This window comes from Bidens hawaiensis, unplaced genomic scaffold, assembly GCF_021521415.1.
Source record: "Bidens hawaiensis isolate Kalapana, Puna unplaced genomic scaffold, B.hawaiensis_p1.1 tig00024810_1, whole genome shotgun sequence".
Classification (NCBI taxonomy): domain Eukaryota; kingdom Viridiplantae; phylum Streptophyta; class Magnoliopsida; order Asterales; family Asteraceae; genus Bidens; species Bidens hawaiensis.
The window spans coordinates 137,876-209,964 of record NW_027493923.1 but is presented as its reverse complement, the minus strand read 5'-3'; the positions used below and the strand labels follow the sequence as shown (position 1 = coordinate 209,964).

The 72,089-nt window shown below is 36.3% G+C and overlaps 3 protein-coding genes and 2 pseudogenes across 3 annotated transcripts; 2 read left to right on the top strand and 3 right to left on the bottom strand.

The window, feature by feature from the left end:
- Positions 1-19,485: 19,485 nt before the first annotated feature.
- Positions 19,486-21,558, bottom strand: LOC143569989 (uncharacterized). The gene has a single exon (XM_077055763.1). The coding sequence runs from the start codon at positions 21,556-21,558 to the stop codon at positions 19,486-19,488; it is 2,073 nt and encodes a 690-aa protein (XP_076911878.1).
- Positions 21,559-21,905: 347 nt separating this feature from the next.
- Positions 21,906-23,159, bottom strand: LOC143569988 (uncharacterized). Its single transcript, XM_077055762.1, has 2 exons — positions 22,570-23,159; positions 21,906-22,437 (listed from the first exon to the last, which is right to left on the bottom strand). The coding sequence occupies exons 1-2, from the start codon at positions 23,157-23,159 to the stop codon at positions 21,906-21,908; spliced, it is 1,122 nt and encodes a 373-aa protein (XP_076911877.1).
- A 2,211-nt stretch (positions 23,160-25,370) lies between these two features.
- On the top strand, positions 25,371-27,399 carry LOC143569985 (uncharacterized). The gene is made up of 4 exons (XM_077055760.1): positions 25,371-25,665; positions 25,740-25,778; positions 25,884-25,968; positions 26,243-27,399. The coding sequence occupies exons 1-4, from the start codon at positions 25,381-25,383 to the stop codon at positions 26,323-26,325; spliced, it is 492 nt and encodes a 163-aa protein (XP_076911875.1). The 5' UTR covers positions 25,371-25,380; the 3' UTR covers positions 26,326-27,399.
- On the bottom strand, positions 27,235-28,410 carry LOC143569984 (cyclic dof factor 1 pseudogene; annotated as a pseudogene).
- Positions 28,411-35,689: 7,279 nt separating this feature from the next.
- On the top strand, positions 35,690-37,080 carry LOC143569979 (geranylgeranyl diphosphate reductase, chloroplastic-like; annotated as a pseudogene).
- Positions 37,081-72,089: the final 35,009 nt, after the last annotated feature.

Genomic DNA, 72,089 nt, shown 5'->3' with positions numbered 1-72,089 from the left:
TTATTATTTAATATTTATACTTATATTTTACTTTTAATAATAATATATATTTTCCTTCCCGCCTCTTTCTCTCTCTTTCTTTCCGCCGTCTCGTCCCTCTTCCTTCTCTCTTTCCGCTTTGTTTCCCTCTTCTCTTTGCTTGTCCTTTGGTTCTTCCCGCCTAAGGATGTCTGCAGCTCCACGCGCCAGACTCCTTACATGGAAGCCTGCGTGAAGACATCTTGTTCCTGCGATGCGTGAAGAGAACTCTTCTCGCAGCACGCTAAGAATGCATGTTCTTCCCGCAATGCGCTAAGAATGTATGTTCTTCCCGCGATGCGCTTAGAATTCTTGTTCTTCACGCAGCACGCTAAGGATTTGTGATTCTTCCCGCAGTGCGCTAAGGATTGTTGTGCCAGCCTTCGCGCTCTCTTGACCTTCTGTGTCAGCCTTCTCGCGTCAAACCCTTTGAGTTTTCTTCTGTTTAAATCTAGCCGTTTGCTTTTGTGTTGTCTTATCTTTTGAGCTGTTGACCTAATCTGCTTTATGTCTGAATAGTTACTTTCGGCGCAGCATGCGTACCAACCCCCATTGGTTGGTAGAAAAAGTGACTGACATTATCTTTTGAGATCTGCTTTTGCCATGCTTGACCAGTACCTTTATCTGAACCGCCCATGCCTGTTACTGTTCCCTGTCAGCTTTATCTTGCCCCCTGCAGCTGCCATATCTTTTGATATCTTTTGCTTTTGGAATCTTTTACTTTTTGAGATCTTTTCCCCTTTTTTCTAGGGATTGTGTTCCCTAGGGTTTCTCTATAAATAATAATAATATTTTCCTAACACTTCACACACAAAACACTTAATCTCTCTTATTATCTCTTGCTCCTTGCTCTCTCTGCCGTCTTCCTCTCTGCCTCCGTCTTCCTCCTTGTTCTTCCTGCTTTTCCGGTAATATATATATATTATATATAATAGTTTACTTATTAATTATGCTAACTTATAATCAAGACTTAAAACAAATCATTAAAACAATAATCTTATTTATAGGTTAACTTGTGCTTGTTTAGAGTTGATTCTTGCATATCTTACACCGCATCGTTTATCAAGTGAGTTATCTCGTATCTAATCCCTTTTTATTTTAAATGCTTTGGGATGTTCATGTGTTCATACAAAACTTGAGTCTTAAACTTGTTTATGAACTTTAGTCGCGCAGTATCCCATGTGTTGAGGACGTTTACTTGGCTGTTTATTTGTATGTGTGTATCATTAACCGCTTTGTTCGGCCTATTCCGCAGTTCCGTTGGTACCATTAGTTGAACACGGGAGACCTATCGTTTACGGTTTTCTTGTTTTACACTTGCACAGATGTTTCTCGTTTTTATGCTCAATTGGGAGCATGGATTGAACTATGATCTATGAACTATCTTAGGCTTGATCACAATCTGATTACACCCTTGTTAAACTCTAGACATACACGTGTTGCGCGCAGATTTACTGTGTTTATCTATGATTATCTATTAAACTTGATTTCTCACCAACACGCAAGTGTTTGACGTTTATTTTAACACATGTTCAGGTTTGCAGTAGCTGTTTTGGAGCTTGTGGACACGTAGGACGTTTTTACTTTTGGACCTAGAATTAAAATGTATCAAGACAAGTTAATGTTGTTTGAATGTTATAATTTATAATATATTGATTTATGTTTGATTTATGTTCTTTATTTTCCCCGCTGCGCGTGCGCAATAAAATGTGTATTAATAAATATTGACACCAATAGTGTCGCGAGTAATGAAGCAATATGTGGCGCCCCGATGTATAATCCGCCTTTGGTCGGGGTGTTACAGTTAGGGTCAAAAATGGGTCACGGATATGGGTTTGGGGTTTAGGTGAATAATATAATATAAATCTTTAATCATATTTGAAAACTAGTCCATGAACTTTATGGGTGGATAACCAAAGGGTTAAAACTTAAGTTTAGGGGTGAAAATTGTATATCATTCAAAGTTGTTTTGGATAATTAAATATATATAATAAATAATAATAATAAAATAATAACTCAATAAATGTGATAATTTATTGATTAAATTACCCGATCATAGAAACAAGTCGGGTAACGGCTAACAAAATAATAAACAAAAAATATGAGTTGTTACATTTACCGACTCATTGCTGCAACGCCTCGGTTTTACCAAATTTTTATATTAATTCCAGTACCGTAACGAACGTAACCAATACCGACCAAATTCACATCACCGAAGCAACGCCCGTGACCAACAACAATCAGGTTTTACTGACCTTTTTGTTTTAATTCTGGTACTGCAACAAACATAATCGAGACCAGCCAAATTCGCGTCGACTCACCGCCACAACACCCACATTCCAAAAGTAAACAGTTCATCCCAAATGTTGTATGCATATATTGTATAACCATCTCAAGAAACATTGAAGTAGTAATGTGTCTTTCCGCTGTACATAGACTTAAATCGTAAATCTATGTGGCTAATACGACTGAATTAAGAGTATATTATGAGTCATTGTAGAAAATAAAAATAAAAAAGTAAATACATAAAAAGGTAAAAAGCCATACATTGTACAACATACTATTCTAAGCTTTTGTCTTCAATCACGTGTTTCTACAACTAACTTGATTCTCTACAAATATGTTGTGAGGATGAACTAACTGTTGTACAACACATATATCCCATGGTTTTCAAAAAGCTGCATGTACGACACATGATAGAATTGCCCAATCGTCCATTTCTTCACAATAATGTTGGCTAAAATATTTTCAATAATTTTGAGTCTAGGTTTTCATTACTATAACTAATTTAATGGAAATCGACTGAATTTGCGTAGACTCATCAACACAACGTCCGAGATGGACAACGTTCGGGTTTTACCAACACTTTTGTTTTATCGACCGACGCCCCCTATTGGTTCACCTCAATTTTTATAATTCTTTTGTTATATTTTGTGTTTTAGTTACGGTACAATAACATATGTAACCGAAACCAACCGAATTCACGTCGGCTTACCGCCTCAAGGCTTGGGACATACAACACTTAGGTTTACTACCGCCCAGATTGTACCGACATGCCTCGGCGCAACGCGTTTGGTAAAGCACTAGTTATTAGTATCTTGGCTTGTTCAATTTAAATGCCCGTAGCAAATCGTAATATCTCTAACTTGACTAACTTGGTTTACACAGCTCAACCTGTTCTTAAATACCCCTTACTCAACAGTCACAACATTAACGATGTGGCAATCTAGTTGATTTCCCTCGCTAGACTCGTTCTTTCCCCTTCAAATCACTCAGGCCGACAAGTTAAATTCACCTTCTTTTTCCCTGTCATGGTTTTTGATTTATAATCATCCAAAACCCTTCTTGATTCTTGCAGGGCCGACCCTTAGGGGGCTTGGGTATTCGACGACCCCTGGCCCGACACACTGCTAGACCCGATTTTTGTTTAAAAATGATATGTATTTTATGAAAAACAATATGTATATTTAATGTTTACATTCAATTATATAACAACTTGTTTGGCTTTGTGACAAAGGGGTATGACTCCTAACCAAAATGTTGTTGGTTTTATTCTCATTTTAGACATGTTTTAAGCCTATTTTTATACAAAAAAATTTTACACAATCCAAATAATAACCAAGTATGCTCATTTAAAAATTAAATTGTTTAAAGCCCAACAAAATACTCATTTTACTTGAGGTCCAAAATATTTTTTGCATTCTCGGAGCTGACCATGCATTCTTGTATAAAGTAGTTGGCATGTGAAGGCATAATCAAACTAATGTTTTTTATTGTCCTAGTTTAAAATTCTTTTTGTCCAGGATTCGTTTGTGGCAAATGTTCTATGACATGCTAGATTTGGGTATCATCTCCTTTGTGTAAGAATGTAAGATAAAAGAAAGTGTTTATGTAGTAAAATAATAATACTAACAAGGGTAAAGTTAAAATAAAAAAGAAGAAAAAAATTATAAGTGTGAGAAAAATTTGTGACCATATAAAAACCTCTTAAAATTAAATTAAAAATTATAATAAAAAACTCATAAATCAAAATATAAATAAAAAATGAAAACATTTAAAAAACTAAATTGTTTCCGTCATCATTCCCGTTAAAAAAAAAGTGGCGAAAAGACACAACGTTGATATGAAATACACAATGACGAAAATGAACAAAAGACACAATCATAACTAAAAAAATACTCAATAGATCGCAAAATATAACGTAATGGCGAACAAAATATAGCACAGTGTTGAGTAATGTAACACAATATAAAAAAGACACAATATCAAGAAAAAAAAAGACAAAATCAACGACGAAAATAAATACAAAACACAATGATAAACAAAAAGACATAATGATCTTTTTCACTCACCATTGTTTTTGTTTTGTTTTGTTTAGAATGAGAAAGACGGTAGAAACATTTTTGTGTTTTTACTTTTTTTTATTAAATTTTGATTTATGATTTTTTAGTTTTTTTAGAGGTTTTTTGTGTGGCTACAAATCTTTCTCATAATTCTTATTTTTGTTTCTCTTTGTAGAATAGCTTTACCCATACTAAAAATACGTAATTAATTAATATTTTTAAAACCATGATTGATTAATCAATCAAACCAAGTAATATAATAAGTAAAACTAAATAGGGGTTAGGGGTGTTCTTTGGGTTTGTTTTTGGAGTTCTTTGGGTTTCAAAGTTTTAGCTTTAGACTCGAAAGCTAACCCAAATCTCTCACGGTTATTTTGGGTTCGAGTTTTTTCGGGTTGGATTAATCGGGTTTCGAGTATCTAAGAAATCAAAAAGTAAATAAAAGATAAAACGCTAAACTAAAGTAATATACTCTTCTTTACTACTTACGTATATAATTAATATATAAATAAACATAGCCCGGTAAAACAACATTTTTTTATTATGGTTGTTATTAGAAAATATATATAAACAAACAAATAGTCGATCAACGATACCATGTGAAATAGGAACAAGCTGAACATGTCGAGTGTTCCGTATACGGTGTACATACCTAATACCAATATCATTTTTTTAAACAAATAATTTATTCGGGTTTTTCAGGTTGACCCGAAACCTACAAATCAGACCCAGTAACCAACCTGAAGTACTTTGGGTCAGGTTGGCATTTTCTCGGGTTCGGATTTTTTAGGTTAGATTAGTTTGGGTTCAGATTTTTTCGAGTTATGTTTCAGATAAAATTGACAGCCCTAACAAGGGTTAGTTGAGACGTTTAGTAATTATATTAAATTAAATTTAGTATTTAAAATCTTTAAATTCAAATGGATGGAAAGGGAAAGAGTAAATTCTATGAATGGTACCTGTGGTTTAGTTTAAATTTTGGATTCAGTCTCTAATGCTTAAAAGAAGCATCTACAGTCCCTATCTACGTTCTTCTCTTTCATACTTGGCCCAAAAAGATAACTAAGTTAGATATTTATGCTAAAACAATGTAAATTACTCTTCAAATCTTATTTTATAAAAGAGTTAAGTGCCATTTTAGTACCTGTGGTTTGGTCAACTATGCAACTTTAGTACCTATTCTTTATTTTATGCAAATGGCTACCTCAGTTTCAAAAAACTTGCAATTTTAGTACCTTTTTTTAACACTTTTTAACACCGTTTATTTTGTTCGTTAAGTCAGGGTTAAATTGGTAATTTCCTTTATTTTATCTTTTCCTTTAACCAAATCCCCCTGTATATCTTCATCTCTAACCTATCTTCATCTCTAACCCTAAATCCCAAAATCGACCCCCTACAATATCAAACAAACGTATCACACTTAAATCACTTTATTCTCTCCACCAAATTTCTTTCTTTTTATACATAAATGGAGGCATTTCCACCACCAATGGAGCTACTGGTTAACGGCTGTGTAAATCCGCGAACATCCTGTTTAAGCTGCTGGTTGGAAACCGGAAAAACCGGAAACCAAAAAAACGGAAAGCAACCGGAAACCACTACTTTTGCATCTGATTTAGATGACAACGACTTGATTTCGTGGCACCATTGAAAAGTGGGGTTTGGTTTACAAAAGAAGGCGGCGATGGTGGATCAACGATTAAAAGATAGCCGAAAAATCGAGTGGCTGTCGTGGCTCAAGGGATAGAGAGAGACGGTGCAGGTGGTGGTGGAGGTTGGCGATTGATGCAGTAGTGGTGGATGGCGGTGGTTCTGGAGATGGTGGTTGGCAGTGGTGGGGTGAGATTTGATATATGAAAATCGATATAAGATCTCTTATTAATGTTAAGGGGGAGATCTGGAAGAAGACAGGTACTAAAATTGCAAGGGGTTAAAAAATTACTCAAATACCCTTGACTAACGGAGGAAAATTGACGGGGTTAAAAAAAGGTACTAAAATTGCAAGTTTTTTGAAACTGAGGTAGCCATTTGCACAAAATAAAGAATAGGTACTAAAGTTGCGTAGTTGACCAAACCACATATACTAAAATGACACTTAACTCTTTTAAAAAATAAAATATGAAAACATTAATGAATATGAGAGAACCACTTGACAACTATATAATTAATTAGATAAAAACATAATTAACACTAAAGAGAATATTATAAAGACATGTGGAGATTCAGTACCAGTATCTCCAACAATTGTGTTTTTTCAGTTACCATTTTTTGCGGTTGTATGTTTTTCGGCCACTGTCTCCAGCAGACATTGCGACTCGATTTAGGCATTCACGATAGTCTCGAGATCGCAATCTTTATTCTTCCTCTTTCTCATTTCCCCGCTATAGTTACTTTCTCCATTTCATTTTGAACTAGATGTGATCCAAGCATGAGGTTTCAGTCGACGTTTCAATCTAAATCAAAGACATTAGAAGATTGATAAAGCAACTATCGCAAAACATGACATATATGATCTTAACCAATATGGTTCATTTAATTTGGTGGCGGCGATAGTCTAGCCGAAAAACATAGTAACGAGGAGGGGGAAGCAGCTGTGAAAAAAAAAGTATTGTTCTTAAGAGGGAAGACAAATGGTGGTTAGAGTTGTATTTGTAAAGGAGTTGGTACCGGTGAAAAATGGGTCGGAATTAATGTCGGCAGGTGGAAATTACATAGAGATACGAGTTTAGGTTTGTGTTAAGTATATATTATAATTAAAATATTTCGATTGAAGAATAAAGTTTTATTTTTATTTTTTACTTGTATAACAATTAACTAATTTGATGTTTTATTTTTAAGATTATAAATAAAAGAGTAAATTTAAGTTGGTTTAACAGGAAAATCTAACCCCAGTTATCTTTTTGAACCAATGGTAAAAGAAAAGAAGTTATGTAGAGACAATAGATACAATTTTTAAACATTAGACTATATCTAAAATTTAGCATTCATAGACCTTAGCCCAAACCATAAGGATCATTCATATAACTTTCTCAAAGGGAAAAGAAAACCACGGTATAAATGCACAAACCCTAAACCTATTCTTTTCTCTCTCTTTCTCATTCTTAAACTTAGCCGACACACACCACACTCTTCCCTTCATGATTGTCAATTTATCTTAGCCGACACACACCATCACCCATTCTTCATCTCGACTTCACTTCTTCACTATGTATGTTCCTCAACCTCTATTATTTTCATCTTTCATCAAATTCACCAATCACCATATTTTATCTGGTGGAGAAAAAATAAGCAAAAAAGGAGAAAAAGAATCAAAAAATGGAGAAGGGTCGTGAGATGGATTGCGTAGGGGTGGTAATAACCCGCTTTTACTAATTATCTATTTTCTTTCGATAATTATCTATTTTAGAAAGTGTTAAGTTCAAATAAAAATTTTGATTTTTCTAGTAAAGAGGACATTTTAGTCCACTACTTTAAACACACTTAATTAATCTAAAAAAACCACATATATTTTTACTCATCTTCTACAACCATCACCACCCCACCGCCCACCTCAACCACAACCGTCAACCACCGCCACCACCTCGCCTGAAAATTTGCCGGAAAATTCCGCTGAAAATTTTACTGAAAAAATTGTCTTAAATTTCGCCAGAAAAGGCGTCGGTATTTTTTTGGCTAGAAAGGTCATCATGAACTTTTGACGGAAAATTTCGTCGGAAAAGCAAAATGGGAAATAAGAAAAAACATAATGGAAAACACGATTGAAAAACACAATGAAAAACATGTTATCCCTTATATGTCATCCCATTTATGTAAAACTTAATTTCACCTATAGATTAATCTCAACCATTCATGTCCAAAATCAATGGACCTGATTACTTATTATACTTCATACAAAAGCCAAACTTCCTATTATAGCCTAACCGTTTTAAAAAAATCATAATCATTTTTCCGTTATATTTATATACATATGTATATGTATATATTGTTTTAAACAATCCCACTCCGCGCGTTACCACTTACCCTCATTGAAGCGGTTACTATTCCACCTCACTTCAAACAAGTTCGTCTTCACGCATTTTATTCGTTCAATTTCACATCAATGTTCATGAGTTTGTGATGTCATTATATTGATTTCGTTCGTTTTGTTTGTGCATAGAAATTAGGTTAATCCGTACTGTTCAATCTGTAATTGAATTGATTCTGACATAATTAAGGTTATTTAGTGATTATTCCTTCAATTTCGCTTATAATTATGTTATATTCATGTGATAGAATTGGTAGATAGTATGATGATACTTGATATTGAGTGTTTGATTTCGTTGCTTAGTCATATGTATTGGTAGACAAGATCATCATGTGATTTTGTATGCCCATATTTGTGAATTAGTATTTGTAATATAAATTAGGTTAACAAGTACACTTTCATCTCTGTTTCAATCCGTGTTTGAATTGATTTTTATCATAATCTAGGTTATTTAGTGATTTGTTTTGTAATTATTCGTTCAATTTTGCCTATTATTATGTTTTGTTTGTGAATTAGCATTTGTAATAAATTTGGTTGAGACGTACACTTTCATCTCTGTTTCTATTCATGTTTGAATTGATTATGTCGTAATCTAGGTTATTTAGTTATTCGTTTTGTGATTATTCGTTCAATTTTGCCTATAACTATGTTTTGTTTGTGAATTAGTATTTGAAATAGAAATAGGTTAACGCATACACTTTCATCTCTGTTTCTATCCGTGATTGAACTGATTCTGTCATAGTCTTGGTTATTTGTGATTCGTTTTGTGATTACTCCTTCAATTTTTTCCTATAACTATGTTTTGTTTGTGAATTAGTAATTGTAATAGAAATTAGGTTAACACATACACTTTCATCTCTGTTTCAATTCATATTTGAATTGATTTTTATCATAATCTAAGTTATTTAGCGATTCGCTAGGTTATTCTGTGATTATTCGTTCAATTTCGCATATAACTATGCTATTTTTTTTACATAGAGTTTTTTTTGCTGTATGATGACAATTTTTTGGTGTGTTTTTTAGAGTTTATTTGGTCAACATGGAGGATGGTCCCGTTTTTGTGATTTATGTGAACCTAGTTTCATTAAGTTGGTTTCTAAGGAAGGGCTTTACCATTCTATTATGCTAAAGGATCTCTTCATTAATAATGTTGCATTGCTTACTACTAGGTTTAATCTACGTCCCCTTTTTGACAGTTTAATAAAGTGATATCTATTGCTGAAATGATATTCATTTTTTATAGTTGTGTTAAAGAGAATTTGAAAGAGTTGCTCAAGAGCCATACATGCAAATGGAGTTTGACATTCAAGGATATGTATCCTATTTGCACTCATGACCGACTCACTATATATCCGCTTGCTTGCATGCTGGATCTGCTTAAACCCCAAGTTTTTCGTCATATCATTTAGCAAGTGCTGATGAGTCCTTTATCCATCGTATTCAAAATGTATATATTTTTTTACCCCCTTTAATATCTCCTTTAATGTTGTCGTAAATAATGTTTTGGTCTCATTTTAAGTGGTTTTATTAAGTTATGTTTTATTTATCTGTTAGAGCATACCAAGACCCTTTGTCACTACAAGGGAATGTAGCTTGTTCTTGCTTCCTAGTATAAAATCAGAAAATAACCCATTTCAAAAGCTGGATGAAGAAGAGAAAAAGATAAACTTTTCCATCATTTTTGTTCTCTTTTTCGTCTATTGTCAGCAAATAACTTATTTAAAAAAATATATATCTTTATGGTTCTAAATAAATTTTTTCCATCATTTTTGTTCTCTTTTTCGTCTATTGTCAGCAAATAACTTATTTAAACAAATATATATCTTTATGGTTCTAAATAGGTTGAATTATTAGAGAAGCACCGTATAAAGGATGAAGAATACTCAACTTTTGTGATGTGTAATCCTAGTTTCATGAAGTTGGTTGTTGAGAGAGGGCTAAACCCTTATCCTCAACATATGAACATTTTCAGTAATAATGTTATATTGGTGACTACTAGGTTGGTACAATATGTCACTTTTTAACAGTTTAATAAAGTGATTTCTATTACTAAAATGATATTTGTTTCCTATAATTGTGTTCAAAAGCATTCTAGAGAGTTGTTTAAGAGCTACACATATAGCTAGAGTTTGAAATTGGAGTTTGTAATTCAAGAAAATGTATTTTGTCTGCGCTCATTCTAGGGACGCAAAAGATCCGCTTGTATAATATTAAACCTATCAACCTGTTACAGTAGAGAGAGTAGTCACCGATGCGGAGTATGATCCAGACGACATGATTTTCAGTAATATCGAGTTCCTTTTTAGGATGTATGTTAATGATGATTAAGGTTTTGTGAAATGTAAGGCCCCATCGCCGGCGCCCTACATTGGACGTTGGATTTACTAATAAACACAGTTTTAAATATCAGAGTTAATTAAAACTTTTGCGGAATAATAAACTCAACCATGATATATTATATAACATCCAAATCTTGTCTTAAACAAATATTTATTGTCTTTTAAAATAAAACATAAGTCTTTAAAACATCATAACGTTTCCTTGAGATGCCAGTGTCTTCAATTCCATGTCATGTGTCCACATCAAGCGAACTGCTCAATCTACTCACCTGCGTGTGTACTAAAAGTCAGCTACGCTGAGTGAGTTCTAGTTAATCAAGCAACATACAATTAGTTCACATACTTGTACACATGCCCGAAGGTATGTACACCATTCATACTTAACCTGTTCACATTACTTTCTTACATAAGTTCATACATACATTCTTTGCCTTCATTGTACATACATAACTATCCATACAACTTAAAGAGCGTTCCACCCTATAACCTCACAAATATTATAAGGGTCTGGTCCCTAACATCACAGATATTCTGAGGGTCTGTTCCCTATCCTCACATATATTATTAGGGTCTGGTCCCTATCCTCACAGATATTATCAGGGCCTGGTCCCTTTTCTTACGTGTAACATCACCATTCCTTTCTTTATCATTAACAATATAACATTTATACGTACTCTTCATAATATCATACATATAATATTCATAAATCATTTCTTTCGCATACTCCTTTCATACTTACTACACTATACATTCTTTAACAAAACGTGCAATATCCGAAGATCATTCACGTACTGTCAAGCATTCATTCACAATATAAACATAACTATCACATTCATCATTAAGACATACACTTACCATTTAAGGTAAGTGTATTAACATTCATATTGAGTATGCACACAACCCCGAAACATAACAAGGAAATGAGGCTAGAAACTCACCTGGATTATGTTACTTTTTCTTTTAATTGTTATTCCTCTCTTTAACTGTGCTCGGCTAACTGTACATTATCAATATTTTTCTTGGTCACATCATTTGGGTCTCATCTAATATGGCTAAGTCTGGTCTATTCTAATGGTCCTGTTTTAGAATAGGATTTACTTATAATATAATTATACCCTCACACTTTGTATTCTAATACCTTTATGTTAAAATAGAATACACTTGTAAAATCTTTATTTATTTATTTATTTATTTCTTTCTTTATAGGTCAATTAGTATACAATATCTTATGCAAACTCGATATGTTCGAATACATGGTGCAATCGAATACACTGTGTATTCGAATGTATGTATATGTGTATGCGAACCACCTTGTATTCAAGACCATCCATGTATTCGAGTTTATTCAATGTATTCGAACGTGCATAGGGTATTCGAGTCTAATCAATGTATTCAAACCATGTATTGTAATCGAGTAGGTACAATGTATTCGAGTTATATTGTATGCGAGTGTAATTGATATGGTCTAAAATATACTTATTATTAAATAAATATTCCTACACTTTTGAGTACTTTTAAGCATGATTTTTATTGAATATTATTTTTAATTGACTCATATTTGGAATCTATAAGTTTCAAGAGACGACGAGTTAAAACCAATATTTACAAATGAGATTTATGTTGATAACTGGTATAATGTGTGAATAAAATACAATTCATGTCTTGAACTCTAAGAAAGAAAAAAAATGTCTCATGGTGTAAAAAGTTGCAATCTACATATATTAACTATCATGTAAATTGTTATATATATATATATATATTAAAATAATAGAAATCCCATGAATTCAAAAAAACGTAACTAAGGGAATTCATATTATTGACATTTTGTTCATAGGCCCATGTTGGAGTTTTAGCCCACAAGGAAAACGTAAAAAATAAGATATGGGCTAAAAACGTCAAAAAGAGGGGTATTGATTTGAGTTGAGGAGAAAGCCACGAAGAATAAAGGAATTAAATACTTAAGCTTGGGTTTGGCATGAACTTGGCTACTGGACTTTAGCAAAAGATCAAGTGGGCTTGCATGCACTAAATGGGAAACATGTATGGCTGATCTTGGGCTTTTGTTTTAGTCATCGAGGTTAAAAGGAAACATAATATTATAAATTGGAATTTTGGGAGTGGACAGAAAAAAAAACCCCTACGTGAGCAGGGGGCTGCCCCTGTTGGTGCGCATTTGAGTTTGGAACAAAGCAAGAAGGTAGGTAGCTTAAAAAGTCCACGACAAAGAAAGGAAAGGAATTTAAGAAGCACACAAGCAAGCAAGCTGCTGAATTAATTTAAGCTACCAGGTACACAGCTCAAGAATTTAAGCTCACATGCTAGTAGCTCAATTAATTTTATTTATTTTTACGATGAACCGCAATAAATATATTATCTTTGTTTCATCGAATATTATGAGTAGCTAAACTTTTATACTGCCTGGGTTTGGATGAATACTTTTTAGACTCGTTTTACTTTTGGTTTTGGATTATTTATTGATTGGTTCATGTTTTGGTAAAGTTTTTATTTTGTTTGGTTGTGATGCATATGCGTACTTGGTATTGATTTATTATCAGTTTTTGTTTCATATGCGTATTTGTGAATGTCTTTCATGTTTGGATGCATATTAGGTTGTTTACTGTGTGTTTACAACTAGTTTATGGTTTATAGTCGACTTATACCATAGGAACGGTAATTGAGAGTTTAGAGATACCTTATATTCTGTCACTTGAGAGATCGGGAGGTAATTAAGTGTCTTATGTTTTGGTCTTTTGCGGGTTTGGGTAGTGATTGCACGGTAGTGAGTTACCCTAGATTCCTTTAGATTCTTACATACCCGAATTATAACCGAATTTAATTAGAATACCCCTTTACGCCTTAGGGTGTTTTGTGATCAGAGAGACCGGGAGGTGATTTAATCTTTGGGTACCTTAGCATAGTTGGGTAAGGTGAGACCGGGAGGTGATTTAATCTTTGGGTACCTTAGCATAGTTGGGTAAGGTGAGACCGGGAGGTGATCCGAACCATTAAACCGTTGAGCTTTACATGATATTTATAGTTCTTAGGTATTGTTGGTGAGACCGGGAGGTGATCTAGCGTACTTTAGTTATTCCTTAAGTTTCATATTTTTAGAATACGGTACCAATCATAAATCAAATTCCGAAAGTTTACGAGTTTACTAATAGAATTCCTTACCTAGGTAGTTGTTTCACCTTATTTGAGTTCCATCTCTATTTGTTTGTGTCTATTTTTAGAGTCAGTTTTGGTTTAAGTATTATTTAGTTTATATCTAATAATAAAAAAAACACAAAAATCAATTAAATCTATTTATTTAAGTTATTAGTCAGAGTCTAGTTTAAGTGTCGCTGGTGTCCTTTGGGTTCGATATTCGGACTTCGTTAGGCTTTACTACAGTTGATAGGTACACTTGTCTGTCTAGTGGTCTAGCATTAGGATAGTCTAGATTTATAAATTTAAAATTAGAGTGTCTAGGTTATGTTAAGTTTTTAATAGACCGTTTCGCACATCAGTAATCATGTAAACGAGTCTCTATATTGTAATCGAATGCAAGTATGTATTCGAACCATGTATTGTAATCGAGTGTAGCATGTATTCGAACCATGTATTGTAATCGAGTGTAGCATGTATTCGAACCATGTATTGTAATCGAGTGTAGCATGTATTCGAACCATGTATTGTAATCGAGTGTAGCATGTATTCGAACCATGTATTGTAATCGAGTGTAGCATGTATTCGAACCATGTATTGTAATCGAATTTGAACAGTGTAACCGAATATACATATGTATTCGATTTACACAATGTAATCGACGAGCTGCTACCTTTTTGGCCCTTTATTATAGTTTTCCATACACGTCTTAACCTCTAAACCTCTATTATGGTCCTATATCGTCCCATAAACGTTTTCCTTACCATTTTTGGTTAAGATCCAGTCCGTTCACCCATAAAGCTTGAACCTTTATTAGTCAAAATGTTCAAAGGCTAGATCTAAGGCTCCTTTCATGAACCGTATATAGGCATGAGTTTGTTAAGTCCATTTTAAACATCAACTTTGTAACTTTATGGTTCATTTAGACCCGATATACTATAGGGGTTAAGTTTTAGGACAAATCGTTCATGAAAACACTTTATATGTAAAACGCATACCTTTATGCGTTTTTAGGCTACGGTTAGCTTTGGCTATGAATGATAGTCTTGTATCTTGTTTGTATAACCAAGATTTCAAGTATTAAAGCTCGGTTGGGTCTTGGATCCTCTTCTTAGGTTACAGCCGAAACTAGAGAGGGTTGTGTGTGTGTTTCGAGTGTGTAGAGAATAAAAAAGGTAGAAATGAGGGTTTTAGGGTTTTAGGGAGGTTTAAGGGAGTATTTATACTCTATCAAGCCCATGGACCTAAGGCCCATCCCACCCCTTATTCCATCTTTCCCACCCAAGTCCATACTCTTTATTATATTTAATCTTAATTAAATATTAACACTCAATAAATAAACATAATATCCTTTTATTCATTAATATAAATTTTAGGATGTTACATGAAAATCGGATATATATATACATATATATATAGAGTATATATATATATATATATATATATATAGAGAGAGAGAGAGAGAGAGAGAGAAGTACACGAAAATTGTTATATGTGTGTTTTAGGTTATGTTATGTTATGATGTTAATTATTCTCTCAATATTTTTATACACACCCAAGAGAAACCCTTGATTAGCAAGTAAGGGTAATATGGTCTATCAACAATTACCTAACTAATATAATGACAATGTATTATTTAATCATTTTGATATATTATAATATAATGATAATGATGACCATATAATAATAATAATAATAGACATGTGAACCATTTCAAATAAAATGATCCAATTACAATACAGATGCAGGTAAGCAGGCAACAACTGATGTATATAAAAATATACATCTTTTTAGCATCAAATAATCTCTAAAAACTGCAACTTCTATCGTATAATATAGTTAAAATAACTACTTATCATGTTAAAATGATTTTCAGGTGAATCCAAGCTTCAAACGAAGAAACGAAAGAAAAACCAAAGAAAACCCAAGAAAACAACAAAACATGGGGATGTGCTTCCAAAAGCACGGGGCTGTGCTTCTGAAAGCACAGGGCCGTGCTTTTGGAAACACGGGGCCATGCTTACCTTTCAGAAACGACAAAAGAATTAGCACATATCATTAAAAAGCACGGGGCCGTTCCTCGGAAAGCACATGGCCGTGCTTACCTTTCAGAAACGACAAAAAGAATTAGCACATGTCACTAAAAAGCACGGGGGCATGCCTACGTAAGCACATGGTCGTGCTTCTCACTCCAGATTGCCTATAAATAATGGCTCATATTGCACTCATTTGGTGTGCTTTGAAGAGAGTTCTATACGGTTTTCACTTATAAAAACACCCACTAACACTCACATTGAAGATCTAGTGAAGAGTTTGAAGGCTTGGAGGTCATCATCATTAACCATCATCATCATCCATCATTATCATCATTAAGAAGGAAGATTCATCCACATTTTGTTAGATTGTTCTAGTTTAATCATGTGTTTGTTATTATCATCCATCCTAATGTTCATAACTATGCTCATTATGAGCTAAACTCCATTTACCATCTAAAATCTATGAAGAAACTTTGTTTTACTTGATGATTATATGAAACATTTGGTTTAGTTTGGTATAGTACATGGTTATTTTTCAATTATCCATTGATGAAGACATGTTTTATCACTTTATTCCAATACATCAAGGTTGATGATTGATAACCATTCATGGTAATTCATGTTATTGGAAACTAGAAATGGTAAAAAGAATACTTTGATATTTTATTTAAGATAAAACAGGAATCCTTATGTTGTACTTAGAAATGATGAGATATAAGCTATGATCTATTCTCTAAGTTTTGGTAATCCGAAAATGGCATCGCTAACGCAATTGCTTAGGATATCGTGCTAGTTAAAGAAATCACATGTTAATGGAATGTGTAATTATAATCTGATTAAATCAACCAAGGGGAGGTTGTGTGAGTTAACTACAATCACTCGAAGTTGTTAGGATTGGTATTTGAGAAATCGAAGTCAATCCTAATCGTTCTATTATACCAAACTACTTGTCTACTTAAATTGACATTCTCGGGGTAGTATGCTATTAAGCATATGATGGACTTGAAAATATACATACTATTTACCATTATGTCATAGAATATGCTCACTCAAAAATGAGGAACACAGTCCATCATATATTATTAGGACAAGTTTATCACATGTTTAATTAATAATCATCAAGGAACAACGGAGTGGATTCTTGATATTAGATGGTAAAACTTCATATAATTGAATTCCTTGTTTAGAATTTCTCGTCTTGGTCACCTATGTATTATATATAAGTATTTATATTTTATAAAAAGTTTAAAAATCAACCCCAAATATGATTAAAATCTCCGATTAAAGTAAAACGACGATTCATTATTAGAAACATTTGTGTCCACGGATCGATACTTGGTTCCTACTAATACTATTCTACATATACGATAGGTAGGGGTGTTCAAAATTATCCGAATTCGAATCTCTATCCGAATTATCCGACTATCCGTATCCGAACTATCCGAATTTTCGGATATCCGAAAATTCGGATATCCGAATCCCGGATATCCGGAAATTCAGATTCGGATTCGGATAACAGTTTTCATTTTTTTCGGATATCCGAAATATCCGAATTATCCGATATCTTACAGCCAGCCACCGTCGCCATCCACCATCTTACAGCCAGCCACCGTCGCCATCCACCATCTTACAGCCAGCCACCGTCGCCATCCACCATCTTACAGCCATCCACCGTCGCCATCCACCATCTTACATCCATTCACCGTCGCCATCCACCAACTTACGGTCAGCCACCGTCGCCATCCACCATCGTCCAGTCAGCCACCGTCGCCATCCACCATCGTCCAGTCAGCCACCGTTTCTGTCAGTCCCTTTTCGGATATTCGGATATCCGAGCGAGGTTCGGATATCCGAAGTTTCGGATTCGGATTCAGATAGTGATTTTCACTATCCGAAAGGTTCGGATATCCGGTTTCGGATATCCAAAAGTTCAGATTTCCGGTTTTGAACAGCCCTAACGATAGGTACACTTGCCTATTTTGTGTGTGTTTAGTCTTTGTAGAAATCACTTTTATAAATTTAAAACACGATCTTGTGCAAAAAGCTAAATATCTAATCCATCATATTTTATACAAGCTACGCAGCACACATCAACAACCACCCCCTTTTGAATGACAAAACCGATCATACTGAAAACAAAATTATAGTTCTTCGGCGTCGTTGAGTTACTGTGCACGACCCGCTGAACTCTTTAGAAACGTAGCAGCACCGGTGGCAAGAGACCCAAATGTATCAAAAGCAAAAGGAATGAAGGCGTGCTGATTCTCTACGCACGCCTTCTTGTGCTTAACAATTTTTCCTGCTTCTTCCTTTAGCACGAAAAGCCTAGCAACAAATCTGGTGTCCTTAAGCCCGACAAGAGGGGACACCTCAGTAAGGTCCACACAAGCATGCTTCCCCCGCCTATCAAAACACAAAAATGCCCGCTGGTTGGAAAGTAGATATTCCTTCATGCGGATCCGACAAGAAATTCACAGGAGCCTCTTTTCTTGCCGAGATTCTCGCCCGCTTTAACATATCACAAAGGACATCCTTGACCAAATCATGTATATATTATTATTTGTTATTATCTAGCTCTATGTGTGTTCCTTAGTCTTTAATATGCTATATGTTTGATTGTTTAACTTTTGTATTATGATAACCAATTCTTTAGTAGTTCTAGGATTTGTTATGAAACTATATTGTTTTAATATTTTTAACACACTTGACGTTATGTTATTTTCTTGTCATAGTGCATGAAAGATAAGCAAATTATGATAGCTCTTCTCAAAAACATTACAAGATGCATAAGTAACACTTTTAATGTCATGTCATGGCTCTAAACGAGTTGAGCTGAGGAGCCAATATGAGTCAAGCTCTAGCTCGAAATTAAATGAGTAGCTTTGCTCATCTCGAGCTCAAAGTTAAAATGAATCGGCTTGGCTCTAGTCGTTTCAATCAAGTTTCTTTAGCTAGCTTTATTCGAACGAACTGACTTGTGAGCTTTTTGAACAACTTCCTTAAGAAAATGAATTTATTTGGTCTTTCAAAAATATAGACTAAAATGTATATGGAAAAATCCCCAAAATAGTTATACTCGCCAATTGTCATTGTATTAATGGATCCACCGAAACATGAAACTATTCCGTCGTCCGTCGAAACACTTATTCTCCTACTCTTAAACTCTAAACCCCGATAACCAACCTCCATCCCCACCTTTCTTATATCTCCAAAAAAATCAAGCAAATCCACAGTATAAATCGCTTAGATTTTATGAGGAAAACATAACCATAATGTTTATTTTTTCACAAATCACATATGTTGTTCTGAAATTCGCAAAAGAAAGAGACGAACTCTAGAGTTTATCACCGGGTTCCTTGCTTATACCATCGAATCCATTAATACGTTGACACGTGGTTTGTTTTTAATGGTTGTTTCGTTGTTGCATTTTTTTTTAATGGCCAACCAAACTTTTATTCCCGAAATACTAGCAAGACGCTAGCATACAAGATTATAAAACCGAGAAGACATCAACCGAGTACATATACAACATCAACGAACAACCCCACAAAGAGGCAATACAAAACAGAAAACCTGCACTAAGGCCGTGTACCAGATCTGTCCATCTTGCACGTGTCGAATCTCCGCCAAGCTTCCCATGTCATGTTTCCCATAGTCGCCCGATTTCGAATCCACAAGAAGCTCGTAACCTTTACCTCTTCTACGATCGCCTGAACCGAAGGCTCTTTGTGATTGAAAACAGCCTCGTTTCTGGCCAGCCAAACGCTCCAGAAGGTAGTTAAAACCACCGCGTACAAAGTCTCTCTTTGTCGTTGTCCTGACATGGCTGACTTATGAATCCCCAACAAGTCACTGACGTGGAAAATAACTTGAGCCGGTATATTGCACCACCTCCAAACCTGTTGCCACACTTCGGAAACAAACAGACAGCCCGTGAAGACATGTTCGGTACATTCCATTTGCAAATGACAGAAGCTACACAGATCATTCACAATAGGTATACTTCGCCTTTGTAGTGCAGCCGCCGTAGGAAGTCGATCGAGGTTCGCTCGCCACGCCACTACACAAACCTTTTTTGGAACCCATCTCGACCATACGAAACGTGACTGCAGCCGGTACTGTCTGTTTTCGGAGATCAGTAGTTTGACTGTACCTACAGAGAAGCCACACAACCCAATAGGAGTGAAAACCCTTCTATCCTTTGACCCATTCAGCGCCACATCTCCCAGAGAAACCAACATTTCACTCAATTCAGCAGCTTCATCATCGGACAACCCAACCCGCTTCCAGTTCCACGAAAAGCCGACACCCGCAGGGCCCATCCAGACCCGGTCTGTGACAGTGCAGCGCTTGTTTCTTTCCAGTGCGAATAAGGCAGGGAACAATGTGGATAATAATTCATCACCAATCCAATAATCCAACCAGAACATTATACTAGAGCCACACCCAATTCTCCCTTTGAACCAAAGACGGGTATCGACATTTAAGCTCTCGAGGATCCCTGGGACAACAGCGATTTGTTTCCACGGATCGCTAATAGACAACTTTGCTGGAATATTATTCCAGGCTCTAGATACCCCATGAACTGCCCAAATAACCTTCCGCCACATACCGGAGTCGTCAACTTTGAACCTCCACCACCATTTAGAAAGGAGACTAAGATTAGCGTCTCTAAGCGAACCAAGACCTGCTCCGCCATACTCCGTTGGGGCAACAACATTTTCCCAAGCAATCCAACTCAATTTATCCGCATCGATGTTACCACCCCAAAAAAACGTCCTACGAATCCTTTCCAGGCTCTTGATAACTTGTAAAGGCGCCCGGAAAATTGAGAAGTAATAAAGGGGCAAAGAATTGAGTACCGACTTTAGTAACGTGATCCTACCCCCATATGATAACGACTTCGACTTCCACAAGGACAGCCGATCCTTAAACTTGTCAATGATCGGGGTCCAATTTCGGACAAGGTTCATGTTTGCGCCTATTGGGATACCAAGATGTAAAAAAGCAAAGGAGCCCGCACTGCAGCCAAGGATACTTGCCATGTCTTGCACCTCACCATCCCCAACACCCACTCCATAAACACAACATTTACGAAGGTTAATCTTCAACCCGGAGACTAGGAACAAACAACGGAGAATTCTCTTAATATTTTTTGCATTAAAGGCGGACCATTCAACACAGAAAACCACGTCGTCCGCATAAATGAAGTGTGATAAGATTGGCCCATTTCCGTTTACCCGCAAGCCGTGAAAAACCCCTAAGAAAACTGCCCGATTCATAATACATGTTAGCGCCTCCATAGCAAGGATAAAAAGGAACGGGGAGATAGGATCTCCTTGCCGAAGGCCCCGTTGACAGTCAAATTCATACGTTGGTGACCCGTTAACAAGGACCGAGGTGCGAGCATTCTTCACAATCGACATAATCCAGCCCCTCCACTTTCTCGAGAAGTTCATTTGGTTCAACATGTCATCAAGAAAGTCCCTATTAAGCGAATCGTATGCTTTTTCGATATCAACTTTAAAGAACATTCCTTGCGATTTATTTTTTTTCATGCACGCAATGGTTTCGTTTAGCATAACAGGACCGTCTAATATGTTTCTGTTGCCTAGGAAAGCCGTTTGTTCGTCTAAAATAAGCTTTGTCATGACCGATTTTAAGCGAGCGACAAGTACCTTGGACAACACCTTGTTAATACACCCCACCAAGCTAATCGGCAGGTAATCCGCAAACGATATTTGGTCTTTCCCTTTTGGGATGAGTGCTATAAAGGCATAAAAGCACCCGTTTGTAATCTGACCCGTATCACAAAATGACTGGCTTTAGGGGAAAAAATCCTGTTTTAGACCTTCCCAAAGTATTTTATGATCTTGAAGTTGAACCCGTCTGGGCCCGGTGCTTTGTCACCATCACACTCCCAAACCGCGCTTTTAATCTCATCCAAAGTAAATGGTACTTCAAGTCTTACCCGGTCTTCATCGTTGATCTTTTTCACTCATGGACAAACGAAAACAGGCCTGTGACTCGTATTATTCATAAACTTTGAAGCGAAAAACTCCACGGCCTTCTCTTTAATTACAATCGGATCTGCCTCCCAAACGTCTCCAACTTTCACCCCGTGTATTCGGTTACTAGCCGTGTTAATGCGCATTACATTATGGAAAAACTTGGAGTTTTCGTCGCCATCAAAGGCCCATCTAGTTCTCGACTTTTGTTTCGCATCCAAACTTTTTAGACGATCAAACTCGAGCAGGTCCTTTTTGGCAGCAAGCCGGACATCAATTTCATTCGGACTTAAAGAGCGAGTTTCACCAGTCCTATCAATCGACTCGATTATCTTCTTACATTCCGTACTTCTGTTATCCGTTTTTGCCCTTTCCGCCGCAATCCACAGCCGGATTCTTCCTTTGAGCCACTTCAATTTCGCTGCCAGCGCCAGGTCTGCGGGACCATTAAACACAAATTTATCACAAATGAATTTAACGTAGTTAGCGAACCCGGGAAACTCGAGCCAGGAGTTGAAGAATCTAAAGGGTATATGACCAAAGTCCGAAGCTCTAGAAGAAAACAAGAGCGGGCGGTGATCCGAGCGGAAGCTTGTCAAGGCGGTCAACTTAGCCACCGGCCAGCGGTCAATAAAGTTTCAGCATACAAGGAACCGGTCTAATTTGCTTAATTTCTCCCCAGCCCCCATATAAGTGAACCGATGACCACCCATGTTATATTCGAACAACTCGGCTTCCCGAATAAAATCATTAAACGTGGCTGCATACTGAGGAATGAATTCAGAGTTCATCCTTTCATCCGAAGTGCGGACCTCATTAAAGTCGCCCAACATAACCCAACACCCCGATAGTTGTTGTCTGAATTGTAGCAACCGAACCCATAATTCCCTTCTACGGACTGCATCATTAGGTGCGTGTATATTGGCGATATTGACAATCAGATCATGATGAATCAAAGTACCGGAAACTACTAAACAATGTCTCGTCTTAATAACATCCGTCATTCGAAAGCTTAACGGATCCCACCAGCAAATTAACCCACCCGCATTTCCTTCCGAGTTAACAACAGCAGCCTCATACCTCGAAATTCCCCAGAATTGTGATAAGAACCAACCCGTTGGGTCTGCAATTTTCGTCTCCTGTAAAGCAATAAAATCAACTCCGTACGATGACCTCAGTCCCTTTACCCACCCTGCTTTACCAACACCTCGTGCTCCCCGAACGTTAAGAGATAAACAATTCATGAGGACCCCTCGGAGACCAGCTCCGAGACAACTTCATTTGCAACCAGGCCAATACAATAACTCAAATTAAACCAACCATACCACCGACTTGAATCATAGCATCAATTTCCCCGTTAATATCCTCAGCCTCCAACTGGACATCAACAGGTACCTGGTTGAGTTCGACACGATCAGTCAAGACATCCGTGTCCTGCTCTTCAGCAGCCGGTTCTGTAGCTGGGCGAGAATCATTGGTTTCTTGGTCACTGTCTACGTTATTCGGTACGCCAAGCTCAGGTGAGATTAAAGGGGTGGTTTGAAAAAGTGGTCTGGTGTGAGGTTCAGCCATCGTAGGAATTTTTCGATTATTATCTGCAATCTCATCTGCAGTGGAAGGAGTTAAAACCACTCTTGGCCTCTTCCTGTTAATTGTAGTATCAACCAAAGTGGGCCGACCCATTTTAGTGTTTGGTGTTGGCTGATCCATATCGTTTTGATTGGGCTGGTCAATATTGTCACATGGGACAGAATTATCCAGGTCTGCTTGTGGGACCCCACCTTGCAGAGAATTAACCGAATCAGTACAAGGAGCCGAATCGTTTCCCATCATTGTGTTTAGTACAATTAATGCATGGTTGCCATCCCCATGCACGTTACCCGAATCGGCCAGGGACCTTTCGTCTTCACCGGAGGAGTCCCTCCAATCATCATTTTCCGAGCAACCATCGTCATCCAAATCCTCACTATCCGACTCGTCCCTTATTTCCCCTTCTTGAACGTCATCGTTACCGGAGGAGTCATCCGAAGACTCAACACCCAAGAGGTGCATTCTTCAACAACCCAAACGTTGTAGTCTCTACCTTTCCACGACACCGAAATAACCTCGTCAATCCTGGACAACATATTAGTGAGAACAAACACGAAGCCGACAGAGTTGTCCATGGACAGCCATGAGAAATCCGAGGGCCATACCACCGAGCCGAATAGCCTCCCAACCTTGTCAAAGCTTTAACTGTCGCGTAGGAAAACCGGCATGCCGATTACTTTAAGCAAAGCGATTCTATCCACGTCGATATCTTACCCAACCCATGGCCGGACTGACACAAGACATTCCTTCCACAATTCTACCCGGTTATTTATGAATACGTCGACCTCCTTTCCATCCCTGAAGGTAATAAGGACAGTGAGACCTCCAAGGTAAGAAACGGCCACCTCCGAGTAACCACCGGAATGCAAAAAATTCTTAATCTCGTGGAGTTTACCCATATCTTTAGCAACCCCCACCACCGCCCTACCCATACGGTGTTTCAGATACATCTCCCCCAAGTCATCAAAGGACAACTTCTTTTTGGATGGTGCCGGGGGGCGGTTTCTATTCCAAACAAACTCCGCAAACGCCGGTCCTGGTACATGAGAATTGGGAGGAGCCTCCTCCTCCCTGACACCCTTATCATACCTGTCCCTAGTAGCATCGTTGTCGTAGTTAATTCTTCTGTGAAACCTGTCAAACATGGCCAGAGCCACGGCAACCCTACTACCCATGATGGTAATATTGTTCAGAGATGGAAGCAGCAGCCTGGGGTTCCTGATTCTCTCACACCTGACGAAACCGAACACACTGCCTTTAGCACTCTTCCGTCTTGGTACCAAGGCATCGATAACATTAACATGCGGTTGGAACGCGTCACGTAGTTGGAACCCCGTAGTCCTGTCCGAGATGTTGGTGATGTAGAAGGTTGTTGTTGTCGCCGGATCATCCTCGTTTTTTCCCCGTCCGTTTGGAGCTGACCTTTCGTCTCTCATTCCTGTTGATCGTTAGCAATTGGATATATTTGCTTATACCATCGAATCCATTAATACGCTGACACGTGGTTTGTTTTTAATGGTTGTTTCGTTTTTGCATTTTTTTTGAACGGCCAACCAAACTTTTATTCCCGACATACTAGCAAGACGCTAGCATACAAGATTATACAACCGAGAAGACATCAACCGAGTACATATACAACATCAACGAACAGCCCCACAAAGAGGCAATACAAAACAGAAAACCTGATTTGAATAAATTCTCAAAATGATCATGGTTAAAATTGGAAATTCCAAATGTATGTATGTATGTATGTATTTTCTACTGCAAGTATTTCTTATCTCATAGCTCTCTCTCACACTACTATCCAATCCAATCCAATCCAATCCAATAAGCTAGGCCAAGCAAAGCAAAGCAAAGCAAAGCAAAGCAAAGAAGATGAACCAAAGAAACAACAGCAGCAAGGGTAAACGAAGGAGTCACTCATCCTCTCCAACGCGAAACCACCACACCACTCCGTCAGCCAGTCTCCTGGACTCCCAATTGGTTACCGAAGAAGAAGACCAACTCACTTCCCTTACAATCTCCGATAATAATAAATTCTTAAACCCTAGAAGCTTCCCCTACGCCGTGAAGCAACAATGCTGGGACAAAGCTGATAAAATCAAAGGCTATACCGGTTGCCTCTGCCATGACTACGATCATATTCTTCCATATTCCAAAGTAATTTAATATTAATTTCATCGTTTTTAGTTCATTTAGGTTTTAAGTTATGCTTTATTTTGTTGATTTTGCAGGGAGGGCAAAGCGCATTGGAAAATTGCCAGGTTTTACAGGTAACATTTTATATTAATTAGTTATAATAAGTTGTATCAAAATTGTAGCTTTCAGTTATGTCTGCTTTCATATGCTCTATTGGAAAATTAACGGTTTCTTTGTAGGCAACGGTTAATCGATCGAAAGGGAACCGTACTGAGATTTCTAGAGCCGATCTTATTCAGAAAAGCTCTTACTGCAGGGTTTCAGGTACCACCGGTTTATCAACATATTCGTATAATAATTTAGAGTACACTCTCAGATGCATTACTTTATATAAACGCAACTTAACTAAATCAAAACTAAAATATGAAGAAAATGAGATCCTTGCGATTATGTCTTACAGTTTGTTACAATCGAGCTAACTATGTGTTTATACTAGTTAGGCGGCTAATTTCCTGCTAACAAACTCAACTAACTAACTATCAAAGTTATCTGATTTTTTATTCTCTTAACAGTATGATTTTGTGCAAAATTACTGCAGGGCGTGACATGGATCTTCTTGAATTGGCAGCCTATGGCAATGTCCGCAGAGGACAAGATTCTGGTGGATGTATCTTGCAATGATCAGATATTAAAGTATGTTACAATTATGTTTAGTTGTTATTTGTTGATATCTCATATCTGTATTGGTAGCAAGACCTTATTGGTTTTGTTACATTATTTTTTACTTATTAAGCCTAAAACTTGAGTTCACAAAGGTTATATTGACAATTGCCTGGTTTGAACCAAACACACTGCCTTATACTTTCTTAACATTTTCTGTTTCTAAGTACCTCCACTTTGGTGGCAATATGTAAAAGCAGCACTAAGTACCAAGCATTAGTCAGTGATCATGAGTGGGAGCGATAGTGATTTGACCAACATGACCATTGACTGTTGACCGTCTACCTTTTGTGGTTGTGTTATCTGCATCGTCATAGGTTTTCAGAGTTCCCAATCATATGCTCATAAAGTATGCCATTTTTCACTTGATATCTCCTTTAGATTGATTTAGTATTTTATATGATGGGAACTACAAAGTGAAGTAAGCTTGACTTTCTTATAACTAGACAACAAGAGATTCAAGAATAGTTAGCTGTTGATTCTGCTTTTATAGATCATTAAAACTTGCCATTTTTAATCTGGACCATTTAAGTTCCACCACTCCTTTATAGAAAGCAAGAAAGCAGCAAATGCCCATTAAAAAAAGATATAGATATAGTATATATATTTGGCATTTTGGGTCCACAGTACAACTCATATTCTACATATAATGTGGCCTCAATTTGTTCGGGACCTGAAAATATCTTGATCTTTTTCATGGCTGTTCTTTTGATTTTGATGTGCCCACACATAATAACCAAGATTTACACTTCTCAGTCGATATAAAGATTTTGCGAGATTTATGCATTAGCAAGTTGTACAGTATTACTCTTCTTTCCATCTTAGAATCTTTGATTAGCAAACCAATTTACAGAAAAAATTGCAGTAAGTTTACAAAAATTACCCTATTATGTTATAACTATTTAGGCTCTTTCTTGAAAGCTAAGTGATCTAGACAAGGCAGCATGATTGGCCTGTAGCACGGGACTTGGTTCTGTTTCTTTATTATTCTTTTTCTCGTTTCATTTTGATTGAAAAGCTTTGAATAATTCACCTCTGCCACTGTGTTCGTTCTTGATTCCAAGTGTTCCCCATATAGAACTCTTGGCAGCTTCATCCGGATCATCTATTCTAAGTGTCTTCGGAATCAGAATTGAATTCCTCTGTTTCTTGATTTCCTCATTCCCCTGTTCTTCATCTGTTGGATGCTTTCCTAATATGGAATTGGTAGGTGGTAACCATGGAACCGAGTTCCAGTAAGGTGGAGGGTACATTGGAATTTGAGGGTAAATGGGTAAATTCGGCATCAGAATTGGAATCGGCATGTTCCATGGGTTATAAGGCCATGAAGCCCCTGGAATCCAATGGAAATGGGAATGGAATCCCGTGTTGTTTTCCACGTTCTCAACTACTGAACTGGAAGAACAATCATCTTTATTCTCCGATCCAAGATTTGATGGAATTGGAATTCGATCAGAATCAGGAGCAAATTCAATATTATTAATATTATTTGCTGCTGATTCCGATTCCAATACGTAGCGGCAATGCGTTGGTGGGGTCTTTTTCTTCTGGCGACCAGCTCCAACCGGCATGTTCCTCATGGTGCCACCGGCGGTCCAGTATCTCTGACAGCTTTTGCAAAAGTGGCGCGGTTGGTTAACGTTTGAGTTATTGAAGTAACAGAACTTTGTGTTCATGCTGTCACAACGCGGTCAAGGAAGAATCTTGTCTGGTTTTTTAAGAACTCTAGGCTGCAAATTCATTGTATCACCGTTGGTTGTTTGTGGGTTATCCGACATACCATCTTCATCCATTGACGAACACCCCTTGTCTGCAGCTGCATCCACTGGCAGGCCGATCTTCTTTCCGAACAAAATGATGCCGGGATCCGTCATGATTGGGCGGTGACAGGTGGCGGGTGGGAACTGGGGAAATAAGAAAAGTAGTGTTGGGTGTAAAAATCTAAGTAGGAATAAGGATTTGATATAGGAGTAGGGGAAAGGTGGATGCCACGTAAGCTGGGGAGGAGGTATGTGAGCCACCAGTTTGTTGTGGCCTTGATACGTTGGCAGAGTGGATTCTTTTGGGTCCATACAAAAGTGGGTGCACACAAACACTAAATTCGCTGAAAAAGATTTGGCACAATGCTGAAACTCGGATAATATCGTACTTTGTGCTTGCGTCATCTATCTACACCTTTTTTGGTTTCATATGGGTTGTAGATGTTATGAACCTGGTTCCTTGACTTGTTGGTTACATGTCTGGTTTTACGGTTTGGTTCATCGCTCGGATGTGGATGGCATCAAGGTAAATATAATGTGTCATATTCAAGAACTCTTAGTCACCCTAAATAAGTCATCAGATCATAACGGGTCACCTTAAATTAGTTAACGGATCAAAGTGACTAACTATTACAAAATTAGCTTAAAAGGAGGTATAAATTAGTTGGTACCATCCATGACCATTATATGTCTTCACCTACTTGTCGCTTATAGCCACGACTTCACCTCCACCGGCGCAACAACCGACACGCCACCGCTGTCGTCTTTATACCAACCAAAGCCACCATTTTGTTTTCACCCGAACTCATTTTGCTTAGGACTTATGCTAACGTGAACTCCTTCTGAGTCGTAACCCAAACCCACCAAGTATGCTAAGCTTTAATGTAACAAATGAACTTAGTTATAACAAGTGAATGATAAAAATGTAACAAAAAATATACGGTTCGTTTCTTAGATGGAGTATCAGTTAGCTCAAACTTTTAATCCTTGTTAAATTATGTATTTTTATTCTTGGACATGGAAATGGTATAAAGTTTCTTAATTCAATTGTTTAAACATGTGACATGATTAGTGGATGAAAGTAGTCAGCCATACACTTCAACATCAATCACACTTTTTTCTGATTGTTTTCTAATTTAGAGGTTTACTTTAATATTTAGATCCAAGAAGTCAATTTTGATCCAACAAAAAGTAGACTTTATGTTTTCTCTTGTATTTAAGCTTATCAACATCTCTTTTATAGTGTAAACGTGCTAAACAGATTCACGAGTTTAACAGATTCGTGAGTTGAGACTAATTGTTAAATTGTTCGTAAAAAGGATAGTGGGGCTAACGTTTTAAGATACATAGTTTGCATTTTAATTTTAAATGGGTTTATGAATCAATCTCTTAGATTAAACAGTTTAAGCATGAAATCCAAAGACAAACAATTTGTTAAACAAACTAAACTTGGACTAAGACTCTAAGAACATTCACATGGGCTTTCCTATATTATCTTAAACAATGTAATGGTTCTTTATGAATTTTAGGTTTACGTGTCATTATATAGATTTTCAAACTTTTTTACTTGTTAAATTGAAAAAAATAAATAAACTAATATATGAAGGAAAATGGGGTTTTAGGGGGGGGGGGGGGGTAGTAAATAATAAAGAAAAAATAATGTTATTGCAGTAAAGTTAAACAAATGTTAATATTAAATGAAAAGAGGGAAATAAAATTACAAAAACCATACCCCTCATGTGACTTATACATAAGGTAAGACCGTAAGGATGACCTTAAAACTTAACGGTGCTAAGTTCTTGGATGAAAAAGGAAAAGAAAGAAACTAAAAAACTAAAGAAGGTAAAATATAATCTTTTGAAATACTTAACTATTAATTAAATAAAAATAGATAATTAGATATGAAGAATAAATGTAAAGGGCTTTTATAAGATATACAAATTCAATGGATAAAAATATTCTTTATAAATTATATAGATAAGAATAAAGAATTTTTGTTATTAGCATGCGAATGCTCTAAAACCAACTCTAGTCCTACTTGGACCCGTTTATTTTTTTAACCGAAATCATGCACACTAAAACCGGACCAGTGCATCATGTATCTTTGTCTGTCTTTCTTTATTTTTCCCTTTTTTTCTCTATGGTATTTATTTACAATTTATCCCCACACCCCCCCCCCAAACTAGCTTATTGCCTTATGTAATTTCATCTTTTAGAGCTTTCCCTAACTATAAATAAAATTTGAAGCTCCTATATGAACATGGTTCACATTTTATTCAAGTAATAACAAAATAAAATAACAAATCTCTTTTTATAAATATTGAAAAATTAGTAGTCACATACATGTACATAAACTAATAGATTTAGGTAAATATAACTTGAATGTACAATGATTCATATTATTGTCTTCAATAAGTGGTATCTTCATATTTGTTTATGACTGCACTTGAATAAACTAACTCCGTTAGCGTTGGTTGAGTATTCGTGTTCAACATGGATCCTTTAAAACATATTTTATCATCAATTTTCCTACAACTAATGCAACTTCTCTCTTCGTCTCTTTAATACTTACTTCGCCTTTTCTTTTAAATCTTCTTATGTATATCTTGAGAAGATCTTTATAATATGTGCAAAAACCGTCACAATGCACGAGTGTGTGAATGCAAAGAGCTTCTGTATCACTTCCTTACACACTTACGGGTAACAGTCTAACTATCAATGCGTTGAATAAAGCTTTCATATCCAAATAATCATGCCCCTAGATAACTTTATTCACGTGTGTGTATAGGCGTGCGTTAAAGTAAAAGAATTTTCTAAAAAGAATAAGAAATAGATCTAGGCCCTTAAATCTAGGTTTTAGTGATTGAGATTAATACTTTCTAAAATACTAAATAGTTTTTTAATTAACCCACCCCTACATAATTTCAAGCCATATAATTTCCTAACTTCAAATTTTATGTCCTTATTACCATTATTAGGAAACTATTTATTCTTATTTGAACCCTTCTCTATTTAAGGGTGTGTGTTAAAGTAAAAAGACATAGTTTTCTAAGAAGAATAAGACATGGTTTTCAGGGTGTGACCCGCAGGTGAATGACCGGAAACATACTACGATATGGATTAAAAGGGAGATATGCTCTTAGTTCAGCAAAGCATCATCATTGCTTTCATCAAGGTCTCTCCGCGCATAAGTATAAGCATCTGGAGAGAGTGTGGTTCTATGGGGTTGTTCCGTGTACCTTGTTTCGTGGCATGGAGCTCTTATTTATAGTCAGAGTCGTCTGACAATGCTGATTCGCCATTCGTTCACGTGTCGGAGCTGGGCAGGAAAGGTTATGTTGTTGCAAGCATAATGGGGATCATGGGTGCCCATTCACAGTGGTATCCACTTGTTATACCCTATGTCCCCTATGCGCGTGTCTAGGTGAGCTTGCACGTACGGCACTTGTACATGTCGATGTCACACTTATGTTTCAGGCTCACTTTCAGCCAACATTCTTTCTCATACCCCTTTTTGTCTTCTTCCCCCGTGTATTCGGGCCCGGGTTTGGTTCTTGGCAACGGGTTTGGTACCGAGGTTGGTACCCTATCTCATCTGTCAATAAAAGTAAATATAGTATCTTCTGTATATTGCATATAACTAACTATAGCTACCAGAGTACATTGAAAGTGAAATGTAACTGGTTCATCAGTTTGTTGGTACAAAAGTTGTTGGAAGTTAATCACTTAATTGATACATAAATTTAAATTAGGAATTGCTTTCATATAAAAACAAAAGGTACACAATGGTTTGTGTTTTTGTTCTTTTTAACTAACAAATCTTTATTAATCACCAACACCACACCAATCGGCAAACAGGACTAGTAAGTAGCTAGATCCACCAAAACAACATCAAAGTTACAATACATCCAAAACAGAATGTTATCAACACCCGACACAAATCATGCTATTACATTACAAACTCAAAATAACACCACCCCACAGTTTCGACCTATTGCGAACCCATAAAAAATTCAATGCTTAGTTTTTGGTTCTATATTTTTACAAGTATATGTAGCACATCCAATATTTTTGCTTTACTAAAGCATATTTAAAATGTATTTTGCGAGCAAATATATTGTGTTAAACTATCAAAATTGGTAGGGACGGGCGACGACAACTTACTCGATAGTATTCAGTGTGACTGGTAGGTGATCACGAAAATGAAGGACCAAGTTAATTATTCTGATAATTTAACCTGACCACATTCATTTCTTGTTGAGAAATTCAAAATCGTTAGATTAATTGGGTCGATTTGGTCATAATTTCTTTATTCATTTTCCTAAACGAGTCAACTAACCAAATAAACGTTTTTAGTAATTAATGTCTCTATTAAGTTATAAAAAACCCTACTCTTCTCTGTCTTCTCCCCGCCTCCACTGAGTTCTTGCCTGTCATTAGAGATTCAAGTGTTTTCTTCATCAAGAACAAGCTACCTGTTGACTTTAATGTTTCCCGACCTTTGACTCAGTTTTCCTCATTGTTCTAGGCACTTTCATATCTTCTGCAATTTCGTTCACTTTTATTCAATAATCAATAACCCTCAATCAATTTCTGAGATTGAGAGGATTACCGGGTCAATTGGACTATGACCCGTTCAAGGGTAAATTAGTCAACACAGTTTTTTTCTAATCGATTCCTATCACTTATGATCAGAACTAGCTATCGGACCAGAAGACTTTTATGTTTGTTTCAAGATTTAGAGTGTACTGAAAAAAATCTGATTCCTGACTCGTAGTTTGGATTATGGTCAGTATCAGCTCGCTTATTTGCTGAAAATCACATAACCAGAGTTTTATACATCCGTTTTGATTGATTCCAACGGCAATGTTCTCGGTTTTGACTATATTTTATTTTGTATAGGTCTAAGGTCTGTTTGGGTCAGATCACTCATCGCGTTAACCTTGCTCGTTTATTCATTCTCTCGGTTTACTCGCTTAATCGTCAAGGTGAGAAATCATTCCCCTCATATTTTACCGTTTATAAAAGATTTTGGTGCGTACCTACTCATATTTTATATATTATCTATTTTACAACTATCAATCTGTGAAGATTGTGTGTTGATCGATTAAATGACTAATTGCTATTTGTCTAGTTGTTTTTACTTTATCGCATTCGGAGATATCCATCATAATTACATTATAGTATGATCATACGACTGTCATAGTAGCCAGAGCCCGATTCGCTAGGCAATTGTGAACTGACACCCACTATTTGCTCATGGTTTGATTGATTTATGCTCATAATATCAGTTTTGCTCATTTATTCTCATATTATTATTATTATATCAAAACTGGTGATTTTCTCACTCAAATTCGTGTTGACAAACTATATTATTTTGTACGCATATGCAAGTTATTATTTGATTTGAAGCTAATGTGAAAAATCATTTAGAGATGCCCTAAGTTAATTTAATAAAAAGACTATTGTGTTTGATTTTATTATTTTGAGATATTTGGTTTATTTGGAATTGATTTGTAATTTGTTTGAACATGGTACACTTGATTAAAAATTTCGAATTTAATAAATAATTTATATATTGTCATATTTAAATTATATGATAGTACATTGTGAGCTGTGAACCAACGGTTCGCACCCCGGCATTCTGCCGTAGGTTGGGGTGTCACACAAAGTCTCCCAAAAATAAATGTTTAAAACAAAACTAACTTATACAAAAAAAGTTAACATTTGTTTAATCTTCACTAGTCATCTTTCCATTTTTCCTTTTCCTTTTCTTTTTTTATTGCCTCAATTTCTATAAAAAAACAAGAAATAAAGTTAATACATGTTATTTAATGATATACACAATTACACATACATGAAATAAAAATATATGTATACAATATATGAATAAACAAATATAGATCGAGAAAGATCTGATTCAACTAATATATATTAGGTTTTGAAAATACCGTTTGAAAATTAAGTCATGAGTGTTGGAAACTTAATAAAAGCCCATACATATTCTAAACGGGTACTAATACCTGTACTTGTACCCAAAAGTACCCGTACCAAATTCAGTAAAATTGGGAACACGTACCAAATAGACACGTACGGGTACATGTACGAGTACTGAATGAGTACGAGTATTTGGGAAAAAAATCTCATCCCTACTTACATGGTTGTAAAAGTCGCTAGACGGACTGTAGGATGCCGACTGGGAGTTGAGTGTACTCAAAGAGTACTGAGACATAATGATTATAAAGAAACTTAGTTTTTGGATATTATATGTATGTTAAATACCAATATAAATAAGAAAATGCAAATACTAAATTATTCTTTAAATTTCTAATCATTGATAATAAACGATATTCATTATTTATATTTTTGAAATATGAATCATTGTTTTTTTTTAAGTTAAAATCAGTCTAAGTTGACCGACTAAAAGTGATTTTGGGTGATGTTGACCCTTTTTTTATCGATTCTTAGTAGCAGGCGGAATTAAAAAACTCACATCGGTGTCATACCTTTTAGCGAGTACTCGACCTTTTAGACCTGCTTTTGCCTGGAAATAATACCATTACCACCACTGACATAGCTTTTAACGTGAAGATGAAGACAGGGCGAACTGCCACCACCAAAGCTAAATTTGTCTCCATCGATCACCACAACCCACTCTCGTTTAACCCTAAAAAATCAATCTGCAACTTTTCGAGTAACGTCGTTGACCTGCAACTTCTCCGGTAGCGTTAACTGTTTGTTGCAACACCGTTGAGGCAGGCCATATCGTATTTCAATTTTATCTCTCTCCCACTTGACCAAATCATTTATCGACTTTAAAGCTCCAACATCGACATATTTGGATGGACCCAATTTTTCAAATATAGGTTTTTGGTGGAACAATTTTCAACTGAAGGAGGCAGTGATGCATCATGATAGTGGTGGGAAGAGATCGATCCTCATTTCTGCCGCCACATCCCATGTGGTTTAGACATGAAGTTCTCGGAGATAAAGTGGCTGATGATGGGTGGTGAACAATGATAGTTGAAAAGAGTTGGAGATGTTGAAATTGAAAATGTTTTAGCAAAGAGAAACTCTAATAAATCAATAGCGTAGTGGAGAATTGGAGCTGTTGGATTTAGGAAACGATGGATCTTTTTACCAGAGATGAAACTTACCATCTTTAATATTTTATTTGAATAAAGAACCAAATTTATTTTTAATCAAGAAAAAATCTTAATGGGTAAAAAAAACCAAAATGCCATCATGTGTAGTGCACGTAAGACAACTTAACTAAAAAATATTCGTTGATGCAAAGGACTAAAATCGAGCCAGACATGTAAATAAATGATAAAACTAATTTTCCAAAATGACCCGTACAATGACTTAGCTAATTAAAAAAGTAATTTTCTAATGAAAAAAAAAAGGTTTTACATGATGTCCTTAAAAATATTAATTCTTAGTTTTATAATATTATGTAATTAAATTTCTAAATAAAAAAAATATCATTATACACTCATATGCAATCAGCTTAAAGTGAACACAATTCAATTCACAAACCAAAAGCTACTATTATTTGCACGACAATGGCCTCTATTGCACTCATGTCTTTCATCAGCCTCCCCCAATCACCTGAAAACCACCGCCATCACTCCACCACTCTATCCAAACACATTCTCCCAATCCAACTACACCACCGCCGTCTCACCACCGTCGCCGCCAAATCCAGCCCCAAACTCACCGGCCGTAACCTCCGCGTCGCCGTCGTCGGCGGCGGCCCCGCCGGTGGATCAGCCGCCGAAACTTTAGCCAAAGGCGGCATCGAGACGTTCCTAATCGAACGCAAACTAGACAACGCTAAACCATGCGGTGGCGCCATACCACTCTGCATGATAGGAGAATTTGACTTGCCGTTGGACATAATTGACCGCCGTGTCACCGCCATGAAGATGATATCTCCGTCGAACATCGGCCGTACACTCGGACCGCATGAGTTCATCGGTATGATCCGCCGTGAAGTCCTTGACGCCTACCTCCGTGACCGCGCCGCCGCCGCCGGTGCCACCGTAGTCAACGGACTTTTTCTCACGGTGGATAAACCAACAGATAATAACTCACCTTACATTCTCCATTAGAACGATCACACAAAACCGGGTTCTGCAGGAGAAAGGAAAACAATTGAAGTCGACGCGGTAGTTGGCGCGGATGGCGCTAACTCCCGCGTCGCAAAATCTATCGACGCGGGCGAGAACGAATACGCCGTCGCGTTTCAAGAACGCATCAAGATCCCCGACGATAAAATGCAGTATTATGAAAATCTCGCCGAGATGTATGTTGGAGATGACGTGTCACCAGATTTCTACGGGTGGGTGTTTCCGAAATGCGACCACGTGGCAGTGGGAACAGGAACCGTGACACATAAGTCCGAGATTAAAAAGCTACAGCTGGCCACGCGCCTACGCGCGCGTGAGAAGATACAAGGAGGGAAAGTAATACGTGTCGAAGCGCACCCGATCCCATAACACCCGCGTCCTAGGCGGGTGTCAGACAGGGTGACGCTTGTGGGTGACGCGGCTGGGTACGTGACGAAATGTTCGGGTGAGGGGATATATTTTGCCGCGAAGAGTGGGCGAATGTGTGCGGAGGCGATAGTGGAGGGGTCGGAGAACGGGAGGCGGATGGTGGACGAAGGCGATTTAAGGAGTTATTTGAAGAAATGGGATGAAAGATACTGGCCGACATACAAGGTGTTGGATGTGTTGCAGAAGGTGTTTTATCGGTCGAATCCAGCGAGGGAGGCGTTTGTAGAGATGTGCGCGGATGAGTACGTGCAGAAGATGACGTTTGATAGCTATTTGTACAAGAAGGTGGCACCGGGGAATCCGTTGAAGGACTTGAAGCTGGTGGTTGATACAATTGGGAGTCTGGTTAGGGCTAATGTTCTTAGGAGTGAGATGGCTAAGGTATGATGTTTGTGTTTATGCTTTAATTTTAAATTTTTAATAACTAAATTTAGTAAGGAGTTACTTGGACATAGTTATTTGGTTTGGGCTAGTTTATGGCTATGCTAGTGTCTTTTAAAAGTTGTAATGTAGAGTTTATAATTTAGTTTTCTAATAATTTGAGGTTTAACACTAAATTACATTAACTTTTCTGATAAATTTGGGTAAAAGTACAACATAGAAATCATTTTTCGTATATAGCAAGTTTCGTTTTTCGTATTTAAAGTAATGGAATATAGAAATCATCATTTATGTTCACATATGTTAGTTTTCGTTCTTACTTTTAACGAGAGTTAATTTTGTGTTTTAAATGTAGTCATGTATCTTACACACTCGAGTAATTAATAGCAAGTCTCATTTATCCTCCCCAACCCCAAATTTGACTTGAGATCCCCTCTCTGTCACTCCTCCTACCACTATCTCCTGGTGATCATCTCAACATTTCAATCATCATCTCCGATCACCATTGACAATCCTCTGCTTCTGTTTGTTTTTCTAACCGAGTTGACAATCCACCAGCGAACCAATTTTAAAGTGATATTTCCAACATTAACAATACAAATTCGAAGCGTCAAATTCAAGAACACGTGGAGAAAACACAAATTAGGAAATCACGATATGCAGAACACATATTATCGTCACCCAACGTATTCCTATTCTCCTATAATTAAGAGATGTTCATAGAGCTGAAATACATTGTGATAGTACGTATAATGTCGATGATATGAGAACTACAAAACATTGTATAAAATGATATGCGAGTTTTGTTGTAATTCATGCCACAGGCTTTAACTTTTAGCTATCTTTCTAAGCAAACACTAATAACACTTTAGGTTAAGGACCAAACATTATTTCCTTAGCAACCAGTTGTAATAAATTACTACAACTTTGGTAGCATAACATGGTTGAATGTAATACATACCCAAAGAAGAGGTGTTGGTGAGAGGAGATTCGAAGTAAGCACTTTACGTCTGTCCCTATATATCACAACATGGTTGACTGTATTTTAGTGCATCCTATATTTTGATAGATTACAAACCCATACTAAAGTGACCATATATTCATGGTCTTCTACCTCATCATGTCTCTTCAGTCTTCAATATGGGGATAATCATACTACAAGTAATCACAACGTACTACCAATATTGTTAGAAATGACTGCCGAATTTAATAAGGCGAATATAACGTCTAGACATTATCAACTTATTTGAAGCTGATGACAAATGCACGTTAACAACATTTCAAAAAAAAAAAAAGAAATAAAAAAAGAAAAGAAAGCAGATGATGAAAACTACATACTAGGGGTATGCAGGGGTCGGTTTGGAGCGGTTTTGGGCCAAATCCATAACCATAACCGATATGTCGGTTAATGGATAACCATAACCATAACCGATCCGTTATGGCGAGTTCGATTAATTGCTTTTGAAGGTTAAAGCGGGTTGGTTATGGGTCGGTTAACCGTAACCAAAACAATATAATTGAGCCTAAAAGTTTGATACCAAATATTAGAAAAAATGACTTGACATAATTCAACAAAATATATAATCCATAATATTAATATCAAATGTTGAAAAATGACATTATATAATCTAACAATGAAATTTAAGTTAATTTGATAACAAAAGTTGAACTGAACACATCAAAATGATATAATCCGACAATATGTTTGCTGAAAATAAATCCCAAACATGTTGTTGGTTAAATAAATGGGTCGGTTCGGTTATGGGGTTCGGAAGTATCTATAACCAAAACCGACCCGCATTTGGCGGTTTTCAAAACTTCATTAAAACCGGCCCGCCGATTATGACGGTTAACGGTTAAAATTAGTTCGGTTATGACGGTTATGGTTCGGTTAACGGTTATAACGGTTAAATTACTCACCCCTACTACATACCATTAGAATTTAGAAATGCAAGGCGGTTCCATTCGTGTATTGCCAAATATTTGTCATTACAATGACAAAGAGAAACTGCAACTTTTCTACATGCATTATGTTCTCATATATATGAGGTAATGGTTAACAGACTTTGAGAGGCCTAGAAAGTGTATTAAACCATCTAGTACGAAAGATTATAGTGATTAACACCAAACAAGGCCTAGGCCTCACCAGTGACGGCCCAACCATTTTGGTAGCCTATAACAAATAAAAATTCTAGGGCCTTATTGAAGAAAGAGTTCGTGCTTTTCAAAATTTTATTTATTCAACTTCAAATTTTACTAGATGAATAAGTTAATATAAAATCGAAATAGTTTCATCTCTTTTTAGGCACTTTATTTTATAACATAAGCTAGCATATATTATGGCAATTTTGGCTTTGCCTCTTAAAAAATCAAAAAAATATAAAAGTGTTAAAACACGACTTAAAAGTAACTTGATTGAAACATATTGAAAAATATCTTGTGAACAATAACGCATACATCGAGACATTTTCAACATGGACATTTACAAATATAACGTCCATATATTATCTGTAATTTTGAAAATAGCTATCGTCATAACTAATTTAATGTTAAAATTTAAACTTCTAATTTTGAAACAATTTTAACTACAATTAAAAACTATTGCATACACTCAGGTTATTGAGTTAGTTTTTATTCTAAGAAAAATGAAAAGTATTTGAAGCATTAGCAAAAATTATAGGCCTAATCCATTTCTTTTAGAAAAATTAACGTAATTTAATTTGTAACATAAAAATGAGCATTTTACTGTCTTTAATTTGCGTATATGGTATTGTTATAGTTTTTTTCAGTTAACATTAAAAATTATATTAATACATAGTTATAACATTAAAAATTAAAAAAATAACTGTTTGCTATGGTTTGAACATTCAGAAACCAGCTAATTAAAAGTGGTGATTGGTTTAAACGTTTTCAAGATTTCAAACGAACTTTGAACATCCGTAATTGTTACATGATTACTAGAGTTTTTGTTTCCCTTTGCATTGCGCGAGCACCCGTCTAGTATATCTTTATAAATTATGTATGATATTATGTGACATAAACGATTAAAGATGTAATAAATAAGAGAGTGGATATGCGTATATAAGCTTATGTGCTTGTTAACATGCTAGCTAGTAGAGAGACTTATTAAATAGGAAAACTTAGCGTTTTGACTTGGCCAATGTTGACCAAGTTACTTAGTGAGTTTCTGCATTAAAAGAAAAGAAAAAAAAAGTGTGTATTGTGGTGTATATGTAATTGTGTATGCTACGGGAGAGAGACAAGAGAGAAGAACAAGATCAATTACTCAATTTCAAGCCAAAGTTCAAGAAAATCTAGTGAAATAATTGTCATATCTAGTATCATCTGCTCCTCCTCTTGAACTCCAAGGATTAACTTTCAAGCTCTTTAGTGGGTTTTGATGATTTGGCTCGATCGAATTTGACTAAATTGTGACACTCGTTAGCTTAGAAACTATATTGATAATGTTTGAAGTTATGGGGTCAAATTGATGTCTAATCCACGTTTATAAAAATCTAGATAAATTAGGATTCTTGAGTAAATTTAGGGCTTTTCGTATTTTAGTGTTTTGTTGTATTGATGACTTAAATGAGTAAAATATTAGGATTCGTATGAAGAAAATTGGGGATTTGATGAGAGAATGATTTGTAAGTCTAAAGTGGAAAGAATAGTGTAAAAATAGCTATTTTAATTTTAATGTTGAGGTATGAAAATGCTACGGATCATTGCCACTAACTTGATTTTGATACGAAAGTAAACCTTAATCGAGTTTTTATGCGTTTCTATAGCCAATGGTGGAATGTGTTTTAGTTGATCACCCATATGGTCAAACCAACATGTATATGAAACTTATGATTTGGTAAAGGTTGGTGCCATGATTATGTGGTGGTTCGTAATGTTCATAAAATTTGTGAAATGATAGACTAATGATCTAAACGATGAACGTTTAGGTAACTAGGCCATCAAGGACAAGGATCGTCAAACAGGCTCCTTATCCTTTTCTAAAGGTACGTTCTTTAAAAATCAATCCTAAGTTAAAGGTTATGATATTTTGTATTAAAAAAAAGGATCTTAAAGACAGAAGTTTTCACCTTGCATTACCATTAGCTATGTTAGTGATTTATCAAACAAAAAGGGTTATATTAGAACTACGTGACTTGGTGCAAACAAGTAAGATCTAAACATTTTATATGAAGGCTTGTAAGTCCGTGTGACATGTAAGTCCATGGTTCAACATTTAAATTATTTGAAAGAAAATTTGCAAAAAGTCTAAACAAGCTCAAAAATGTTTTGATCAATCATTAGGGGGTCGTCATTTCGGGGTGATATTGATGAACTCAAACTATGCCTGAGATATGATGGAGTTTGTAACATGTCGGATTAACAGGGAACCACATAAGTATTTTGCCTAATCAATACCTCAACGTATCACATTGGAATCAAAATACTTGTTAAATTTAAAGTTGACAAATATATCTACAAGTGACTTTGGGTTATTGACATAATAACATTCAAATAAAAGTGTGATCTAGGGCGTTATAGATAATGTGATTCCATATCGAGATCTTTCTCACCAAAAAAACAAGTGTTCCTCAAGTTAAGTAAATTAACTAATTAATATATTTAATATAATATTAATTACATCTTTACTTCAAATTTTAATTTTATTTTATTTTTAAGTTTTTTTTTCTTTTGTTTTTATTTACATATTAAAATAACTTTAACTTGTTATTTTTAATTTTATTTTTATCTTTTTTAATTTTATTTTTTTTTTTAAAAAAAATTTTAACTTGAACCTTATTATATCTTTATTTTCTTTTAAATGTAATTTATTTTAAACTTTATTTTTATTTTAACCTTATATCTAGTTAAAAAGGGTTAATGTTTTACAACAAGGTCCTTTGTGCAAAGTTTGTTAAGTATTGACCCAACAAAAATATATATTGTATATATTTAAAGTGTTTGGATTCGGTGGGTAAATATTTTGTGGGTTTCAATTTGTAAATATTTTCAGAGTTCGGGCGTTGAGAGTGTAAAATCGTTTATAACTCGAGATGTTTTGACCCTATAGCGAGATAGGCTGACCCTATAAATAGGTCAAACCAAAATATCTTTCATATTCATTCACAAATCTTATCCTCGTTTCTCTCTCTTACTTTTTCACTATTTTCTCGTAACTCACACCGCCACCACCGCCTTCAAGATCCGAGCCCAGATCTTAAATCAAACACAAAATCTGCTTCAATACCACACTTTAATCATCAACAAACATGGATTTATTCCATGTGGTAAAGCTTTTACGCTTTTGTTTCATGTTCTTGTCTTTCTGGACTCATAAACAGTTCCCGTCGGAACTGTTCATGACTGATTGGACGTCTTAATGATATTTCTTGTTAGATTTGATGTTATATTATCCTTGTCGATATCTTTAGGAGTCTATGTGTTGATTTAATTGAGTTTTTATCAGTGTTTGTATAGATTTTGATATTTTAGGGTTCTTCGGTCATATTTTGGGTTAATAAACCCAGAAAAGGGGTTTGAATGTGAGAAAAAGTTGCCCGGATCTTCATAACGAATGTATATGAACCCAGAAACATGTTGAAGGATTGAGTTTATGATGTTCTGATGTTTTCGAATGGACTGAGATATGTATTCGAATGGATGTTTGATTCGAATGGTCTGGTATATTTAAATGGCAATTCGAATGGATAGATTTGATATGTTGAGAAAATTTTAAGGACCGAGCATTCGAATAGCTATTTGATTCAAATAATATCAACTATGGAAATTGACAAGTATCATGTAGTCTAATGAACATTTGATTCGAATGGACCAATCTCAGAAAATTTCCTAAGGACCAGGCATTCGAATGACCATTCGAATAGAATGAAAATCTCAAAAATTCCCAAGGACCATCTATTCGAATGACCATTCGAATAGAAGAAGAAACTTCCTGAAAGACTAAGTCATGAATATTCGAATCTCCTTTGATTAAAGAATCAGAGATGCGAAAGTTACAAGGATTCTAATCATATAAGGATTGTATTCGAATCTAATGAAAATTGTATTCGAATCGAATGATCATTCGATTCGAATAGAAAGTTCATTCGATTCGAATGTTCCACACTTGTGAAGTTTCTAAACTAGTTCAGATTAGATTATACTTAATCTTTAAAGAGTTATTCTCCCCTGATTCGATTCAAATACCCATGCCTTAGAGTTTTCTGTAATATTTTCATTCCCATTCGATTCGAATACATTGTACTTAGACAAATTTCTGTTTTAAGTTCAAATTTTGTATTTAACTCTATAAAGTTTTAATTTAAGTTAAATTTACTTCTCGTCTATTGTTTATATATAGTTGTTAACTTTACACTCAAGTTATCAATACTAATGTTCCTTTTGTGTCTTATAAGGTCATACTAGCTCTTGTTCCTTGGAAATCCCGAGAAAGAGAAAGTATAAAGTGTTTATTTCAATGATCAAGGGATTACAAGAGTGTCCACTATCTTATGCTATCTCTGATAGCCCTAAAGTTCATTATTCATGGGTAGAACAGTTCTGGACCAAAGCTAGATCAAAGAAGGGCACCTCTAGAATCATTTCAGAGATAGATTGGCTGAGGGTGACAATTAATGAGGAAGTTATTTGACAAGCTCTACAAATCAAAGACAATGCAAATGACCCTTTCACTACCTTTAGCAAGGAAGAGATTAGTGAGTTCTTGGAGGAGATTGGATATGATGTGAAATGGTACACTTGTGAGAAGAAGCATCTGCCTGTTTATTGGAAGCTTTTGTTTCACATGATGGCAAATTGTTTATCTTCTCAAAAGGGTAGATTTGATAAGCTCAATGCTGACAGGGTTGCTGTGATGATGTGTTTGACTCGAAAGAGGAAGTACAATTATTCAAGACTGTTTTTCAAGTATATTCAAATGAATGTGCTTGCCAAGAATAGAAGGATGATATTTCCTCGTTTCATCCAGTGGATATTGGATCACTTGCTTCCTAACACACCCAAGGCCCTCGACACTGATTAAGTTGATGAAGAAGGAAATGTTGTTGAAGCTATTGAACCGTTTCATGTGAAGGTGATCAGACAATCTGCTATGAAGGCTATTCTTGAGCCTTCTGGGAGAAGCACTTACAAGTACAAATGTGAGGAGCCCGGTGTGAAGTTTGGTTAATTTGAGGAAACTGAAATGGATAGTGAGGAGACCGAGGTTGAGGAGGAAGGTGATGACAGTTGTGATGATCCTGATGATGATGATGATGGTCAGGATAAGGGTAATGATGAAGAAGAGGAAAATGATGAGCCTGTTCATAAGCCGGCTGATGAGACTGAGACAGAGCCGGAAGTGGATGTTGTGTCTGAAGGCAGGTCGAAAAAGAAACATTATAAAAGCAAGAGGAAAGGTGGCGAGTCCTCTAAAATATCTGTTGCTGCTGAGGAGGAAGAGGAAGAAGAGTCAGAGCATCCAGCTAAACACTTGAAGAAGGCCAAAGATTCCTCGAAGTCTTCGCCTTCCAAAGTACCTCACATCAAGGTACGTTTTCCTTCGATTTTAGCTATGACAACTGAATCCTTAGCACCCACATCCTTAGCCACACAGACCACCACACCACAAACACCACCATTCCCGACCCACACATAGGATCACCAACCACAATAGCCAAAACCATAGAAGCCCTCAAAGCCAAACAAATCAAGTTCACCAAAGGCCAAACCTCAACCTCACCAAAAACAAAATCAAAATCCAACTCAAATCACCAACCAAACCCAAACAAAAACCAAGCCTAGGATAATACTGATGACCAAACCAAACCAAAGAAACCTTCATTTAGAGACAAACCCGTCACATCTCCCGAAACCTCACCAACCCGCTTAGATGAGTCTATGCCTTCAATGTTTGAAGACATTCCTGTGACCACCCAAGCCGAAACCATAACCTCCCCTAGGACCACCACACCCGTTACCTCACCAACTTACCTATTCACTTCACAAATTAGAAGCACAACATTTTGGTCTTCTACATTCACATCATCTATCCACTCCCAAACCACTACATCCACCATAGAAACCACAACAACCAGCCTACCTTTAGCTTTAACCATACCATTCCCAACCAACCTTAACCCTACATATACCAACCACTCCACACTCAACCTTTACAAGCACATATACTTCAACCCATAGAAGCCGTGTCATAGCTGCAACTCCAATCTCAAGTGGTAAATCGAAGAAGTCACCAGTGTTCCGAGATCTTGTCCTCGATAGGATTAAGGCATTGGAGGATGCAAATGAAAAACCGTGCCAAGCGAGAGCTCATGTTGATTAAATTCATCAAAGATCAACAAGCTATTAATCAAGAAGTCACTCGACAACGTGGCGTTCTAGCTGATCAGTTGGATATTCTGCAAGAACCACGGGACATGGATCTAGCCTGAATCACAAGTCAGAAAGAATGGATTGATCTGTTGCAGCAAAGAATCAATAATCAACAAGAGTTGATCAACAACAACTCGTTGAGGAATGTTGATCAACATGTTGAGATAGAAAAGATTGAATCGAGGGTGTCCAAGCTGGAGACTGATCTTCCCTCTTCATCTACCTTTGCAAGCAATTTCAGAAGGGAACTTGATTCCACTCTTGATAAAGTGTGGATCGAATTTGAGCGTCTGGGCTCAAGAGTCAGTGGCTTAGAAGGTGGAATGAACAGGGATGTAAATCGTTTAATGGGTGAGAGTGTAAGGCTGCGGGGTTTGATTGAGCAGCTAGAATGAGAGATGGAAGAACAACACGCTGAACAATGTCGCGTGAATGAGTCCTTGGTCAACCGATATCTTGTTGTTATGGAGGTGATCCGGTTGACGGACGAGGACATGGCGAATTTAAGAATGCATCTAATGGAAACCTTTCAAGGTTTTCTTCGTGTAGCTGTGCCAAGGGCCGAACAGAGAAACCGACTACGAACTGTTCTTGCTAATATGGCCACTGATGCCGAAAGGGTCAGAGCTCTAGGAAACATTCATGGTTTCCTATACACGGGAGAACCTAGAAGGGATGCAGGTGAAGGAGGACCTGAAGCAAAAGCTAGTGTTGATGAGCCTGTTGCAGTTGTTGGAACAGTTGTGGGCACTGAACCTGTAGTTACTACTGCTGCTACATCTGGTCAGGTCAGTTCTACAAGTTCACCACTTGTTGCACCCATCACTAGTGCACTAGTTAGTGCTGTGTTTACCCAATGCTTTAATTGCATACGTTCCACAACAACAAGTAGCACAGAGAGGTGGTGGAGATGGTGGTGATGATGATGAGTCTGATGATGAGAATAATGATGGTGACAACGATGAGAATGAGGAAGATGATGATAATGAGAAAAATGGTGATTATGACAGTTTCGATGAACCCCGTGGTGGAAACGGTGGTAGTAGTGGAGATGGTAGTGGTAGTGGTAATGCCTCTGGTGGAAATAAGGCGAGTGATGATGAACCGCCAAAAGAGGCTGAGAAGACGCGTGAGACGGTTGCTGCTGTCGAGGCCGATACTGCCTCTTTATTTAACGTTTATTCTTTTGCAGGTGCCGACTCACCGGCCAAGAAAGTCGTGGAAGAAAAGAACACTGACGGTGATGATGGCATCAACTATTCTCCCAACCCTGACACTCCGGTTAGAGAGAATGTTGAGCATGCCATTGAAGAACCAGTTGTCACTCCTGTTGCTAAGCCTGCTCAAAGGAAGTCTAGAAAAGGCGTCAAGTACTGCAGCGTGAGCAGGATGGGAAGCTTGAGATGGAGATCGAAGCCATACTATGACTCAGATCCTATTCTTTATGGAAAATGTCACAATGATAGCAAAAGTTGGGCTATTCGGCGTGCGAATGGTTATCTGACATATCTACCTATAGAGATACGCACACATTTTATATTCTTGATATGAACTACTTCAGAAAAAACATAGCTCGAGATGAAAAGAAGGAGTCAGTGGAATCATGGTTCAAGCGGTTCTTGAAGAGAGAGTGGAAGGAAGACTACCCGACATTCACCGTTAATCCGGGTAGGTCTTACAAGTCAAAGGAGATCAATTCGTTCACCAACAAGCCGTCCAAAGGTCGAAGATACAAGATGCCAGAAGATAATGGTGAGCCAATCTGTCACGGAATGCCCTTTGAAGACGACTTTCTCGTTGACTTCATCGCTTGGGAGTTTGACAACGAGCACGATAGAAGTCATCATTCACTGCACGCACACTCATGACCTGAGGTTCTTTGATGAACACGAAATTACAGGTTTTGGACTGAGCGACTTAAAGAAGCTTGTGGAGTCGCCCCTGTGTACTATTGAAGATGTCTGTCGTGACAACATGGACGTTATCGTTGGAAAGTTCAAAAAGTTCGTCCAACTACTTGTTGAAAAGCAGCAATTTCAAGATCCAGACGATGTCTTCGAGTCCGAGTGCGAGTGGTGATGTAAATCAATAAAGCAAATACCAAATACTAGAGGGAGATTGTAAGGCCATTTTCTAGTGTTAGTCTTTCGTATTTGTAACATGTATTATGTTATGTTATGTTTAACTTATCTTTGTGTGTTTGGGCCCAATGCCATTTGTAGTTGTAGACCATTGGGTCGTTTTATAATGAAATATGTGCATGAGATTACACACACTATATAATGTGTGTGTATCTCATACACAAGAACAACCTTTTGCAAAACTTTATCCCTAACTCTCAAACTCTCTCTTTCTCTCTAACCTTCTCGGCAATAATAATCACCAAACAAGATCCGAGATCTCGTTTCTAACTAGTTGTTTCCGCCAACTAGTGTAGAGGTTGATCCAAGATAACTAGTATAGTTGTGTGTTGTTAGATCCGGTCAAAGGACCTACAATTTTCGTCGGGTTTTTTTAACGGGAATGGTGGTGTAAACATTTTAGGTTTTTTAAATTTTTTTGTTTTATATTTATATTTTGAGTTATGATTTTTTTATTATTTTTTTTGAATTTGTTATTAAGAGGATTTTTGTGTGACCATCTCACACTTTTTATTTTTATTTTCTTTTATATTTTAATTTTACTCATGAATCAATATGCATTTGTTTTAAGGAATAATAAAGATTTTATGTATTTTCAGCAACTAAAATCCATATGCATAAAATAGTCACTTTAAATTTGAGTGTTATTTGAATGATCATTAAGTTATCTCATACAACTCATCACAATTTTAAAATCAAAATATTTTTTTTAAATTAATAATCTTTTTCACTATTAAAAAAAAATGCATGATTTATTTACATTTGTTTACTTGAAAACAAATTTCCCCCATTGTCTTACACATATTTTTTTTTCTTTTTAAACATCGCTTAGAGCTATCCATACTCGAGTGCACCTTTCTGATACGTCAATCATTTATATTGATTTTGACACTACATGCATGACTTACATAAGAACACCATCAAAAAGGAAACTCACCATTGTAGATATATAAATCCTCTTGGCCAGACAAGTTTTAAACTTGCGGTCATAAGATTTCAGGCCTTAACCATCATTCTCACGTCATTGGACCAAAAGGTCAATAACACTTACACATAGACTTATACACCATACTTTGATGCAAAGGCTGATCGGTATGGTCAGTAGAGGTGATTAAGGGTCTGACGTGGTTGCTTAGGTAGCACCCTTCACGTGAGGGGTCTTACAGGAACCCCCCCTTCCAATAAAATGGTCATGCATGACTTAAGGGTACTGACCACTGTCAGTATGGTCACGCAAGGGGTCTCCCAATCAAATTTTTTTTCTATTTATTATTTTTTTTCTTTTTCAATTCAGTTTATTATTAAATAATGAAATTGTGAAGAATTGTGTATTTCTTTGATTGAATGATGGAAGAGAGACTGACGTGACAAATGAGATGAATGATGTTGAGAGGGGTATCCTTTAGCCTAAGGGCCGGTGATGGGTGAATGGTGGTCCAGAATGTATCGATCTTCACCGTCACAAAGCACAAACACCAATATCATTAAAAGGTAAAACTAAAGAAAGGCTGGCCAATAGTCTAAGTTTCTCAACCCCCTTTAACTTTCTTGGATATATAGTAATCATTTTTTTATATTTGTTTATTTATTTCAATATGAAATCACATGTATATTTTAGTATTTGAACACAACCTTTTCCATTTATAGTCAGTCATCCATTAATGTTGGTTTTGATTCTGGACATTAAATATCTTCATGTTGTTTTAAAACGGATTTATTTATTTATATATAATATAATAAGTTATGAGATGATGAAGATCTGGTTAACTGTCTTTCAACTTAAATAACTTTTTAGCCTCCCTTTTTTAAGAAAAGAAAAGTTTTAACTGTTTAACTTATTTTTTTTAATATCATTAATTTGCTAGATTTTTCAATGATAAATGCACCAGAATACGTTCTATAGTGAATACCTTTTGATTGTGAGACACATATTGATTTAACTTCTCAATAGTTTTCAAAGCGGTTTAGTCTGGTGAATAACTTTTTTAACTTACTTAGACACTATATATATGGTTTATTTTGGATTAATCAATCAGCTTGATTCACTACTTTCACTTTAAAGTAGGGTATTCCACAAACTATTTTATTATGGCTTAATCATTATGCTGCTTAATTTATCTAAATATTGAAGTTTTTTTTAACTAGCCGAACATAGGCCAACAAAATATCAGTTAAAAGTTACGCGAAAATTTCAAAAATAGATTACCTTTTTAATCCAATCAATTAAGAAAACGAACTTGAATTTTTGAGTTTACTAAAATAACCATATGACTTTTTTAAAAAACAAATTATATGAATAAAACCGACAATCAGAGCAAGGCTCGTCTCCCCACCGTGTTGCGACACAGAAAATTAAATATGTTCCGCCAATTCTGCTAGGCAAGGTGATTCTGTGTTGCGTCATGCCGCCATATATATTAAGCATGTCATACTCTGGTTCATTTGTAATTTTAAAAAGCCAATGACTATTTTGTTAATTGTTTGTTAAAATGGATTAGTTTGGTGACTTTTCCTAAATTTAAAGGTTAGACCTCAAATTATGCTAGACAATTTATGATTTTTACAATTATCAATCATTCAATCCCATGACTAATTATATATATAAAAAAAATACATGTATATATATATGAGCACTAATATAGAAAATAGAGTCCCTTGTATACTATAGTACTCCGCTTGTTAAGTATTGAATATATGCGTTTTCTTTTCTTAGTATTTTCTTCTTTTAGCAAGGTGTATGTTTCTGCTTTTGATATTACTGTGTGCTAACTAGGGCTAAGTTTTTATAGTACCAGATCTTCAGCTCACCAAAGGGTTGATCAATACTCTTGCTTTCACTATGAATTTGGTTTCAGAGTTTAATCAGTAGCTAATGATATGATTTCCACTGCATTTTATTAACATTTCTAGGTTTTTCATTTCATTTTGAAGGTAAGAACTATAACTAGCTGATGAGGATGGTGAGACAAAAAACTCAGATCAGGAAGATTGAAAGCCTAGCAGCGAGGCAGGTGACCTTCTCAAAGAGGAGAAAAGGTCTTTTCAAGAAAGCTCAAGAGCTTTCTACACTTTGTGATGTTGATATAGCTCTAATCGTCTTCTCCGCCACCGGAAAGCTTTTTCACTACTGCCCTTCAAGGTCTCTTTCTATTGATATTTGTGTGCGCGCATGTGTTATTTAACGTTGAATTAATCGAATCGTTCTAGCAATATGTAGGGATCTTTAGTAAAATCTCTACCTTATTTATACTGTTGTTTGAAGGAGCTAAGATAAAATGGGATTTATTTTGGGCATGCCTATTGCAAGGTTCTTTCTTAAAAGAGAAATATAACCTCTAATGAACTTAAAGTATGATAAAAAGGACACATGGAAAGTTATATGTGACATTTGAGAGATTCATGTGTACTTGTATATCTAGCACAATGTTTTAATTTTGTTCTAGGCAGAAAGATTCATGTGTGATTGTATTTTATCAAGATCCTGTTAGTTCAAACTAGGGTTTTTAGCTAGTTGTCACAGTATTGATGGAATAGCATCAGAAAGGCCAGTAGAAAGTAAATTTAATATTCAAAATGAACTCAAAGCCTCAAATAACCTAAGTAGCAGTTTAAATTAACAATTAGTAAATTAAGTTTTAGGATTTTCAGGTTATAAATTTGCATGAATATAATCAATGTTATGATTTCTAGATCTAATGTTTGATGCTGGTGGGTATACTAATTGCTCAACATCAGTCTTGATCGACACCTCTAGATCTTAAAAATATGTACATTTGATCATATGATGTACTACTCATCACAAAACAATATAATAAATCAATTAAATAGATTTACACTGAGAATAAAGTGAACACCGTACTAGATTTTAATTAATGTGACCAATTTGGATTATACATGCCATTATTAAATATTCATAATTATGAACAAGTTACTAGTAGATATATAGTGAAAGTATATTATCAAGTTAACTATGTCTTTGTAACTTAAAATTTTTGGTCCAAAGTATGAGCGAAGTGCTAGAAAGGCATGGAAGGCTGCAATCTCAGAATGTTGGAGAAGTGCAACAATTATCTCATGAAATGGAGGTACTTTTTTATATTTTTTACAATTTATTTTATGAACTATTCACATTTTGACAGTGAACATAATCTTTATTAGTAAAATTGCCGGTCTAATACATAAATACTACTGTGTTACTACTACTAGAGATCATTTACTATTGATGATTAGTTTATACCGATGGCAGTAGTAAACAAGCAATCACATTAATAGAACATAGAACAAAACTATTTTTAAAGGAATTTTAACATGCTAATGGAATTTTCGCCCTACCATTTGATTCTGCAAAGGGCATGATCCCATGGAAGCCGCTAAGGAGGTGGTGTTTTCTTAAACCCCTGGGTTTGTTAGTGCTAGAAATCAAAATATTCTTGTACAAGCATTTACTCTGCACTTTGTAATTTATATCCATATTGTTGTCTTGGTAAATTCAACAAAACTAAAATGGTTGACAATACTATGGGGGTGTTTGGGATTCCTTATTCAACCTTTTTATAAGTTTACTTATAATTTATACACTCACAAAGTTTAGCTTTCCCAAACATCTTATAACTTACAAGTTAAAATCATAAGGATATAAAATAAGCAATCGCAAACACCTCCTATATCGCAAACAATAGTTGAATTGAAACTTGAACCAAGAAAAACGTACATTTACAACTTATAAAGTTATAACACACTCCTACAAACTTTTAGCACAAAACCATATATGATGTTAAATGCTCAACCATCCTAAAAGTGTGTGACTACCACAATGGTTAGCAATTCGTCTTCCAGTCTCCCACCCTAAGCCATTAATTGTACGTACGTGCTTTTTCATACAACACTCTAGGTCCTTGACTTTGCGCTGGTGAATGACATAATAGATTGTGTGTAAAACTAGCTTGCATGAAACTGATGTTGGATAAAGTTGTATTAATATGGATAAATACTTAGTTACCTATTTGTAACCACAAGAAATAAAAGTGACAATAACCAATTAACCATACTGAAAAGAGACCAGAAAACTTTTGAGGCTACAAAAGTTGTACCTTCCTTAAGACACATTCAACTCTTTATTTTGCCACTTGACTCCCACAATGCTTCTTGGTGGGATGAGGTCACAGGCTCAGTCCTTGACAATGACGTTAGTTTAGGAAAATGATGTAATTTAGGAGTGGTGTGGTTTCCCATTAAAGAAAAAAAACTCTTTATTTTGCCATATTCATCAGTAACACTTTGCCACTTCCTTCACCTACCATAGTTTCTGAGATTCCAACTCTGATACTACTTTTAAACTAGAAACTACACTTACCTGAGTGCATACTTCAGTCCAACAGGAACGTACACCATGAACGATTTCAGCTTGATTAATAGCTTGTTTTGAATCAATTCACCAAAAGTCACACCTGGACTGATTATTCAAGTATCTGATCAAAACTCTGTTACTCCTGAAATCATATCATCTTCATCACTTCTATTCCAATTAATCTCGACCCCCCTATCTTGATATACGACTTACACGTGAAGGTTTCTATCATAGATTGTGCGTAGAAGAGCTGTCATGTTGAGCCAAGAACTTGAAGAAAAGTCCTGCGAATTGAGGTACAAATTTCTCTCTCTTTACTTACACTAACTCAAAGGTTATACTTATACAGGTTTGAGTTGATATGTTAAAACCTGAGCGGCCATTATTCTCAATTATCACAGGCAAATGAAAGGAGAAGATATCCAAGGACTTGACCTCAAAGAGCTAAGCAAACTAGAGGATATTATAGCATCTGGATTGGCTGCTGTAGTAAAAACAAAGGTAAAGTAACTATGTAGGCCTCATGTATAAATTAGCAACTAGTAATTAGTTGTGATCATTAAGATTTATATGTTTACTTGTTTAATATGCTCAACTTCCAGGGCGAACGAATGCTGAATGAGATCAGCACTTTAAAGAAGAAGGTCATGCTAAACCTATGTGTTCTTGTAATTCTAATTTGTATCTAATTTATACTTTTGAAGCATCCCATATAGGTGATGAAAACTTAGAACAGTAAGCCAAATGATATATATAAGTGAACGGAACAACAAGATGCAATATTAAGTGCTAAAATTGATCACAATAACAAAACAAAAGGCTAGATGTAATCTTAAGTTAGTGATATAAGATCTCAACAAATTGTTTTAAAGTTGTAATAACACTAAAACATGTCCGGCCAAATCTATTCTAACTTTATAACTTCGACCGAAAACAAAATTCAGGAAGCTCAATTGCTGGAAGAGAAAGCATACTTGAAACAACAGTTAGCGGTAAGCGCAAACTTTTCATTTTTTCTGATTATAGTTATTGTGGGATTTTTAGCTACTGCAGAATTATTAAACGCTAAAAATTTGTGTGTATCAGAGGATGGACACATGCGTTGGCCAAAGGGGTATTCAAGATCAATGCAGCCAACACTGTTCGTTAGAGTTAACAATTAGCGACATGAGTTCGGAAGATCCTGCTCACAACTACAACGTCAGCAGCTTGTACACCTGCCTCAAACTTGGGTAAGATAACCAAGTGCCCAACAATGCATTTGTACAATAAATTTCAAAAAAATACTAATTCCATTAAAGCGCCTTTTAAATTTCTCATGCAATAGATTTTGAACCAATTTCAGGCCACCTTCTTCTGATTGAATTGAAGAAGTGAAGCTGCATGAATTGAGAGTTCTTGACTGGCTGATGTTTGTTTTTAATAACTGATCTTAAAAAATCTTGTATTTTGGTGAAAATACATCCAAGTTATAAGTTTTGCAATGTTACAGTTATGCATTCCTTTAAAATATAAACCATTAATCTGATGTTTTATTTTTCGATTCGACATGAAAGTATAAATGATAGTGATCATTTCTAGTACCAGAATGGTTGCAGTTAATATAGGAAAAATTAACGGTGTATTTAACTAAGAGTAATGTAGTTTGCCGTTAGAAAAGCAATTATAAATCTCTATGGCATGCTATTTTGAATAGAAAATAGGAATTAAAGAATTTGAACATGAGTTGCTTATCATGTAGATGAAATGAAAGGGAACATAGACTTAAAATACATATTTGGCAGACCCAAAACAGTTTGTAGTTTCATGGGGGACCGGACAAGATTTATCCATGAAAGTCATGAAGATTGTTTGCTGTGTGACTGTATCCATGTGACATCCAAACTTCATCTCTTCATTTTATTCTTACAAAGTAATGGATGCCAAGTTGTTTATATTTTTATTATCCCCACCTGTCATCTGTTTATTGGTTTGGAGGTACTTAATAATATGCATATATACGGTGCAAGTATATCATGTACTTGAAAAGACTAACATATCATCTTCCATCTTAACTGGATTCATTAAATCAAACCCTACTTTACAGTTATTAAATGTTTCTTCTTTCTATAGCTAGTCGATCTCTAAGACTATATATCTGCTTAACTATTTGCTATAGAAAAAAAAAATTAAACAAAACTAGCTAGATAAGAGTAAGACAGTTTGAAGTTGGCATTCTGGTCCAATAGCATGGGTAATGGTTAAGGCTTAGGAAGTTAGGATCTTAAGGTATCACTTCGAAACCTGACTCAATGGATTTTCCGACGGTTGCAAGTTTCCTTCTTGATAGTGCACCTGCTGAGTAGACCACCACCTGTTGTGTAAAAATCAGTATGAATGATTGAACAGTGTACATCTCATCTGACGGTTCACTCGGGTATTGAAGGTATTTCAAACTTGCAAACGCAGTTCAAAAGAAAAGGAGTGAGACAGTTCTGTAGTTTACAAATTGCAATAAGATTGATGATGATAGATAAATTAATTAATTTTGTACAAAAGGAGTAATTAATACAATCAACACAAGCAAACTTTAGAGAATCTATATATAAGATATTCATATATGTGTGTATGTGTGTTTAAACAACTTTGTTCAAATCAGACCTTCCTTTTTCGGCCTCCTATATGCACTCTAGACAGCAGATGTTGATGAACTCTCACACACATCATCATCCACCTCTCTTCTGTGGAAGCTCCGGTGGCAGCCACAGGCGGCACACGCGATGGCAGCTGCTGTACCTTCTTCTCCACCCGCCATAAACTCCCTGCAGCCATCTACGGCATACCCTCCGATGTTAGCCGCATGATTCTTCTGGCACTCTCCATATCGAACTCTTCGACTCATATGTACCCTTGATGTTCTATTAGGACTGGCCTTTTTAACCACTACTTGACGTTTCTTCATTCTCAACGTCAATGGTTTTTCTTCTCTCTAAAATATTATGAGAGAGAAAGAGAGAGATATGTAATTTGTGAGAGTTGTGGATAGGAGCAAACCCTAAAGCTATTTATTCATGGCATAATATACTTATACATTTGATGAAAGGAGTTCCCACTTGTGGAAAAAAAATTATGAAACGATCGAAGGGGTATTATTGAAGCTTTGTGTCATGTCTACCGACTTGTTTTTATTTTGAGGTACGTTTGTTTGGTCTGATGGTATCTGAGTGTGTATTAGGTGCTTTTTTTCATTTGAGATCGATTGTTTAAATCTTGCAATAGATAGGTATAGGTGGATTTAGGAGTAGTTTAGCCGTGAAAAAATTATTTAAATGATGCATAGTGTGATATTCCTTGATCATCTATGTTACTTTCTTGAGTGGCCACTTATGAGTGGACACGATATCCTCATATCATATCCCATACAATATTAATTAGTTAATGTACGTGTTAACAAAACGATCATTTAGTGACAATATGTTTATGTTTGGTCGATGTTTTGACGCCAAAAATGACCCCAACTAAAGTGATTAGACATGGCATCATAATCACACTAAAAAAAGCCCGAATGTTTCCTCTTAATTTATTAAAATTATACTTAAGAACCTATAATTACATATTCGTTATCTAAAATGAATAATTGTAACTAATATATGATTTGAATTACTTGATGCGAATAAAAGCTATATGTGTATGCTACATCTATGCTCCATTTATATATTTCTGGGCCAACGTAACTATGCCATTTTCCCCTTAAAATAGCATCTCCATTATATCTGCATAAATATTTACAAAGTAATGAACTGAACATACTTAGTAACTAATAAATCGTTATGTTTATTGTTTTCTGTTTCCAATCATACAGGATGCATACATAAGCAAAAAAGATGGTTTTTAAGACACTATACCTGATTTGAATTCAACAATTATATTCCTATTGATGACCCACAAGAAATAAAAACGAAAAATATCAGCGAAAGTTGCTCCCTTTTATACCGGAATCTACTTTGTTATGAACAAATTGGTCATCAAGAACCACTCGTAGTTGATTATTATATTGATAAAAGAAAGAGTACATAAACGAAAGACACGAAAAATGAAAGCTAATTTGATCTAATCTATCAAACTCTATGTAAACCCTAACCATCAAATCATGAGCCGTTACCGGTCATTAACAAACTTGTCAACATATTTACTTCTGCCCCACTATAGTGTCTAAGTTGTTTTAAGAGCATCCCAAACTTGCAACTATCAACTAATGTTACTCAAGCCCCTCAAGTTTAATAACTGAGTTGAGTGTTAAACCCTTTTGTTTTAACATAATTTGTTCGAAAACCTCCACACTATCCACCACGAGAAATGAAACAAATATCATCCAACAAATGTTTCTTAGCTTCGTATTAAAATCCAATATCCACTCAATTAGTACCACACATGTTTTTATTGATGCAGGAGCATTCACTCTGGCAAGACTATCTTATCTTAACCGGGCCCACATTGGCTTCAAAGTTTGATTTGGGCATTCTGTTTTTCTGTTGATCTAGAAACGCCAGGGTCCGATGCTCGAAACTTCAACATAAGTGATAATGATGTCGAGCATGCCTATGCAGATCGATGTTTTCGAGATCCCTCAACCGTCGGGTAGAAGAAGCAAGGGAAAGGGAAAAGGGGTCGCGTCGTCGGCGTCAACAGGCTCAAATGCTTAAATGGAAAGTCATTTTAAAGAAATGAGCATTCGACTCAAATGTATACAAGACCTTGGAGCTCAACGTCTTCAAGTAAATTTGGACGCCGTCTAAGTACTTGAAAGGAAGGAATTGGACAACGATATCGAGGTTTTAACAAACGAGCTATCCGAAGATCACTTGGGAAAGCACTTCGGCAAAATAATATTTTTGAAAAATACAACATTTAGTCTTATTATTATTATTGTAATTTTTATTTTTAAATTTAATGTATTTTTTTTATTTTAATGTAGTTTTTTTAATTTAATATTTAATTATTTAATGCATAAACCAAAAAAAATATAAAAGTGACTGATAGCAACATAACACAAAATGCCTAAGGGTGTGACATTTTGACTACACTCTATTTTTTATCAAAAAGCCAATACTCTAAGTGGGACATTTTGATTACACAAGGTCTAAATAGGGTAAGGATTGTTTAGATTGTTAGTTTTTGCTTTATGAACAAACAAAGGTATGGCTAATCGTGTCGACTGAAATATTGAATCACACGATTCACATGTTTGATTGAAGCGCTTTCCTTCGGTAAAGCTATTTGAGACGCCCCTGGTGTGCAACATTTATTGCAGGCCATTGAAATCTAAAAGCTTGATCTATTATATAGCGACCCCATTTAACACTAATGACTTTCCTGCTTATATTAGGTTTGTTTGGTTCTTATTTGGAAAAATAAAAATAGATAAAAGCATGGGCGGATCTATGTGTACGAGACCGGGTTCACGGGAACCCACTGAGTTTCGAGTTTTATATAGATTGTCTAATTAAAATATGAGAGTGAACCCAAATAGATTTTATGAGGGAACACATATCACAATATGAAGCCTTGGTCTAGTGGTAAATATCCTTGCTTTTAAATTTGAGAACCTTGATTTGATTCCTACTTCCCGTGTATATGTCTTTCTTTTTATTCTATTTTTATTTTTCAACTAGTCAACTTATTGGTGTCTTTACTTATCCAGCCCCACCCTTCTCCACATATAAACATACAGAATAACACTTACAAGTATAGTGCATGTATAAAATATATATAATATACATATTACAATTATTATTATTAAAAAAGTTATGTTAAACGTTACTGTGACAATTCATATTAATCAATAATATGTAGTTAGAACCATATATTTCTAATCCGTTAGAACTCATTAAACTTAACCCATTAGAACAAGATAGTTATTCCGTTATTTTGTCAAACAAGTTATTAGGTTCCGGTTCTAACGCGTTAGCTAACCATGAGAACCAATAGTAGGCTTCTTAAAAAAACATAAACATGGCAGATGATTCAATTTGTAATGTTTTGAATTTTTCTGGCAATGTTATAATTAATAATGCACATGTATCTATGTTTTTACCCCGCTACGAAGCACAAGTTATATTTTACTAGTAATGTTTAAATGTAATTTGTAGGCGTTATAAATACTAATAGATATTATGTATTTTTTTTGTTTAAATTTGATTTGTAAGCATTATATTTTGTTAGCAATGTTTAAATGTGACTTGTTTTTTGTTCTTGTATAGCATTTTATTATGGGATAAACCTGAACCAACCCGAACCGTCGAAACGACCTGAACCATTGAAAACGAGCCGAACCATCGAACCGACCCGAACAGTCAAACTGACTGGAAAAGTGAACCCACTGGAAAAATTCTTGGACCCGCAACTTGATAAAAGGAGATAAGTGTAAGAGAACAAGACATGAAGAAAATGTATAATGTGATGATGGAGAATGGAGATGAACAAAAAAATAAGAAAAGAAAAAAGATAACATATATTCATCTTGTTACACGTTTTATTTTAATGTATAACTCATAAAATATTGTTTTAGTTTGATTTGAAGTGAAAATGTAACACGAAAAGATGGAAAAGACATGCATAATATAATGACAAGAAGTTTAGTTGAACTCCATGTTCATATGGGCCTTTAAAAAACATGTAAGTTGGACCATATTTTTCACGAGTCATGTCCAAATGCACATGGGAGACAAAATCATCAAATCGACAAGATTTCAATAAGTAGTCTCTAGGAAGTGAACTTTATGACCTAAATTTAGCATATGTTGTTTTTATTTATTTACAATCTAAAGCCACACGATATACGTTTATTTTCCAGGGTGTTAAAGATAAGTTGGTCCTTTAACAAGCATTAAACAGCACTCCGTGGGGCATTAGGGGCGCTAAATATAATGGGCAGCTCGTTGACACGTTTACAATCTGTACATGAAATTAAGAGGATGACATGTGAGGCTGTGGGCCCCTCTACACACATATTAGTTAATATTAAGTTTTATCAAAAGGAGTATCATGGAGTGAGTGGGAGTTATAAACATTTTCTTAGAGTGAGGTGGAGTGAATGAGTCTTAACATTAAACCAGGAGATTTTAAAAGAGATTCTTCGGAAGAGAAACCTAAAGGTTTTGATTAGGATGTCAAGCTTTTTACTCTGTTCGACGAAGCAAATTCGACGTCCAAAAATTCCCCTTCTTCTAACTTATCATCCTTTGAATACCAATAGTCTCAACTAGCTCTTTTTCAAATACTTTTGCAATAGAGAACGGGTCATAAGTAACCAAGTTAACCTCTTTAGTTGATTTGAGACCTCCACCTCTAATTCACTTCTTGAACTTTATAACCTAAATGTAGCATATGTTGTTTTCATTTATTTACAATCTAAAGCCACGCGATATACGTTCATTTTCCAGGGTGTTAAAGCTAAGTTGGTCCTTTAACAAGCATTAAACAGCACCCTGTGGGGGCGTTAGGGGCGTTAAATATAATGGGCAGCTCGTTGACACGTTAACAATCTGTACATGAAATTAAGAGGATGACATGTGAGGCTGTGTGTAACATCCCGTTTTCTAGTTTAGGTTTAATACAATGAAAATATGAGTTATTATGAGTCGGGCTAGTGTTGGGTAAATGGATATGGGTTATGGACTTGGGTTATAAAGGAAAGAAGGAAAAACCATGGGCATAAGCCCATGATCCACAATTATATAAGCCTTAATTACCCATTTAATTAATTCATTTACACATATTCCATACACCACCAAAACACACACTTAAACTCTCTCTCTAATTTCTCTCATTTCTCTAGCCGAACCAAGATAGAAAACCGAACTCGATGCAAGGTAATGATAATATGATGTTGGATGAACTAATACCCGTTAGATTTAGTCACGAAACGACGAGCGGACACCGTTAAACCGTAAAGGTCACGAGATCCGGGTGGAATCGGGTATAAACCGAACCTAAGATGAGCCTAGGTGTAAAATCCTCAAAATTTTGATCCAAATTTGACAACTTCGTAAAATTGAAGGATCAAAAATTATTCTCTAAAAAAAATGTAATAAGAAATTAAATAAATAAAATAAAATATTTTATAAGGAAATAAGATATTGCATAAAGAAAGTCATCTCATGTTAGTGCTATGGAATAAGGAAATTCCATCTCACATGAAAAGATGTAAGAAAATGTAAACATACCATTTGGGTATAAATAAGGAAATTAAAACTCATCACACATGGAAAGTGGTAAAGAAATGGAAGCTCTTTATAAGAAAGAGATTTTCCATAGTAATATTCTTGTATACCTAGCATGCACCCAATGGTCCTAGCAGAGGGTGCGAAGCACCCGACACGCACAGGCACGGGCTCGGGCAAGGACGAGGACAACGGCGACGGCGAAGGGCGTTGGGCGCAATGTGGCGCTTTGATGGCACACTTTGAACTTCGCACGCTCGCATCGCCGCAAGCCGCTTGAGATCTGCCTTAGTATTTTTGGACAATGGGAGTTAGACCCGGAAGTGACAAGCTAACAAAAGACAAGTGACTAAAAGTAAAAAATTGAGTTCAGGGACCCATCGCGCTATGCGATGATCCTAGAACACAGGTCATCGCGTATCGCGATGGACCTTGATGAGTCAGCGGACACCTGTCAGCATATTGTAAGGCGGCGTAGAATATACGACGCCGCAACACGCGACGGGATCATCAAGACCCATCGCGTATCGCGATGGGTTGCGGGATCAGCCTATAAATAGGGGTTCATGGCATCTCATTTTCTCACACCAAAAACCTTTCTCTCTCTAGAAATGCTCTCTCGCTACCTCGGTTTCCGTGCCCAGACCCGACAATTGTTACCTCGTAATCCGTGCCATATATAGACAATACCTCGAAGTGCGTGTCACCCAATAATAACCCGACATGCTATCTCGAAATACGTGCACAACACGAAGACCACCATATGTCACCTCGTTTTACGTGCCAAGCATCGTTTTACGTGCCGAGTATTGTATTGCGTGCCAAAGCTCTGAGCATCCGACAGTCTAAGTTCTAGAACACGATAGAGAGTGGAAGTGCTGCTCGATCAATCTTAGTAATAGAACTAAGAATACCCGCGTAAGGTAGGGGTTCTTCCTAATATTAATATATTATATGGCTTAGACCATCGTTAGGGATATAGCCCTTTGAACATACGAAGGATTACAGTAATGTTTCTTTACAATTAAGAAACACATATTTTTCATTCATAAGGATATTGTCAAAATATAGTTTCTTCATAATTAAGAAACATGGCATGTTATATACTGGAATATAGTTAAAATATTGTTTCTTTATAATTAAGAAACATAAAATTTTACAAACAAAGATAGCAGTCAATGAATGTTTCTTCTTGAAGAAGAAACATATTATCGATGTTTCTTCATGAAGAAGAAACTCAGCATATAATTAGTAAATAAACAGAAAGACTACAAGTCTTAATATTTTATTCAAACAAATAATCAATCAAAGTTTAAAACTATCAAAACCAAACTAAAGGTCTATAGCCGGATCAAGAGGCGATCCGGGTATTTATATAAACCTATTTTATTATAGGTCAGTCATCAATCAATCATTTACAGTCAAGGTTTCAAACGAGATCATCATATCATTCAGAACAGACAATCACAGGTGAATACGTTAACCTTTTATCAATCAAAACATATTTATACTCGATAAGATGAACGGGTGTTTGTCTTAACGAGTCAGTCAATGTTTACATGTGATTATGTGATCTTTAAAACGTTATAATACAATATAGAAAATAAAAGCAACTCAGACCGAGTACATATGGATCCAAACATAGCTGTTCAGCCTAATCAGTCATAAGCCAGGTGGCCGCGGGTTAACGGTCATAACTAGTTCTCCTTGCAGGGGCTATATACATATAGCTCGGGAGAACACTCCCCAGCTAGGGGCTCTGCCCCTTGGACCCCGCTAGGGGCTGCCGCCCCTAGAACCTCGCTTCCGGGGGCGCTGCCCCCGGACCACCGTTCGTTGTGGGTAATAATTAAACTAGAATCACGATATGGGTAGTGATAGTTAAATTGTCACGTGTAATTGTTATACAGTTAGTCGTGCACAGCTCAAGAAGGAAATAACTATTAACGGTGAACGTAACCGAGTTCAGGTGAGTTTCTAGCCCCACTTCCTTGTTATGTTTTCGGGGTTGTGCGCATACTCGATGTGTTAGTTAATACACTTACCTTAAGTGGTAAGTGTATGCCTTGTATGATTTATTTTTGATGATTGCTTGACGGTGCGTGAATGATCTTCGGATATTGCATATACCGTCAGGTGGAAGTTAAAGATATGATTGATATATATGATGTATGAATGATGTATGTATGAATATATATGATGTATGAATAATGTATGTATGCTATGTTGATGGTACATGAACGATCTTCGGATATTGCACATGTTGTCATGGAAAGTATGTAAAGGCAGGTATGGTACAGTTGCACGAAACAAATGGACCAGACCCTAATAATATCTGTGAGGGTAGGGACCAGACCCTAATAATATCTGTGAGGATAGGGACCGGACCCTAATAATATATGTGAGGATAGGGACCAGACCCTTATAATATATGTGATGGTAGGGACCAGACACTAATAATATCTGTGAGGATAGGGACCAGACCCTAATAATATATGTGAGGTTATAGGGCGGAAGGCTCTATAAATAGTATGGATAGCTATGCATGTAAGGTAAAGTATGAAAAATGTACACCCCTTCGGGCATCTGTGCAAGTATGTGAACAGATTGTATGTTGTATGATTAACTAGAACTCACTCAGCGTAGCTGACTTTTAGTATGCACGCAGGTGAGTAGAATGATGCAGCTCGCTTGAGGGGAAGCACATGGCATGGAATTGAAGACACTGGCATCTCCAGGAAATGTTATGTTATCTTAAAAGACAATGTTTTATGTTTAAATGATTTGAATGCTCGTTAAGATAAGAATTAGTGGTTATATAATGTAATGGTTTGAATGTTTTTAATATTCTGTGAATGTTTTTATTTACTTTAATATTTAGAACTATGTTAATGAGTAAATCCAACGTCAAAAGTGAGGCACCGGTAACGGGGCCTTACACTGTGGGCCCCTCTACACACATATTAGTTAATATTAAGTTTTATCAAAAGGAGTATCATGGAGTGAGTAGGAGTTATAAACATTTTCTTAGAGTGAGGTGGAGTGAATGAGTCTTAACATTAAACCGGGAGATTTTGAAAGAGACTCTTCAAAAGAGAAACCTAAAGGTTTTGATTAGGATGTCAAGCTTTTTACTCTGTTCGACGAAGCAAATTCGACGTCCAAAAATTCCCCTTCTTCTAACTTATCATCCTTTGAATACCAATAGTCTCAACTAGCTCTTTTTCAAATACTTTTTCAATAGAGAACGGGTCATAAGTAACCAAGTTAACCTCTTTAGTTGATTTGAGACCTCCATCTCTAATTCACTTCTTGAACTTTATGACATAAATGTAGCATCTGTTGTTTTCATTTATTTACAATATAAAGCTACGCGATATAGGTTCATTTTCCAGGGTGTTAAAGCTAAGTTGGTCCTTTAACAAGCATTAAACAGCACTCCATGGGGCATTAGGGGCGTTAAATATAATGGCAGCTCGTTGACACGTTAACAATCACACACATATTAGTTAATATTAAATTTTATCAAAAGGAGTATCGTGGAGTGAGTGGGAGTTATAAACATTTTCTTAGAGTGAGGTGGAGTGAATGAGTCTTAACATTAAACCGAGAGATTTTGAAACAGACTATTCGGAAGAGAAACCTAAAGGTTTTGATTAGGATGTCAAGCTTTTTCCTCTGTTCGACGAAGCAAATTCGACGTCCAAAAATTCCCCTTCTTCTAACTTATCATCCTTTGAATACCAATAGTCTTAACTAGCTCTTTTTCAAATACTTTTTCAATAGAGAACGGGTCATAAGTAACCAAGTTAACCTCTTTGGTTGATTTGAGACCTCCACCTCTAATTCACTTCTTGACCATATACACAATTCTCTAGTTACATGTTCAATTGTTCAATTAAGCGATCAATTGTCTCGGTGCACGACTAACACATGGTTGTTTATGAGTAGGATAACTATCTTGTATAACTAGAGTACTTACTAAAATACAGTTACATTATAATGACAAAATATTACTTAACTTATATGTTTACTTACATTATGTTCTTCTCTTTAAGCATAATTACTTATGAAAATTAATTATCTAAAAATCTTTGCAAACAATTTGTTATTTAATTTTTTCGCTAGTTGAAGACTCGATTCATGAAGCTTCAGTTGATCAGTTAGTCTACCTCGCTAGTCTCAATTGATCAATGTCCGAATCACAAACTTCAAGTAGTCCAATTGACTGATTTGTAATAATTCTATTTGTAACAATCTGATTAACAAAAGCTTCAAATGATTACTACCAAACGATGGTTGATTGATCTTCAATTGATCAAGCAGTTGATTCACAAAGTTTTAATTTATTGATTATTTATTTACAATTTTGCCACCATCACTTTGTGTGTAGGGTTTTCTCAAGTGGGAGGATTGTTTGGTATATCGTATTCCTATAATAAAATATTTAAAATTTAAAGTGAGTAGAGACATGAATAGGCTTTAAAAACTAGACAAGACATATTGTTCCTCACCAACCATACCAATTTTGTAAGGCCTACGAAAGAAGTCTAAACAACCTATTTATGTGTACATCATCCTATGAAAATCAAGTTGGGCTACTTTTTTGATTGGACGAAGGAGAAAAGTATTCTATCGTCTAATCGAAGTTAAAACTTCCAAAACCATCCACTCACACATAATTGGAGTTATGGAACTTACATTGAATCTCATGAATATTAACAAGGAAAATTCTCAAAATATTTTATTTTTAAAGAAAAATTCTAAACATGTTGAAGGATTGAGTTTATGATGTTCTGATGTTTTCGAATGGACTGAGATATGTATTCGAATGGATGTTTGATTCGAATGGTCTGGTATATTTAAATGGCAATTCGAATGGACAGATTTGATATGTTGAGAAAATTTTAAGGACCGAGCATTCGAATGGCTATTTGATTTAAATAATATCAACTATGGAAATTGACAAGTATCATGTAGTCTAATGAACATTTGATTCGAATGGACCAATCTCAGAAAATTTCCTAAGGACCAGGCATTCGAATGACCATTCGAATAGAATGAAAATCTCAAAAATACCCAAGGACCATCTATTCGAATGACCATTCGAATAGAAGAAGAAACTTCCTGAAAGACTAAGTCATGAATATTCGAATCTCCTTTGATTAAAGAATCAGAGATGCGAAAGTTACAAGGATTCTAATCATATAAGGATTGTATTCGAATCTAATGAAAATTGTATTCGAATCGAATGATCATTCGATTCGAATAGAAAGTTCATTCGATTCGAATGTTCCACACTTGTGAAGTTTCTAAACTAGTTCAGATTAGATTATACTTAATCTTTAAAGAGTTATTCTCCCCTGATTCGATTCAAATACCCATGCCTTAGAGTTTTCTGTAATATTTTCATTCCCATTCGATTCGAATACATTGTACTTAGACAAATTTCTGTTTTAAGTTCAAATTTTGTATTTAACTCTATAAAGTTTTAATTTAAGTTTAATTTACTTCTCGTCCATTGTTTATATATAGTTGTTAACTTTACACTCAAGTTATCAATACTAATGTTCCTTTTGTGTCTTATAAGGTCATACTAGCTCTTGTTCCTTGGAAATCCCGAGAAAGAGAAAGTATAAAGTGTTTATTTCAATGATCAAGGGATTACAAGAGTGTCCACTATCTTATGCTATCTCTGATAGCCCTAAAGTTCATTATTCATGGGTAGAACAGTTCTGGACCAAAGCTAGATCAAAGAAGGGCACCTCTAGAATCATTTCAGAGATAGATTGGCTGAGGGTGACAATTAATGAGGAAGTTATTTGACAAGCTCTACAAATCAAAGACAATGCAAATGACCCTTTCACTACCTTTAGCAAGGAAGAGATTAGTGAGTTCTTGGAGGAGATTGGATATGATGTGAAATGGTACACTTGTGAGAAGAAGCATCTGCCTGTTTATTGGAAGCTTTTGTTTCACATGATGGCAAATTGTTTATCTTCTCAAAAGGGTAGATTTGATAAGCTCAATGCTGACAGGGTTGCTGTGATGATGTGTTTGACTCGAAAGAGGAAGTACAATTATTCAAGACTGTTTTTCAAGTATATTCAAATGAATGTGCTTGCCAAGAATAGAAGGATGATATATCCTCGTTTCATCCAGTGGATATTGGATCACTTGCTTCCTAACACACCCAAGGCCCTCGACACTGATGAAGTTGATGAAGAAGGAAATGTTGTTGAAGCTATTGAACCGTTTCATGTGAAGGTGATCAGACAATCTGCTATGAAGGCTATTCTTGAGCCTTCTGGGAGAAGCACTTACAAGTACAAATGTGAGGAGCCCGGTGTGAAGTTTGGTTAATTTGAGGAAACTGAAATGGATAGTGAGGAGACCGAGGTTGAGGAGGAAGGTGATGACAGTTGTGATGATCCTGATGATGATGATGGTCAGGATAAGGGTAATGATGAAGAAGAGGAAAATGATGAGCCTGTTCATAAGCCGGCTGATGAGACTGAGACAGAGCCGGAAGTGGATGTTGTGTCTGAAGGCAGGTCGAAAAAGAAACATTATAAAAGCAAGAGGAAAGGTGGCGAGTCCTCTAAAATATCTGTTGCTGCTGAGGAGGAAGAGGAAGAAGAGTCAGAGCATCCAGCTAAACACTTGAAGAAGGCCAAAGATTCCTCGAAGTCTTCGCCTTCCAAAGTACCTCACATCAAGGTACGTTTTCCTTCGATTTTAGCTATGACAACTGAATCCTTAGCACCCACATCCTTAGCCACACAGACCACCACACCACAAACACCACCATTCCCGACCCACACATAGGATCACCAACCACATTAGCCAAAACCATAGAAGCCCTCAAAGCCAAACAAATCAAGTTCACCAAAGGCCAAACCTCAACCTCACCAAAAACAAAATCAAAATCCAACTCAAATCACCAACCAAACCCAAACAAAAACCAAGCCTAGGATAATACTGATGACCAAACCAAACCAAACCAAAGAAACCTTCATTTAGAGACAAACCCGTCACATCTCCCGAAACCTCACCAACCCGCTTAGATGAGTCTATGCCTTCAATGTTTGAAGACATTCCTGTGACCACCCAAGCCGAAACCATAACCTCCCCTAGGACCACCACACCCGTTACCTCACCAACTTACCTATTCACTTCACAAATTAGAAGCACAACATTTTGGTCTTCTACATTCACATCATCTATCCACTCCCAAACCACTACATCAACCATTGAAACCACAACAACCAGCTTACCTTTAGCTTTAACCATACCATTCCCAACCAACCTTAACCCTACATATACCAACCACTCCACACTCAACCTTTACAAGCACATATACTTCAACCCATAGAAGCCGTGTCATAGCTGCAACTCCAATCTCAAGTGGTAAATCGAAGAAGTCACCAGTGTTCCGAGATCTTGTCCTCGATAGGATTAAGGCATTGGAGGATGCAAATGAAAAACCGTGCCAAGCGAGAGCTCATGTTGATTAAATTCATCAAAGATCAACAAGCTATTAATCAAGAAGTCACTCGACAACGTGGCGTTCTAGCTGATCAGTTGGATATTCTGCAAGAACCACGGGACATGGATCTAGCCTGAATCACAAGTCAGAAAGAATGGATTGATCTGTTGCAGCAAAGAATCAATAATCAACAAGAGTTGATCAACAACAACTCGTTGAGGAATGTTGATCAACATGTTGAGATAGAAAAGATTGAATCGAGGGTGTCCAAGCTGGAGACTGATCTTCCCTCTTCATCTACCTTTGCAAGCAATTTCAGAAGGGAACTTGATTCCACTCTTGATAAAGTGTGGATCGAATTTGAGCGTCTGGGCTCAAGAGTCAGTGGCTTAGAAGGTGGAATGAACAGGGATGTAAATCGTTTAATGGGTGAGAGTGTAAGGCTGCGGGGTTTGATTGAGCAGCTAGAATGAGAGATGGAAGAACAACACGCTGAACAATGTCGCGTGAATGAGTCCTTGGTCAACCGATATCTTGTTGTTATGGAGGTGATCCGGTTGACGGACGAGGACATGGCGAATTTAAGAATGCATCTAATGGAAACCTTTCAAGGTTTTCTTCGTGTAGCTGTGCCAAGGGCCGAACAGAGCAACCGACTACGAACTGTTCTTGCTAATATGGCCACTGATGCCGAAAGGGTCAGAGCTCTAGGAAACATTCATGGTTTCCTATACACGGGAGAACCTAGAAGGGATGCAGGTGAAGGAGGACCTGAAGCAAAAGCTAGTGTTGATGAGCCTGTTGCAGTTGTTGGAACAGTTGTGGGCACTGAACCTGTAGTTACTACTGCTGCTACATCTGGTCAGGTCAGTTCTACAAGTTCACCAATTGTTGCACCCATCACTAGTGCACTAGTTAGTGCTGTGTTTACCCAATGCTTTAATTGCATACGTTCCACAACAACAAGTAGCACAAAGAGGTGGTGGAGATGGTGGTGATGATGATGAGTCTGATGATGAGAATAATGATGGTGACAACGATGAGAATGAGGAAGATGATGATAATGAGAAAAATGGTGATTATGACTATGAGTATGACAATTTCGATGAACCCCGTGGTGGAAACGGTGGTAGTAGTGGTGATGGTAGTGGTAATGGTAATGCCTCTGGTGGAAATAAGGCGAGTGATGATGAACCGCCAAAAGAGGCTGAGAAGAGGATGACATGTGGGGGCTAAGTTGGTCCTTTAACAAGCATTAAACAGCACCCTGTGGGGGCGTTAGGGGCGTTAAATATAATGGGCAGCTCGTTGACACGTTAACAATCTGTACATGAAATTAAGAGGATGACATGTGAGGCTGTGTGTAACATCCCGTTTTCTAGTTTCGGTTAATACAATGAAAATATGAGTTATTATGAGTCGGGCTAGTGTTGGGTAAATGGATATGGGTTATGGACTTGGGTTTTAAAGGAAAGAAGGAAAAACCATGGGCATAAGCCCATGATCCACAATTATATAAGCCTTAATTACCCATTTAATTAATTCATTTACACATATTCCATACACCACCAAAACACACACTTAAACTCTCTCTCTAATTTCTCTCATTTCTCTAGCCGAACCAAGATAGAAAACCGAACTCGATGCAAGGTAATGATAATATGATGTTAGATGAACTAATACCCGTTAGATTTAGTCACGAAACGATGAGCGGACACCGTTAAACCGTAAAGGTCACGAGATCCGTGTGGAATCGGGTATAAACCGAACCTAAGATGAGCCTAGGTGTAACATCCTCAAAATTTCGATCCAAATTTGACAACTTCGTAAAATTGAAGGATCAAAAATTATTCTCTAAAAAAAATGTAATAAGAAATTAAATAAATAAAATAAAATATTTTATAAGGAAATAAGATATTGCATAAAGAAAGTCATCTCATGTTAGTGCTATGGAATAAGGAAATTCCATCTCACATGAAAAGATGTAAGAAAATGTAAACATACCATTTGGGTATAAATAAGGAAATTAAAACTCATCACACATGGAAAGTGGTAAAGAAATGGAAGCTCTTTATAAGAAAGAGATTTTCCATAGTAATATTCTTGTATACCTAGCATGCACCCAATGGTCCTAGCAGAGGGTGCGAAGCACCCGACACGCACAGGCACGGGCTCGGGCGAGGACGAGGACAACGGCGACGGCGAAGGGCGTTGGGCGCAATGTGGCGCTTTGATGGCACACTTTGAACTTCGCACGCTCGCATCGCCGCAAGCCGCTTGAGATCTGCCTTAGTATTTTTGGACAATGGGAGTTAGACCCGGAAGTGACAAGCTAACAAAAGACAAGTGACTAAAAGTAAAAAATTGAGTTCAGGGACCCATCGCGCTATGCGATGATCCTAGAACACAGGTCATCGCGTATCGCGATGGACCTTGATGAGTCAGCGGACACCTGTCAGCATATTGTAAGGCGGCGTAGAATATACGACGCCGCAACACGCGACGGGATCATCAAGACCCATCGCGTATCGCGATGGGTTGCGGGATCAGCCTATAAATAGGGGTTCATGGCATCTCATTTTCTCACACCAAAAACCTTTCTCTCTCTAGAAATGCTCTCTCGCTACCTCGGTTTCCGTGCCCAGACCCGACAATTGTTACCTCGTAATCCGTGCCATATATAGACAATACCTCGAAGTGCGTGTCACCCAATAATAACCCGACATGCTATCTCGAAATACGTGCACAACACGAAGACCACCATATGTCACCTCGTTTTACGTGCCAAGCATCGTTTTACGTGCCGAGTATTGTATTGCGTGCCAAAGCTCTGAGCATCCGACAGTCTAAGTTCTAGAACACGATAGAGAGTGGAAGTGCTGCTCGATCAATCTTAGTAATAGAACTAAGAATACCCGCGTAAGGTAGGGGTTCTTCCTAATATTAATATATTATATGGCTTAGACCATCGTTAGGGATATAGCCCTTTGAACATACGAAGGATTACAGTAATGTTTCTTTACAATTAAGAAACACATATTTTTCATTCATAAGGATATAGTCAAAATATAGTTTCTTCATAATTAAGAAACATGGCATGTTATATACTGGAATATAGTTAAAATATTGTTTCTTTATAATTAAGAAACATAAAATTTTACATACAAAGATAGCAGTCAATGAATGTTTCTTCTTGAAGAAGAAACATATTATCGATGTTTCTTCATGAAGAAGAAACTCAGCATATAATTAGTAAATAAACAGAAAGACTACAAGTCTTAATATTTTATTCAAACAAATAATCAATCAAAGTTTAAAACTATCAAAACCAAACTAAAGGTCTATAGCCGGAACAAGAGGCGATCCGGGTATTTATATAAACCTATTTTATTATAGGTCAGTCATCAATCAATCATTTACAGTCAAGGTTTCAAACGAGATCATCATATCATTC

Coding starts and splice junctions, on each gene's coding strand:
- LOC143569989 (XM_077055763.1), bottom strand. CDS start 21,558: ATGACAAAGCTTATTTTAGACGAACAAACGGCTTTCCTAGGCAACAGA.
- LOC143569988 (XM_077055762.1), bottom strand. CDS start 23,159: ATGAATTGTTTATCTCTTAACGTTCGGGGAGCACGAGGTGTTGGTAAA. Junction 22,438..22,569: donor AAATTAAGCAAATTAGACCG/GTTCCTTGTATG, acceptor TATACCCTTTAG/ATTCTTCAACTCCTGGCTCG.
- LOC143569985 (XM_077055760.1), top strand. CDS start 25,381: ATGAACCAAAGAAACAACAGCAGCAAGGGTAAACGAAGGAGTCACTCA. Junction 25,666..25,739: donor ATATTCTTCCATATTCCAAA/GTAATTTAATAT, acceptor TTGATTTTGCAG/GGAGGGCAAAGCGCATTGGA. Junction 25,969..26,242: donor CTCTTACTGCAGGGTTTCAG/GTACCACCGGTT, acceptor AAATTACTGCAG/GGCGTGACATGGATCTTCTT.